Source organism: Thalia democratica, chromosome 9 (genome assembly GCF_965202585.1).
Source record: "Thalia democratica chromosome 9, ktThaDemo2.hap1.1, whole genome shotgun sequence".
Classification (NCBI taxonomy): Eukaryota; Metazoa; Chordata; class Thaliacea; order Salpida; family Salpidae; genus Thalia; species Thalia democratica.
Genome location: NC_139173.1, coordinates 9,784,254 through 9,856,342, shown reverse-complemented (window position 1 = coordinate 9,856,342; position 72,089 = coordinate 9,784,254). Strand labels below are relative to the sequence as shown.

The 72,089-nt window shown below is 26.1% G+C and overlaps 6 protein-coding genes across 6 annotated transcripts in view; 2 read left to right on the top strand and 4 right to left on the bottom strand.

Moving 5' to 3' along the window:
• Window positions 1-2,553, bottom strand: part of LOC145844539 (uncharacterized) — a 2,567-nt gene extending 14 nt beyond the window's left edge. The window contains exons 1-8 of the mRNA XM_082951935.1: window positions 2,469-2,553; window positions 2,071-2,253; window positions 1,655-1,916; window positions 1,238-1,498; window positions 882-1,001; window positions 437-496; window positions 211-284; window positions 1-93 (exon numbers count right to left, since the gene is read on the bottom strand). The exon at window positions 1-93 is cut by the window's left edge and continues 14 nt beyond it. Coding sequence (XP_082808061.1) covers window positions 481-496; window positions 882-1,001; window positions 1,238-1,498; window positions 1,655-1,916; window positions 2,071-2,253; window positions 2,469-2,514 — 888 coding nt within the window. The 5' untranslated portion in view covers window positions 2,515-2,553 and the 3' untranslated portion in view covers window positions 1-93; window positions 211-284; window positions 437-480. The remainder of the gene's footprint in view (window positions 94-210; window positions 285-436; window positions 497-881; window positions 1,002-1,237; window positions 1,499-1,654; window positions 1,917-2,070; window positions 2,254-2,468) is intronic.
• A 273-nt stretch (window positions 2,554-2,826) lies between these two features.
• LOC145844784 (uncharacterized) lies at window positions 2,827-3,507 on the bottom strand. The gene is made up of 2 exons (XM_082952207.1): window positions 3,378-3,507; window positions 2,827-3,068 (listed from the first exon to the last, which is right to left on the bottom strand). Exons 1-2 carry the CDS (start codon window positions 3,505-3,507, stop codon window positions 2,827-2,829), a joined length of 372 nt encoding a protein of 123 aa, XP_082808333.1.
• Window positions 3,508-5,364: 1,857 nt separating this feature from the next.
• On the bottom strand, window positions 5,365-12,612 carry LOC145844783 (uncharacterized). Its single transcript, XM_082952206.1, has 7 exons — window positions 12,553-12,612; window positions 10,289-10,405; window positions 9,761-9,875; window positions 9,333-9,428; window positions 6,561-6,938; window positions 5,617-5,782; window positions 5,365-5,434 (listed from the first exon to the last, which is right to left on the bottom strand). The coding sequence occupies exons 1-7, from the start codon at window positions 12,610-12,612 to the stop codon at window positions 5,365-5,367; spliced, it is 1,002 nt and encodes a 333-aa protein (XP_082808332.1).
• Window positions 12,613-43,317: 30,705 nt separating this feature from the next.
• Window positions 43,318-47,435, top strand: LOC145844697 (DNA-directed RNA polymerase II subunit RPB11-like). The gene is made up of 3 exons (XM_082952111.1): window positions 43,318-43,395; window positions 44,962-45,051; window positions 47,008-47,435. The coding sequence occupies exons 1-3, from the start codon at window positions 43,343-43,345 to the stop codon at window positions 47,216-47,218; spliced, it is 354 nt and encodes a 117-aa protein (XP_082808237.1). The 5' UTR covers window positions 43,318-43,342; the 3' UTR covers window positions 47,219-47,435.
• A 24-nt stretch (window positions 47,436-47,459) lies between these two features.
• Window positions 47,460-53,008, top strand: LOC145844696 (centromere protein V-like). Its single transcript, XM_082952110.1, has 3 exons — window positions 47,460-47,579; window positions 52,278-52,462; window positions 52,844-53,008. Exons 1-3 carry the CDS (start codon window positions 47,473-47,475, stop codon window positions 52,975-52,977), a joined length of 426 nt encoding a protein of 141 aa, XP_082808236.1. The 5' UTR covers window positions 47,460-47,472; the 3' UTR covers window positions 52,978-53,008.
• A 3,643-nt stretch (window positions 53,009-56,651) lies between these two features.
• On the bottom strand, window positions 56,652-65,266 carry LOC145844782 (rhodopsin, GQ-coupled-like). The gene is made up of 6 exons (XM_082952204.1): window positions 65,106-65,266; window positions 63,041-63,177; window positions 61,363-61,528; window positions 57,699-57,841; window positions 57,105-57,322; window positions 56,652-56,822 (listed from the first exon to the last, which is right to left on the bottom strand). Exons 1-6 carry the CDS (start codon window positions 65,264-65,266, stop codon window positions 56,652-56,654), a joined length of 996 nt encoding a protein of 331 aa, XP_082808330.1.
• Window positions 65,267-72,089: the final 6,823 nt, after the last annotated feature.

The window sequence follows — 72,089 nt, the reverse complement described above, 5'->3', positions numbered from 1 at the left end:
CGACAACAACAAGAGCTCTTTTTAATAGCCTCGAAATAATACGGTCTGTAGCCCAGACAAGTAACATTTCCTTTCACAAAAGCTGCAACTGACCTGTTAGAATATTATACTTTATAAACTGACTTATGAAAACCACTAGCATTAAAAACTAACAAATAGTTTTCATTGTAAATAACCTTCTAAGTTTTGTATAGTCATTATCAAACTAACCCAAAGCACTTTTCCAACACTGTTTCTGGCTGGAGCAGTATGGTTCCATTCATAGCAAATTCTTTTGTCATAGACTGTGAAATGTTTGTTTTTAGTTTTTTTGTATAATATATTTAATAAGTTTAAATTGATCATTAAATAAGTTTGTTAAAAGATACGTTGTAAAAAGCGTAATGTTAAAATACTCTATAAATAAGTGAAAGCGAAATATTTAAAATCAAATAACCTCCATCTTGCAATAAAGTTGCAGTTATGTTGAACCTCTCTTGTCTAAGTTCTACTTAATCTGTTTTCAATTTTATTTCTTCAGAAAAACATGGATACGCTTTTATTATTAGTAATGCCGCCTGAAGTTTCCATCAATAATTTAATTTTAAAATGCTAATTAAGCAAAACTCTTATAAAGTTAAGAAAATTGCAACGAATTAATATTAACATTGGTGTTTGGTTTTTAGTAATCATGCGAGCTAGTCACAGTAGTACTTTGAGGTTATTTTAATTTCGCTCTCGAAAAAAAGTGCAACGGGTATAAACATTTTAGTTGCAAAACTACATAATGGAGAAAATTAAAATATAAAATTATTGAACTATATTTAGAAAACCAGCTTCAGTAGTACTTATATTGTTTATTACACAAAAAAAAAAAGAAAACAAATTAAAATCAGGTAGACTTTTTTAATCGGGATATTCTTGTCGGTGGAGACAAATAGGATTGTTGCTTTTTTGTTTTGCTGTTGTCATTGTATGTAGAAGGAACTTTTTTGGTTTGTTCTCCTGGCGACACAGATGACCTGCGAAGTATGTTTATTTAAATTTTTCGTTTTGTATTCTGTAATATTAATTTTAAGTTTCTTTATAAACACTTCTTAAAACAAAACACCTCTCAACACAACCAAGATTCATTTAAACTACAAATTGTAATTTATTTTGTAGTATATAAAGAATTTTGACTTTTGAATGAAAAAATAAGAAATAACAGTCATACAATATTATTCATTCAGTTTTTTATGGTTTTTATATTAAAAACCTTCGATACTGGCTGCCGTGGAATTCATTGTAATCTTGGTTTGGCGTTCTAGGCGACGAGGAAAGTCGTGAGTTCGGTGACCTGAGCGGCTGGTTGCTGTTTAGGGGAATTGCAGAGGAGGACGGGAGCTTCTTGTAGGTGAAAAGAGGTTTTTTGCTGTTTCTATTGTTCTTGTCATCAGCAGCCACGTTGACCGGAGTGCTGTATTGCCTGATAAGCTGTTGCTTCGGTTTGATCGACTTAGACGGCGATTCAATTCTTCTAAATATATTTTTAGAGTTAGTTTGCTAAGCTTGGTAAAGAATATTTAAAGAATATTTGCATGAGTAATATGTAAATGATAGATAATTTTTTATAATTAGTATATTTTTAGTATTTGTTTTTATTTTTTTTGTTGACAGCATAACAAATTATTACTTTATCAGTCCCCTGGGCGAGTGAGGCTGGATTCCTTTTGTTTTCGACAAAACAGTCGTTTGTTTTTCCTTCTGCATTGAAATCAGCCGCGAAGCGTCAATCGAGTGTTGCCTTTCCACCAAAGGTACCTTTCTGTGATTCAAAACAGCTATGTTTTTGTTTCCTTGTTGTTTTTGCTGCAGTTTGGCAGGAGACGACAGTTTGGAACAAAGGGACTGCTTTTTTATAACCTTCACTTTGCTGACTTTTGTTGTCGGTTTACCTGTTAAAAATTTCATGTTGTAGTTTTTTTTGTAATTGAACTTAGTTAAGATAAACAGAATGAGCTTACAGCTATCTCCTTCATTTGTAAAACAGTTAATCACAATTGTTCAGTCAAAATAACTCTCAATGAAATACATTAATTTTCTACACACTGTTATCAGGAATTTCTTCATTTATCCGGGCAGAACTAGATAATCCGTCCACGTATTTATTTTCATCTTGCTTCTTCTTTAGCGAAACTGAGCTCTGTGTGAGTGTTCCCTCCTTCTCCATCCGCTCTATCGTGCTGCTCTCACCGAATCCTTCATCACTCAGCGCCTCCACGTCTGGTGTGCCTTTGGAATAATCTTAATTAGTTTTAAAACACTATTACAATTATTCAGCTGACATTTTTAAGGAGGTTACTAAAACCACTGTTTTTAAAACAAACTAGAACAATTGTAATTTAAAAGCATAACTTGTAATATTTAAATTTTTATTAATATACACATTTGAAAAAATGAAAGTGTGTATTAAAGCTTTGATTTAAATTTGAGATCAAACAACTTACCTTCTGCTACGCGATTTTCAACCAAACTTTTGTCCTCCTGGTACATTTTTTCCTGCTGTAAAGGCTTACAGCTTGTCAGCTTAACTTTAGAACCCATAGGTGGCTTTGATTTAACATAACCACTAGAAGCAGGAATCTTGTTTGATGTAAACTCCTTAGATGCGTCTTTAGTTTTTTCTTTAGATGATCTAAAATAGAATTTCGAATTAGTTTAATTTTTTTTAGTAAAGCATGTGTTTGCTTAAAATTTTCCAACATTAATTCCTTTAAGTATATATTTAGTTTACAATTTGATTTAAATGTTAAAACTAACTGCAATATTCATTATTTAAAAGGTGTAATAACTAAAACTATATACTTATATCTTTAACAACCTGCTGAACTTGGACTTCATCATACCCACGATGGACTTGGAGCTGGTGCTTCCGCGCAGCGGCGCCAGAGGTTTCGGTTTTCTTGAAGGGGAACCACCATTCAGGTTGGGGCACACCGCCTTGTTGATTGGAATTATGTTGAAGTCGAACGAGCCCGACCGGTGGTAGTCGAAGGGGATTTCCCTATTGTAGAAGTCACTTTGTGGTTTCAGTGGCGCCCTTTCGCCTGTTAGTAATGAGCGGTAAATAAAATTAATTGCCAAAGTGTCGGGTTTCAGAGCTTTTAAAAAACAGTTAGTTTGGTTTGGCGCTCGTTACACGGCACTTGAAACGCAAGGCGTGCTGATTTGAAGCCATAAAAGATTAAGGGTGTGAATTTAATGTTTGTAAAATTTAATAATGATTGTCTTAACGAGACAGCATTTGTAAAACAAACGAGCGATAAGTTGTAAACAAGTTTGCTTTGATGCCGATAATGAATTTAACGGTGCGACATTGTAAAATAATGTGCTCTCAAAATGTTGCAGGAGCTTACAGTTTTCAGTGAGTGTTCTCCTGTTTTGCAAATTGTCGTTGTAGTTGTCAAATTTGCTGAACTGCTGTTTGGCCCCTGTTTCAGGGTTGTAGCACGTAATTTTGGAAGTTTCTTGCGATGCTTTGTGCATCATAAACTCTGCAAATTAGTATTATTAGTCTGCACGTTTTTAAACTTTATGCATAACTAGTCTGCACGTTTTTATACTTTATGCATAATTGATAAGTTACTAGCTATATAGGGTTAAATATATCAGAGTACTAAAAAAAAACCGCAAACAGTCTCATGCGTATGTGATTAAAAAACACTTAAGTATGCAAGTTTGGTACCAAAACAGTTTCCTTTTGACTTCATAGAACTAATAAATCAAAACTTTTTGATATATTTTTTATTTGTTATTCTGATAACCTAGGAAATTTTTGTACCCATTTAACAGCACATTTTAAATGTTTTTGAATTAATTTAATCCCATCAATATCATTTTCCAAGTTGTTTATGTCAAATTTAAAGCACCCAAACATTTTTATAAAGTTTATGAAACCACTCAAATACCATTTTTAAAGTTCATGAATGAAAAGTATTGAAAAACGTGAAAAGAACTCTATATATAGCTGTGCAGCTTGTACTTTTCTTATTTTTAGTATTATCAGTGAAATTTTAAACCAATAAATTGTTTGTTGGTTTGTAACAAAACATGCAATTTTATGGCGTACAAAGCAAGTGTTTGATTAAGTGTTTCAAAACCAAATTTTAAAAAGTGATATAATTATATTTTAATAATAAAAACAAACTTTGCTGGGGACAGACGAAATTGTCTTCACTGCAGTTGTCGTCCTCGACTGCAAAACTATCGAATTCTCGCATCTGTGAACATTTCACAGTTAGTTTACGGGTTTTTTGAAGGAAAGTAAACTTAATTCAGTTTTTTTACTCAAAACACCTTTTCAATACATAGGTAAATATTTTTTGATTCTTCGAACTATGTAAGTAAGTTTATAACTTAGAAATACTTGTTACTTCATAATTTTAAACTACAAACCGGTTTAAACTCTAATTTGAAAAATATATATATATAAATAAATATTACCAGTTTATTATTTTTAACTAAAATGTGGAAGGTTTTATTTATTTTAAATTTGTGTTCATAGAAAATATCTTACCATGCTATCTTGTTGCAAAAACATCCCAACTGGCAAAGACTCTGTTTTTTGATTTTCTCTTTCCATCATGTTGTTTTGACACAAATTAATTTCTTCCAGTGTCGCGTAATTTTTGAATGCATCCATGTCACTTGAATCAGAATAACTTTGGTCTGAAATTTTAAACATTTATTATTTTAAATATTTTATTTACATGAATTCTTTAATTTATGATTTCAAAAACATATACTAATAGTAAATAAATGAGCATTTTTAGTTACTTTAGGGTTAAGCTATACCTGTATGGGTTTGTTTGAACAATTCATAACTTTTTCGATCATTTTTTTGAATACAATAAAAGTTTAATTTAATCACATAAATCATATCTGATCTGTTTGCTTTGTGTATCGTAAATCAATGTAAAATTTTGATGAATTTGAAAATATAAATCTCGCAAAGTCAGCTTCAATGATTCAAGTCTTTGAAAAGTACTTTGTGTGTAATAAATTTATTTGTGTCACATTTACAGATTATGTAAGGTGCTATTAGCTGCTTTGTATTTTAACATCAAAGGAACACTTGTTATCTGAGTGTCATTTTCTTTTCATAATTTAATATTATAAGTTTTGTTCAACTAATGGTTTGAACCATTAAATTAGTTTAACATATGATGTGTACATGACAACATTGTATTGTTTTTATTAAAGTTGTTTAACTTTGCATTCTAAAAATTGATTTCTGTTTACGTAAGTATAACTTTTAATCCTCTTCCTATAAAACCTCGTTTATTTTTATTCACCATTATAAACGGTGCTTAGTAATTTTAGCTTATCTATTATTGATAGAAACTAACCTAGCAATCTTATCGCTTCTTCTTGATCGTTACATGTCTCATCACAATTCTCCTCAGTATAGTATCTGTTTTTAAAGTATTTTTTATTTTATTTTAAATAAACTACATTTTTTTAATAAAATAATATTGACAAGTTTTTGTATTTTTACTTGAGTTTTTGTAGGATTATAAACTTTAGCTGTTTAAAAGCGGTTATAATCTACTATTTGAGTAAATAAACTTAAAAACAGAAGAAAACTTCACTCACAATTCATCATCTTTGTTTTGCTCGTTTTGTTGGTAACCTTCTCCAACAAAATAGTTATTCGCGTAGAAAGAATTTCTGTTTGAAACATCATCTCCTTCCACTACAACGTTCACACATCTCTTTTGTGTTTCCGCCTTGACAGGTATCTTACCTCCGTTTGTGTACCCTTTATATAAACATATATAAGCACATTAAACTTTTAAGTATCATCTTCCATTATAATACTTAAAATGACTTATTGGACTTTAGTTTTCGGCATTAACGGAAGATTATTCCCTACTAATATTCAAAAAGATTTGTAAAAAACAAAAAAAAATTAATAAGTAATTTACAAATTTAAACAAAAAAAATAGTTTCAGGCAGGAAAATGATACCACCAAACACGAATCGTGATTAAGGAATTAGGATCTGGTAAACAAAGATAAACAACTTTAATACTGACTAAATGACAGTTAGTTTATTTATAAAAACTGTCACACGCTTTTTTAAGTGTTTGCAAATAATCATTAGGCTTTAATGACGTTATCTGGTAAAAATTTTGACTAAAATCACATAATCTTAACTAATCGTTTACTTAAAAATAACAGCGACACGAAATCGTAGGAACATGAGTTTAACATAATTGTAAGTTATCTGAACTTAGCGGATACTTTTAAAACTAGATACATAGTAAATTCACAACTAAAAAAAATACTTTAAGTAACTTTTATCGGTACTTTTCAGAATATTAAACTTAGTTTTTTTTTTTTTTTTTTCAAAAACCTAATCTATATCTACGTTTTTAGAATTTAGAAACTGTTTGATTACACACTATTTGATAATTACTTAGTATAGCTATTATATAATATTTATTAAATTTTATTATTTATTATTTTATAGTAGTGTTGATAATATTTACTGTTTATCTAATAGTTTATTAATAGTATTAAATCATTTATAATTACTTGTCACATTGTCGATTTCCGTCGAAGACCAGCCTCGATTTTTAAAACTCGAATTTTGCTGGCTTTTGATTGGACGTTCTTCTGTTTCGTGAAAAACGTCTTCACTTTCCGATTCGCTCTCCACCTGCTTCTTGCTGTTTGTCTCCACATCTTCAGCCACCTTCACTGCCATCTTCGGTTTTATCTCGTCGGTTCTCTGCGGTTCGCAGTTAATTTTCCCGCTACAGTCGGAATGCTTCAGATCTTCTTCTGCGGTTTTGTCTTCCGAGGGTTTAACTTCGGTTTTTTGAATTTTTTCTGCCGGTTTAGTGGAAAGTAGGAGTGAGAGGAATGGAGCCAGTTTCGTGAAAAGCTGCTCGATAAGTTGGTCTGGCATACCTGCAATAAATTTTAAACAAATTAATATGTTTTGTTTTTTTTTTAATTTACTTTTTTTTGTAGTTGGGTCATATAAATGGTTAACTTTTTTTTTAAGCGAAATCATGTATATTATATTAAAACATTTTGTTTAATGTTTTAAAGGTAAAAGATATAAAAAAAAAAATCTAAATAATTTTTATCACAGATGTTCTTGTGCTAAAACTTTATTTCAACTAACGGCGTTTCACTGCTCTCAAATAAATTTAAGAACAGATCTACGGAGTCTATAAAATGTTAACACATATTAGAAAAAAAGCAGAAAAAAGCATGTATAATTATGTATAGTGTTTATCTAGGTAGTAACTATAAATGGACTTTATGGTTTAAAAACAAAGTTTGGGATAAAAGCATAAAATTATAAAATCGTCTACAAAAAAAACAAATTTAATAAAAGTAGGCACTAACCTCAAAAAGCTCTAAGAATAGACAGGTTTTAAAAATGAAAATTAAATTGAGTTGTGCAGAAATGTTACGTCATAATAATTTTAACAAATTGTTCAATAATTTATACAGCTTAAAAACATGAAGTATTAAACTTGCAAGTATATGTAAGTTTTGTGAAATAAATTAGTACATAAATAGACAGAGTTATTTAAAGTAGAATCGTCGGTTATGGGGACAGATATTCGATAAATCTTGCCGCTTATTCAGAAGTAGGTCTTTATCTTCTGCTGCAATTACTGCTCTTTCTGTATTGCAAGTTGGGCAAATTCTACTTACTCCGTTGGATGCATGTTTTATCTTTGAAACAATACTCCACTCCATGTTTGGCCTTTTACCGTACCTGTGAAAAAAGCTCCAGACATAATCCGATAAACGCGTGCTTTGTTTTTTATTTATATTTTTAAAAGTATGTTTATGATTAGCATATCTATCCTTGAAACTACCTGCTGTACTTCCGATATAAATTTTATCTGGGCCCTAATTTTAATAATTTATATCGGAAGTACAGCAGGCAGTTTCAAGGATAGATATGCTAATCATAAACATACTTTTAAAAATATAAATAAAAAACAAAGCACGCGTTTATCGGATTATGTCTGGAGCTTTTTTCACAGGTACGGTAAAAGGCCAAACATGGAGTGGAGTATTGTTTCAAAGATAAAACATGCATCCAACGGAGTAAGTAGAATTTGCCCAACTTGCAATACAGAAAGAGCAGTAATTGCAGCAGAAGATAAAGACCTACTTCTGAATAAGCGGCAAGATTTATCGAATATCTGTCCCCATAACCGACGATTCTACTTTAAATAACTCTGTCTATTTATGTACTAATTTATTTCACAAAACTTACATATACTTGCAAGTTTAATACTTCATGTTTTTAAGCTGTATAAATTATTGAACAATTTGTTAAAATTATTATGACGTAACATTTCTGCACAACTCAATTTAATTTTCATTTTTAAAACCTGTCTATTCTTAGAGCTTTTTGAGGTTAGTGCCTACTTTTATTAAATTTGTTTTTTTTTGTAGACAATTTTATAATTTTATGCTTTTATCCCAAACTTTGTTTTTAAACCATAAAGTCCATTTATAGTTACTACCTAGATAAACACTATACATAATTATACATGCTTTTTTCTGCTTTTTTTCTAATATGTGTTAACATTTTATAGACTCCGTAGATCTGTTCTTAAATTTATTTGAGAGCAGTGAAACGCCGTTAGTTGAAATAAAGTTTTAGCACAAGAACATCTGTGATATACATTCCGATAAGCTTAGCTTATCAGGATCTCCAGGATTTAACGCCTTATAACGTTACATCTTATAAATAATTTTTAAGTAGCTACAGCGTTTATATAATACTTTACTAGTTACAATTTATAAGTCATTTATGAAAAGTATCAAATTTTGACTACCGAAGTAATTTAACACTTTCAAATGTCAAAATAGTATAAAATATTTACTTCTACAGTTACCTTGCTCTGTTATTACAAACGTCTTTTAATTTTTTGCGCCTTAAGATAGAAACTAGGGCGAAGAAAATAACATAACGAGTGAGGAATTCAACAGGAGAAATTCAAAGTCTAAATTTTAAAATTACCTCAAGTGCAACGTAAAGTTGGATATTCGTTACGTGCGATTATTTAGTAGCTGCAACTGAAAAAGTAGAAGTGACATTTTTAGGGATCTACTTCATGCGTGTTTTTCTTGCGAGTTGGATCAAAAGCGATGCTGTTTGCTAGCAAAAATGTATTTAACTTTGTCGGCACGTCTTTTGATTCTTATACAGCAGCTTGCTTTGTTTAAACAAAACAGAAAAACTCCTGTGTGACGCTTGTATATACATATACATATTTTAAGCTTTTTGTTCTGTTTCGACATTCGGAATTTTTCAAATATAGTAACCTGTTTGTTCAGCCAGTTGTTTCCAGTTTGCCGAAGTTTCGCTTCTTTTAACTTCCTCGTTTTCTTGTATCAGCTCACTCGAAGATTCCATTCTTCCTTTTTTAGTAAAGAAATGATTTAATATATATATATATTGTATAAATGTAATATATATTGTATAAATGTTTAATGAGACAGTTTTTAGGTTATATTCAACTGTTAGTTTTATTTTTATTAGTACGTATAGTTATATTAATAACAATAATAAAGTTTTTTGATCCATATTTCTAAAAAAATATTAATTGATATTTTTTTTACCTGACTAACTTTAGCAACTAAATTGAATAAAATAAATTTTTGATATTAACACTCACATTATGTTATTTTACAACTTATTTAAATAGGTACAATAATTAATAAGTATAATATGATGTATGCAAATTTCTTACTTTTTGTGTTTAGTTTGTTTTTGTTGGTAAGTTCTTCCACTTGGTTTCTCAACATGTCACACTCATCAACTAGTTCATCCCTTTCTTTTTCAACAAGCAACTTTTCTGTTTCTACCTAGATTACATTGGAATTTATAATCGTAATACTTCTTTATTTACAATAAAAAAGTGTTTCAGTAAGTCAAAAAAGATATTTTTAAGTATATGCGTATACATGTTTATAGAATTCTTTTTAAAGCATTTCAACTATTCAAAAATAAAACATTGAAATTAGTTTAATCGCCCTATTGCCAAGTTAATATTAAAATTATGTTTCTATTTGAATAAATAACTTCATAATCTTAGTGTTACAACCCTTTTAACTGCAACTTATAAAATCATTTAAGTTGTTTTGATGACGTTTAAACCGCTTGGGACAGCTTTAAAATCTTTGAAAGTTTTAATTTTGTTTGTTGTTGTTTAAAAGTAGTTTTTCATAATTAAAAAAAAAATAATTGAAACTGTTTTAAATACATTATTATTACTTACTTTTTCGTTTTTACCCTTCAGGTTTTCAATGAGCTTGACCAGATTTTTGTTTTCATCTTCAACTCGCTGAATCTTTTCAAATAAACGAGCGTAACTGGAGTGTACCATGTCCGCATTCTGATAAAAAAACAATTCAGTAAAACTCCTTTTAATAAAGCATGGTTAAGTCTATCTAAGCAGACAAACGTTAAATTTTTACAACATTTAAAAAAAGTTATTAGTGTTCTACCTACTTTAGCTTTATAACAACTTCTTATAAGTGTAAGATTAGTTATTTGCTTTGAACTAATTAAATTTGATTAATTTATTTTTTGTGAAATTACCTAATTAAACTGTTTAAATATTTTTAAAACACATTGTTTCGGTTTTTATAAATTACAAAGAAATTTATATTATGAATAAACTTGTTGTCAGCAATAAAATTCAACAAATTAGAACTTGCTAGTAAGATGCTACAACTTTTGTCTACTTAAATGAATTTTTAATCAAAAATTTTACTAAAATAGAATTTCAAATGCATTTTAAATTGCTACAGAAGTTTTTATAGCCTGAGTTAATCACGACTTCAATAATATAAGGTTTTTTATTTAATGTTCACACGCTACATATAACTACCGTCACACAAGATTCAAAATAACAATTTAGAAGCATATAATAAGCGAGCAGATTACTATTCTTCTCAAAATTATAGTGCAACCTGATACTGGCAATTATACCTTAAAGATTCTCATTGCCACCCACAAAATGAACAAAATTAACAAAAACTCACGCTCCTTGAAGTTCTCGAGGAAGTAGATTCGCTATAACGTGAATTGATGCCATACCGACTCTGCGATGATTTCGAAGTCATAACAGACTGTTTGCTTGTTTGCTTTGTTTTGTTCTTTTATTGTTAATACCTGTGAAAAGAAGAAATGCTGTTGCTTAAATCACCGGATTAATTATTCAATATTTGCGTCAGTCTTGTAATGCTTGTGTGTGTATGGTTAAACTTTTTTATTTGTAAATAATGATTTTACCTGTCTTCTATAAAGACGCTGTTCCATGTAAAAACAAGCTTTTACACAACTTTGGTTTATTTTTTGTTTGTGTTAAGATAAACAACACGATGCATTTTTGATTTTTAATGATTTTTTTTGTTTTACTTATACAAAATCTAGTATAAAAACCATCTTTAAAGCAAATATTTCAGTTATTGCAGAAATATGTAAACTAAAAAAAATATTAAACTCTTATTGTCTAAAAAACCAATTAAAACTAAAAATTAACCTTTTTATATTACTATCATTACTATAAACTAATCATAGGGAGCTACTAAGTTTCTTTTAAAACTTGAAACCTTTTTTAGAGAGCTTACTTCAATTAAACTTAGAAAATTTTTGGTTTATTGTTTTAAATTTAACAATACATTTTTTAACAATTGTTTTCAATTACATAATTTAATAATTTGTATTTATTACCAGACAATATTACAATTCAATTTGATTTTTTCTTCTAGTTTAATTAACTGTTGAAACACTTTAAAACTTAATATTATATGAGATCTAATTTAAAGTTTTAGACTTAACTATATATTAGATTTAAAAATGGAATTTAATATTATTTATTCTGAACAGATAACAAACAACAATAAAAAGTATTTGCTTTCAAAAACAGGTTGCGAAATCTACTAAACCTTTATAAATTAATAAGTTATATACCTGATACAATCACTTTTTATAAAAATGTATTAAAACTACTTCAACTTAATTTTTTGAAGGATAAACTCATGCAGTCTAATATTAATATGGCTTAAAGACTATTATTGCTTAAAATAAATTTAAACACTTGTTATGTATTTTCAAACATTTTTTTTTTATCTTTCAAATACAAAACTAACACAATACTATGCTAAGATGTTTTTTAACAACTAATAATTATATTGGTTCTCATTTAAACAAAAGTTCAAATTTCAACTGTTTTGTATTAACCAAACTATTTTCAGCGCAAATCCCACAAAATATTTTAATTTTAATAACGTATATCTGTTACTAGTTTTTTCTTAACCTCAAATTAAAAAAACTTATACTGTATGTGTTAGACTTAAAAGTTCTAAAACACACATTCTTTAACTTACTTCAAAGTTGTCTGTATGGTAAACTTGAAACATTTTTAACTAAATGCAATAAAATATCTTAATCAAAACTTCAGTTTAATTCTTTCGATACTTGCTAAACAAAAATACTAGTAAGTTATACCAATTGTGAATATGAATTATTCAAAACCAAATTCAGCGGCCAAGCATCGGAAAGAGCCGCATCGTCCAGCTGCCGCTGTGACGTCATAATGCCTCCAGTTTTGTCGTCGGCGACAGGTGGGGGCCGGGAAATTCAACAATCGAGTAGCTTTTAAACTGTATTTGTAATAGTTAAACAACTCTGTAGTAGTTTGTAACAGTTGTCAAAAAATATGATTGATGTGTTTAAAAAACCGGTTCTGTACTTAAATTAGTTTTTCTTTGATCTTTTTTTCACGGAAATATTTGCTGAGCTTATAGTGAGTTTAACAAACTTTCTAAATTTTGCAAATAATACTAAAAGGAATAATAGTTATACTAAGTTCTATAACTTTAAAATGAAAAGTAAAAGTAAATATAGTAAAAATAATTAAATATAAACTATAAAAAAAGTTATGATTTTAATTAATTCATGTGCAGCTTTAAAAACTTATACACAATAGATTTTTTTTCTCAAAACAAATCTTGAAATTTTGTCATGATAAACCAAACCACTGCATTGCAGAAGTCATGATGTTAATTACGTGTTTCTCACAAAAAGTTTTTCATACATATTTCAGTTGTTTTACACTGAAAATACAACTGAATATTAATCTACTTATAAATATTCTAAAGTGAATTACTTGAGCTTAGACTATATATTTTTTTTTCGTGCGTAAAACGACCAAAATCTTTTGTGTACATTATTTTATAGCTATATTTTTTAACTCATGTGACTTTTGTATGGTATTTTTTTATAACTTGTTAACAATTGATTCAGCCATCGTTAAACACACCTAAGGCTGTAAAAATAGCATTTAATTATTTTTAACAATATACACAAAAATTAAAAAAATTGACAAAAAAATCAACATTTTTCTAAAATCATGCTATTTGTATATGTGTGTTGTTTCAATTCATTAATAAAATAATACCTGTTTAAAAATTATATTAAACTGTCTGTCTTTTTTTAAGTATTTAGTTTCAGATGTTGTCCAAAATATCATTGAAATTTTTACTTATGTCAATACAACAATAGATTTAATTAATAAGAAATATAGACTTTTTTTAAGTCTTTTTTTAATTATTTAAAAGTTATTAATTTTATATACAGACATTGTAAATTAGTAGAACTTGCAAATTAATAAAAACTTACTAATCTAAATTTGGTAAACTACGTAACTTATAAAAACGTATCTTTAAATTATTACTTTAAACATTTCGTCATAACAAGATAGCTTGCTTGAAAATTTTAATAAAGTACACTCACTGGTACTAGATCTGCACTTAATTTTTTTTTGCCTTTTTCACGTTTCTGGTTGGTTCTCGTAAAATATTAAAAACAGAAATACTTCCGAAACCGATGATATTACGACCTGCTTCATTTTCAATAATGAGCAGTTTTGAACTTCAACACTTCAAAAAGCATCTGGTGAAATTTCTGTGCAGTTTTTACTGCTCTTCGCTCGTTTAACTGCTCATTTTAACTGCTGACTAAACTTTTTCAAAACCGCCGTGCGAAAGTTCATGCTGCCGATTTAGTTTCACTGTGAGACTCGAGTCCGGCAATAGCAGTTAAGCAGGTAAACATGAAAGTAACTGCTCAGTGCCAGTTGAGTTGTTTCACCAACACACTGTTTGCTTATCTCACAAACAGATTTCGCTGCAGGCCGGTTATCAGCTGATTAATTTGCGAGAAAATAGCAATTCTCAATCAAGTTCGAGATTTCGGTTAAAGTTCGAGCGCTGAAAATCATAAAGCGTTTTTTGTGTTGAACAAGGAAAAAGCGTTGTACGTTTCAGATAGAAAAGTGTTACAACACTTCAAAGCTTATAACTATTTTTCCAAACAACATTTTGCTTTTTCAAGCTTCAGATTATTTCGAAGTTTGTTTTTATTCAATTAAATACAATAAATAATCGACTTATATCAAAAAAATATAAAATACATTTATCACTGTAATAACTTGAAAATTGTTTTTATAAATTATATCTTAATACTTATAATTTCTTTTTTAAACAATAAATAATTTTTCAAGCAACAAATTTTTCACTCCTAAATTTGATTTTATTTCAATTAATATAACAAAAATATATTCTTCTTTGTTTTAACTAATTTTTTTTTCTAAATAATATTTTAATACTTTTACTTATTTATTTATACCTTATTCTTATGAATGCAATAAAGTGTTTGCTAAATGTAAAGTAATTGAAAACTTTTATAATAAAAACATACTATACTTAAGTTTTTTCTTTAAGATAATGACAAAAAGCTCCATCTCAAATCTTATATTATGTTTTAGAGAATCTGTTAAGTAAAATACAAAGGTTTAGATACTTACTAATTAAAAAAACTAATTTATTGCATATTTAATAATTTTAAACAGCTTTATTTGATCTTTTTTTACTGTTTTTCAAGTAATCAGATTCAAAATAGTTTTACTTGAATTATAAATTTAAAAAAAATTGTACTTAAAATTAAAATTCTTAATTTTCAGAAATGCTGATCTATATAAAATAGCAAAAACTAAAATTAAAAACTTCTGAAACTTTAAGCTTTTTTTATCAAAAACAGCATGTTTTTTTATGGATTAAACAGTTAACAAATATTTGTTCTAGAGATAATTGCCGCAAATTTATCTTTTTACAAACAACACAGATTTTTTAAATAAACATTATGATAAACAATCAATTTTCGAAAAGCTTTGATGAGTAAAATGATTGGTATAATTTAATACAAAACCATTGAACTGTTTAAAAAACTCTCATTTAAATAGAAAAATTACTTGTACCATTAACATTCGTAAAAAATATGATTAATTTTTTTTATTGGTAGATTCTCCACCATTTTTTAAGTATCGCTAAAATATCTGCAACTATTACTTTTTTCTTGTTTTTATTTTCTATTCTTTTTCAATCTCAAGTACAAACAAAATACTTTTTCTGTATCAAGAGTGAAATCTTCAGCTTAATTTAAGAAACAAAACAGTTTTGAGAAGATTTAAAAAAGAGGCAAATACCGAATATTAGAAACAATAAAAAAGTTTGCTAAGTTCAAGTTAATTGTTTCACATTGGGATTTACACTTGACTGTCACCAGAGTAAATTGCCAATGAGCTAATCTCAATTCAGGCTTCTCACCGACTAAAGAGAAACGAAAAACGCGTTTCAGTCTTTTCCGCTCTACCGGTTTCGACGACGCAAAAAGAAAGAGTGATGCTGCTGCTGGTGCTATTATGACGTCATATCGCATTATCTTGCCGCCGCCAGAACAACGGTGGTTTTAAGTAAATAGATCAGGGGTCAGCAAACTGCGGCCCGCGGGCCAATTGCGGCCCGCGAAGGGTAAATCTGCGGCCCGCGAGCACATTATTTTTTTGAATGTAATGCGGCCCGCGAAAGAAAATTTTGTGGCCCGCGAGCATGTAAATGTGGCCCGCTGAGCAAAAATATATTTCAATATAAATTTTTTAGAGTAATTCGATTTAATTTGATTAGTTTGGTTTTAAATCTCTGTATAACATTTTAAAATAATTAGAAGAAATTACTGCTTAAGTTTAAAAATGTTAATAAGACAGATTATCATTCTGACAGGATATTTTTCTCAGTTTCATAATAACTTCTTTTTTACAACAGCAAGTAATTATCTAAAAAAAAGAGTGTAAAGAGTGCTTGGATTTAATAAGTTAGTTATAAGACACCTATTTATTAAATAAGTAAATGCAAATGTTTTCCATTTGTGCAAAAGTATTGCACAGTAAATAACTAAAGTTTCATTTCTTTATAGCTTAGATATTTTTTTCCAATAATTTTTATACCTAAGTTTCTTTTATAGATTTTTTATTTGTAAATGTTATATTTTGGTGTAAAATTATTTAAAATAACATAGTAATAAGAAATAAGGTTTTTGACACATTTTAAATTTTTAGAAGTTTTCTTTGCACTTTAAATTAATTTCTACGCATACCAACTTAAAAAGATGCTCATATTTTAAACCACTTTTTATTTAATACTTTAGTTAGTTTAAGTTTAGTTTATGCATAACTTTCTAACATTGTTGTTTCTACATGTAATACCTAAATTTGTACAGACACATTTAAAACAATATATATGACATAAAGCAATACAGTTTTTTTTAGGTATACATTTTTATTTTTCAAACATTGTTTTTGTCAAACTAAGTTAATTTTAATGCCTTGCATACCAATACACACAATTACTGTTTTTTGGAGTTACCTATTTAATATAAACTAGATTTAAGGATGGTAAATTTATTAAGTTTGCACATTGTTCAAAACAGTTCAAATTCAAGCAAATAAACGACTAAACATTACCACACACTCAGACTATCACTATTTGAAGACTTCAAATCTCAGGCCAACCAAGTCAATTTATAAGTTTTTGGCTAGAATTGTTTTTTGTATACAAAAATAAAAGGAATGTTTTTGTTGACTCAGATTGGCTTTTTCGCTTGAATGAGTGGCAAATTAAACTTATAATGTATGTTTTGCTCAATCCACAGTGTTAGTTTGAGTTATAATATATCTTAAGTCTTGCAGCTGATATAATTCAAAATAATATTTATAATATTGTGTACATTTAAGTGTGAACAATCAGTGAAGCCAAAAAACTTGAATCCCGTAAAAGCTTTGAATTTGAAAATTTATGCTTAAAAAATCTGGAAAAAAAACTTGTGTTTGAGAGTTTTTGATAATAACTCCTAACTAACGGCTTTTTATTCTTGTAGCTCGTCCTATATTTTACTAGCACTATTTTTAAATGCAATACTTTCATTGCAGGTAAAGAATTGCTAGAATGCTTAATAAAAAATAAGTTTTTCTACTTCACTAATGACCCAATAAAGTTTTATACTTTTGTTAAATTTCTTTAAGAAACTTAATTGTCCAATCCAGCTGACTTATATTTTTTTGGCATGTAATTTACTTACTGTTAATAACCTTCGTAATTTCTTTATGTTGTGAACTTTATTTTAACTGGGTTGCTACACAAACAGGCTATTTTAAAAGCTTGAAAACTCAGGTGTGTGTAAAACTTTTATTTCAAACACTTTAAAGAAATGTTCCAATTCTCAGAATAGTTTTTATGACTGTAGTGTAGTATACTAATTGTAGTTTTTTCTTGTTTTCTTACTATTTGTGTACTTTTTGATAATGATGATATTTTAATTAGGTATTTAAGCTTGATTAACAGCTATTTATTAGCTCTTATCAACTTTTAATAAACTTAGGCTGGTTTGATACAACTCAGACATTTTTGCTTTTTAAATGGCAACCATGTAAAAGACTAATTACTAATAAAATATTTTATTAAAGTATTCCAGAACTTGTTTTAGCTTTCTGGAATACAAAAAGGTATTCGTTTTATTAAGTTAACTAATTACTAAATTTTTTAATGAGTGTAAATTATTTACCACGCAAAAACTTTTTTTTAAGTAAATATTCTTAGAACTATGAAAAAAGGTAACTAATATAACAAATGTACAAAAGTAACCCATAAATTGTCTTTCAAGTTAGGTTTTTATAGAAAGTTAGGTTGTAGATAAAATTAAATAAATATTAAGTTTAACTTATTAAGTGCATATGAAAGTACATAGTTTATTAACACTTATGTATATTAGTCAACGTAAATTCTATTCTAAAAAATATTAATTTAAATAGGCATTCTATGTATAGCTAAAATTCTTTTAAAATAATAAGGTGAATAAAAGTAAAACTTTTCTCTAGTGTGACTAAAACTAAAACCAAAAGATTTTTCAAATGTCACTAAAACTAAAACTGCGGCCCGCGAAGACTTTGGAGACTTGAAATTTGGCCCGCGACCACCAACTGCCTGCCGACCCCTGAAATAGATGTTTCAGCCTACTTTTCTTTCAATACTCAGTGTGTGCTCGTGCTGCCTGTGTAGATAACGTATCATTATTTTAACGTTTTTTTGTTGACAAAACCCTTGAAACTACTAGTCTGATAAGCTTTTAACAAGATTGTGTATTTATAGCAAACATTTTCCAAATTCTTAATAAGCCTTAACCTGTTATTAATTTTACATTATAAAAAAGTATATTTTATTTAGGCACGCTTATAACCAATCACGTTTAAAAGCTCATGCTTAAAATACGAAACATGTTACATGATATTATGTAAATAAATAGACTAAAGTAGTTTAAAAGACATTGTGGTGCTTCCTATTTAAAAAAAACATTTCTGAAAATAAAAACTTACATAAGTTTCTTAATTTGTGTAACATACTGTTACTGTTTTTTATAGTTATAATGTTTTATGTAATATCACAATTAAATCACTTCAATTTCGGATTTAGCAAAAAAAAATACTAATAAATTCACTTTATTAGATGAAAAACAATCGTTTCAATGAAAAAAATTTCACAGAGTTAATCTGGTTTGCAAAAGTTTCTGCTTAAGAAGTTAATTTTATAATACTGTAATTAACTATTTAAAATAATTTGAGTTTTGAATAACAGCTGCACACGATGGATTTTTAAATTCAGTTTTGTTAAACAAAGTTTTGAAAAATTTCAGAATAAAAGTATATTTTGAGTTTGTCAGTATGATTAATAAAAAAGATATAAAAAAAAATTTATTAGGTACAAGCTATTTAACTTGGTTGTTTTAAATAACACTTTACAATTTTGATTTAAAGACATTTTATTAAAATTCAAGGGCAAACAAAACTACCAGACCAAAAAAAGTATATTTTTTTAACCATCATGACCTCTGTTAATCGTCGGCTTTTTTTGTTTGTTTTCATTAGCTCACAGTAACAAAAAAAACTATAAACAAAATGCAGACACAACAGACACCTCCAATTAACCTCCCAGCAAACTGTGTGTATTTTGTGCAGCTACCCTCTCAAAAGGTCACTTTGAAGGAGCGAGTAATTAAGATAAGCTGCGAACGGAGAGCGGGTTGCAATTTTCTTTGTATCGCCGGAACTTTTCGGTATTTTTAGCAGTATTAAGTGTCATTAATGCGTCAATTGAAGGCAAATAACCGGAACGATATGGGCTTCATCTACCGAGCAGCCGTCGTCTTACAATAACAAGCAACAAATACTGGAGGAAGAGCCAGAAAATCCCGTTAGGTTCGATAATTCGTGATTGTGTCGCTCCTTTTTGTTAATTAGCGCTTAAGTGGCAGCAATCAACGTCACTTATCTTAAAAGTCAATGTTAATTATCGGGAGTTTTAATTTGTAAGGTATTTGCTGTCTCGTTTCTCTTAATCCTGGGAGAGTAGGGTTTTAAACTACTATATAGATTTACACTTGTACGAAAATTAAAACCACTCAAAACAACTTTAAGACAAGATTAGAAACTAATTGAAAACTTTTTGTATGGATGGTTATGAAAAAGTGAAAATTGAAAGAAGATTTACAAAAATTTAGGGTAAACCACAGATAGTGGCGAACATTAATTACCAAAAGTAATATTTTTTTATACTTAGCTTTGAATTTTTTATGTTAATGTTCTAAAAGTTATTTAAAACACTTGTTTTATATAAAAGTAATAATAGTTGAGGTAATTTATACTACTCTCCTTTCTTTTTAAGTTATCGAAAAATACTTAAAATTTAAAATAAACTATACTTTTAGAGCAAATTTATATATCGTCAACTGATTTTATGATGTTTGTAAGTTCATATTAAACAATTGTTTTATTTTTTAGTTGTAGCTTTCAATTAAAAACTATTATCAAAAGAAAACATATACTAGTTGTTGCTTGTATAATTATTTTTCAGCTATAAAACGACTTATTGTAAGTTTATTTAATTATTTGTTTTTCTTACTTTACGTATTTTAAGTATTGTGCTGGTTTTTATATTTGACATACTTCGTAAGTTTTTTTTAAGTAAAATAGTTTTAGTTTACGCTTAGATTTTATTCTACTGCAAACATTGAAAAGTTTCTTTTGCAAATCAAGTACTTGTAATTACTCCTGGAAGAACAAAAATAAGTACAGTTTTTAAAGCTTTTTTAAAAGGTAGTTGTGATCAGGTTACAATTGTTTTTAATAAAAATAAGGTTAAGTTTAACTTAAAAAAAAAAGAAATTTTTGAGCTATCTATATGTTATCAACAAGTTAGAAGATGTTTTGAAATCTTAAATTTGTATTATGTGTATAAAAGATTACCACTACTTTTTAATATTAGTTGATGTTAATAACTTTTTTATAGTATGAGCTGATTGAAAAGCTTATTTATGTTATAGTAATTGTTACTTATTAGTATTACTTGCACAACAAACATGTTTTTTTCTGTAGCTCTAATTTAATTACTAAACAACATTTTTGTCTCATGTTCTATAACTAGCATGATTTAAGAAGAGTTAAAGTGCTTTAAGTAGTTTATGTTTTTTTAAAAACAATAAGTTTTTGTAGTAAACAATTTCAGCTGTAGTTATAAACAAATTCTTGGCAAGTCTCATAACTTTTTCAAGTATCAAAAATTTTGGGTAAAAAAGAAGTTCAAAATATAATATGTTAAAACAAAGACTAAATAGCTTTAACAATTAAAATATAGCAGCCTTAAATTAAAAAAAAACAATTATAGAGTTTCTTCAATATAAACTTTAAGTTTGTCTAATTTATTTTAAATAAACCATCATCGTTGTTTACTTAATAATTCTTTTTTAACGTTGAACAAAATGTTTTAATTGGTTGAACAAACAAGACTTATTTAAGACCCTCACTTAAAAAAACCATTAACGTTTTATAAATGGGAAGTAATAAAAAGTAAATCTTTTCTAGAAAGGTTCAAGTGTTTACCTATTAGGCTGTTTGGAAAAGACAAAAGATTTTTTTGTTTGTAGGAAAACAGAAAGTTGTCTTTTTTGGCGCCTGGGAATCGAGGGTTAATCTTGATTATTGGTGACGTCAGTCTTAGCCAAAAAAGAACGACAAAATTAAAAATAAGAGTTAAAATATCTAAGAAGGAGTCATGCTTGCTACAATTAGAAATTAATTATGACAAAAAGATGTATAACTTCAAGCTTAACTTTAACAATGAAAATACTATGTTCTTTCTCATTTATATTTGCTAAATTCATGTTAAAAAAGATTGTTAACTAATAATTCTGCAGAGTTTTAGATAAAGTTAAAATGAAATTATTTCTGATTTAACAAATAACTTGTATATCGATTAAAAAGTTTCAAAATTTATGAAATTACCTCTTTCCGTGATAAACTTTAAAATATAAGAACGACTTAAGCTAAAGTTAATTAGTAGTTTTTTGGCAAACGATCACAGTTATGAAGAATTTATAATTGAATAAATTTTGTTACTCAAGTTCAACTTTACACCTTCTATACTAAAAGTTCATTCTTGATATTAGCATAACAAAATCATACAAATCACCAACGTATATTTTAATAATTCGTATTTTTTAATTTTGTTAACAACAACTTTTTTTTTTCTAAATTATCAACAATTTTCTAGGGATGTTTTCGAAAAATAATGCATTAAACTTTCATAGAACAAACATAGTATAAATCATAGTAACAAGGAATATTTATAAATATTTGTTTCAAGACACAAACGAAATAAAGCATACAATTCAACTAACAGCAAATCATGCTTTTGCAAAATTCGTTATGCAAACGCAATAAGTATGTAAAACATACAGAGCGTATATTCAACTTGTTTCAAGTTCATTATTCAAATTCGTGCAGTGAACTCATGCTAACGAAGGGAAAGTTCACTGATTGGAATTTTTGTTGATACACAATTTTGTCACGACTTGAGTCGTTCAAATTGGCTACTTAGAAGCTGTCTGTGCACTTGCTACGTATTATGCTGGCTTTAAACTGTATTTTATAATTTTTTCTAAAGTTTTTTTAATTGGTACCTGATATAAATAAAGTACATTTTATATATAACTCTTAATTAAGCTGTGAAAACACAAACTTTGAAAATACGTTTCTAATTCAAAAGTAAAAAACTATTCTAGAGTTAACTGAGAAAATTTAATCATTTCAAACAAACTTAAAATTTCGGAAGAAAATGTTAAAATGAACTAGTAGTTGTATATATTTAAATGTTATCATGTGGCCTTACTGTTATTTTAACTACAATTTTGATAACAAAAGGACATTCACAATACAAAAAGAAATATTGGCAGGTGCATGGAAACGTTCATATTTCCAATATTCATTGCTCTAAGGCTAATGACAAAATTAAATGTACGCGTAAGAGACTTTTTATATATTTTATATTTTTTTACACATTTTATATAACTCTTAATTTAGTTATACAAACACAACCTTTGAAAATTCGTTTCTAATTTAAAAGTAAAAATCACACTCTAAAATTTACTTATATCATTTAATCATTTCTAAAGAATTTAAAATATCTTTAAAGAATTACTAAATTAAATTAGTAATTATACATACTATATGATATCACGTGCTCTTAATGTTATTTGAACTACAATTTTGATAACAAAAGGACATTCACTATACAAAAAGAAATATTGGTTTAGAAATGTTCATATTTCCAATACTCATTGTGTTAAGGCTAATGTCAAAATTAATAACATGCGTTTGAAAGGTTTTCAGATGTTCTATTATTACGTAATTGCCGAATTACGTAGAGCTTCTAGTTAGATAGTTTTTTTTGTTTAGTTTAGCTTTCACGAAGGCAATAGGATTGTTTTATTTGACAAATTGCAACCGGATTTGGTTGTGCTAACTTTAAAGTCGAATAGAAAGAAGTATTTTGATTTGTTGACTGCTTACTAGCTAGTCAACAAGTTGTATAGTTAAAAGTTTTACTAAGAACTTTTAATATAATAAACAACTATATGCTGTTATTACCACTTGTTTCCGACAACATATTCAGAACTATAGTTAGAAGTCAAATATTGCAGTATAAAAAAAGCAAGTTTATCACACGGCCCACTTCAACAATCTCAACTGTTCACATCTATCTTCTATATTATAGCGAAACGAATCTCAATTCAAAAACGTCAATCACTCCAGAGTCCGAGACGTTAATTACATGGTCATTTTCGTCTCTGTGGGAAATGTTACCCTGCCACTTTTTATTTGCTTATATTCGCTTAATTGCATTGACTTCTCTTCCTCCCGCTGCTCATACGCAGTTTTCTACTTCAATTAATTTTTATTAAAATATTTAGGTGAACATAAGAAAAGCTGGTTTGTAATTTGATTTCACATTTAAAAAGAAAACATCTAAACCGAATAGACTAACGAATCGTTTGGATTTGTTTACAAAATCAAACGCTAAACATCGCTTCTTGTTGACAATCCCCTTTTTTTTTCTCCCGTGCAGAGGCTTAGTGCGTTTTCTAAACACTAATAAGTTAGCGCACAAAAGCAAACTTATCACAAAAACTCTCGGGTTAGAATGTTTGCCCAACGACTAGCTGTCAGTCACGCCAGTTGGCAAATAAGCAGTCTGTGTTATTATTAGTCCACAAAATTCCACTTTTAATCCCAGCCAGGGGCGTAGCGTGGGGAGGGACGCTGGCGCATGCGTGCCACCCCCAAAAAAAAAAGAAGTAAAAAAAAATGCAATATCTTTATCCTTTATTGCTTATTTTTACTGCTTAATTTGCCTTTTTTCAACTATGTTTTTCTAGTATTCGAAAAGTAAAACGAAATTTCTAATACCAATTAGTGACAAGTTAGGGAAATTACCCAGTATACTGATTCGGTGCGTAATTTCAAATGCGCACCGATGTTGATGAAAAACTCCATAAGGAAAAATTTTATAACTTCATTAACTTCATAAGAATTTAGACTCAAACAGTACGCAACTAGTTAATGCACCGTAGTAGTATAACCTTATGATAGATTTTTTTAAAGGAAAAATGCTAACATTTTGTTAACAAACCATAAAGCTAAACCTGTTTTGTTGTGATAATGATTCAAGAATAAACAAATTGTTGTAAAAATAGCAATAATAAGTTGCTAATAAATAAAAATAAATTGATAATAAGAATAAAAACTATTAACAACAAAATTAAAAAAAAAAACAAACAACTAAAAAAAAAAAATAATAAAAAATAATAAATAACAAATAAACAGTTCATACTGTGATTACAGTTTTAATCTCACTATACAAAAAGTATTGTTTAAATACTCTAAACTTAAAATTGTTATTAAAAGTAGTTTCTTTTTTTAATAAGATAACAAACAAATCAAACTTTGTTGTTCTATCAGCCATAAAGTTTAAAAAATAATCAATTTTTGTAGCAATTTATTTTAAAATTTCCTTAGTCACATCATGAATAAATTTATAGCAACTTGTAAAACAGAATTTTTACAATCAATTTATAGTCTAAAAGACATAATTGATTAAATTTAAATTTATTTAATTTTAAATAAAATTTTAAATGGTATTTAAGATTTTTTTTTACCAACTGTTTGTAGTATTTAAAAAATGCTATTCCCTAAAGATCTTAGAAAAACTGATTTTAAGACAAGTGAAAAGTTATATTTCTTGTGAATTTTTTAAAGCATTGAAAAAGTTGACCTTAAAAAATTTATATTTCAAACACTTTGTTTTGTATCAGAAACATTTAGTAAAATCTTTCCACACACTCAGGATAACTCAGGATTTCATGAAGTTTTGGAAAACTTTAATATGACAAATCAGGATAACTCAGAATGTTTTAAATACTTTTAAGCGCAGGCTGACTAAGGATAGAACTGTTATTTTATTTACTCAGGGTAGATTTAGTGGTTTTAAAAGCTTTGTTATAAAGCCTAGTTTCTATTAGTTTAAAAACAATAAAAAAATTCTCAAAAATAATTTAAAATGCTTATGATGACACATGACATTTTTAAACTAACTCAGGACGGCTATTTTGACTCAAAGAGTGGCAAGGCAATCCTGATATCTTTAAAGTTAATTGTTTTTGTTTTTTTAAAAAACATGTTTTATAATACTAAAGAAAAAATAAACATTTGTTTTCATAAATTTTTAGATTATTATTTAAAAACATATGCAAAGTAATATTGTACGGATTGTTGCGAGTCTAAAAATATATCACACAGAAAAATTATTTGAAGTTCAAAAGCTTGAATTGAAAAATAGCAGACCAACACCAGATATTGCTATTAATCAAGACTGCAGATCAAGTGGTATGAATTTTTTATTTTTTATTTTGTTTATATTTCAGATTTTCTTCATTTGATAAGATTTATTTTTACAGTTTTATTTTGTAATATAGGTAAAAATGTAGAAGTTAAAAAAAAAACTAGCTCTTTAGATTTATTCTACAAAAAAATTAAATTTCTAACTTTAAATTTTAATACTGAAGATTTAACATTTTTATATAAAAGATAAAGATAGTATATTAAAAGCTGCAACAAACTAAAAGTATGAGTTATTTTAAGTTTAATACAATTCTTTTTTGTTGATATAAAATAGATATTGAACATTATTTAGAAATTGCACAGAGAAAAATGTTTTGAGGTATTAATTGTTATACTAAGTTGACTATTTATTTGTAGTTTAGGGCCATGGGGGGTAATCCATGTTTTTTTAGAAATTGATCTTATTTTAAAGATTTTTTTAAAGCTTTAAGATGCTTTTTATTGTTTAAAAAATTTCGAATTATTTTTTTTTTTGAATTCGAATTATTATCATATGACCAGTCAAAGTCGGGCCGCATAGTAGGTTACCTATGGGAAGGGAAAACTAAATCAGCGAAAAAAAGCTAGTTTGTTTAAAATCTATCTCCTCCTACATTTTTCAAGCAATCTTCTTCAAACTTTAAGAGTTTAATCTATATACAGTAAAAAAAATACATTACTTGTGAATTTAAAAATTTGTAATATTTTTTATTTAAATTTTTTTTATAAAAATTTTATTTATTTTAATTATCTAAATTCATAAGTAACGTTTTTTCTTGTAATGTAAGGAAAATTTTCTAAAATTTGAAGAAGATTGCCTGAAAAATGAAGTAAGAGATAGATTTTTAGTAATTTTTTAAATTTCCGTGAAAATTGACCCCGAAAAATTTGCGGCCTAAAAGTTTTAATTTAGGAGATTTTTTCAGAAAAAAATTTGCGCACCCCCTGATTAAAATACCACGCTACGCCACTGATCCCAGCACCAGAGAATTCAAGCGATTTGTGTAGTGCTTCCGCGACACCTATGCTTTTGTCAGTCGCCTTTTTGTTTGCCAGTTTACACAAGATTTGAATAAAGCGACGGGGACTTTGAATAAACAATGAATGACAAATGCGTTGTAAGGTTTTTTAAGACTCTTGTTGTTGTTCCCACGCGTGCAGTGAAGCTGCCGTGAAAAAAAACAATAAAGAAAAACATTCAAAAAATATTCCATAAAATATCATAACATTGTTTAAAACATGTTTGAAATGTTTGTGACGTATAATTTTTATGAGTTTAAGTTTTATAAGCCGCAGTAATTGTTTTTAGTGGTTGAAACTTTACAAATAAAAATATTCAGAAATACATACAGCCTTTGAGTATAATACTAACTTAATTACTTGCATTAAATTCAGTAGTACTTTCAAGAAATAATTGTTTTATAGTATTTTATTTTATGTGAAATTTATAGTCTAATTCACAAAGTAAAATAAAATGACCTGTGTAATATTTAGCTAAAAACTTTATATATACCTTATATTATATACAAACATTAAATAGTTTGCAACAAGCTAGTTTTATTAAAGTTATTTTTGTTTTGTATGGTTGCATGTATTATTTATATTTAAAATATGAGTAAACTGTTTGAAGGAGCATGATATTTTAGCATCGTTTTTTATAATTATTGTAACTTAAATAATTTTTTAATTATAAAATATTATGTTTAAGTAAATTGTTTCAACATTGTAATTTTCCACGTCCTACTTTTTCTTTTTAACAATAGTTTTATTCTTTAACAGTTGTTCCATGTAATTTAGAACAAATATAACTTTTAAATAGAAATGTTTTATTGTGTAGGACAAAAATTCTTTGTTGTAGAAATATTTTGAGATAAACAAGGCTTTTTTGTATAAATATATCCAGAGTTGATATTCTTGGATTTTCAAATTTTAACACCGAAGTCAAATTCTAAATTAGATATGTTATTGTTGCAGCCTTATATATTTACAATCTCAATCATACACTTTTCCAATATTTCTTTACGTTGTAATCGAGTATACGGTCTTAATAAAAATGTATAATACAATTCTATGCTAGTTAAAGTAGTAGAGCATAAAAAAGAATAGATCATATATTTCAAAATAAATTGCTGCAAGTTGCAATCGTAAAAAATGAAAAAAAAAAAGCTTCATGCCTTAATAAACTTACAGGTAAACACTTTTCAAAGTTATTACTTAATTATTCTTGTGATATTTTGTTTTTATATAGCATATTGTCAATAGCAAACTTTTATTATTTTAAACGCAACAACAAGTTTAAATTGTGGCTTCGCGACAGAATATTTCTTTGTCAAATAAGTAAAACTAAGACCAGTAATTCCTGACCTCAGTTGCCCTGTGATAAAAGTTATTGTGTTAAAGATAAACAACTATTCAAAATGCAAAAACCAAACATTATAATTTCACAATGAGCTTGTCACAAAAGGGCTCTAGGATTGACGGTTTTATTTAAAGTTTACTCGTACAGTCGTTTAAGTTTCATAAGAAAACTTCCTACTATTTTACTTATGTTGTTTGTATCTACTCTTTTCAAAACTTTTAAAAATTTTAGTTAAATAACCTAGAAACTAGTATGTATTACTGCTTTTAATTTTTAGTTAAACAAATGTTTTTTTTTTTATGGGTTTTATTACAATGCTCAAATTAAACACACAGCAAGTTTAAACTAGTTTCATGAGTTTCACAGTAAAATTAATAAGGTTCGACAACTAGTTTTTTTTTGTGTTTGTTTTATAATGATTTAAATTAATAGTTTCGTTTGTCTAATGTCTACAAAAAAGTATAAAAGTTAAAAAAGTTTTAATTGATTTATTCAGCTAAAAAACAAATAAGAATATGTTTTACAAAATTCATATGACTAAAAAAAATAAAAAATTAAATTTATGTTAGCAAACTTTTTATTCATTGTGAGAGGAATATATTATTTTTAAAATATTAAAGTTAGATTTAGACTTACATGTAGTACAAATTTTACTAATTATATTTAGTTTGTTGGCCTTTATACTTACTTTTTCTTTGTTTACATTTTACGATCAAGATCAATTACTTTTTTGATCAATAAACCTTTTAAACTTAACCAACATACTAATAAAATCAATTTAGTTGACATACAAGTTTTAACCTAATCAATATTAAAATAAGTACAGCTTAAGCGTAATTTATTTTTTACTTAACTTAAAAGAATATCAATTAATAACGTATCGTTTACAAAAAAATATTAATAGTATAATTTTTTTAAATCGGTAAATGTTTTCATAATTAACGAACAGAAGAATAATATCTACTATATGTTTTAGAATCTAAAAACCGAATACAAACTCAACTATTTTTTTACTACTTAGCTTTTTTTATGAATATATTATATTTGAGTGCTTGTGAAAAATTGTACTTACTTTTGTTTTCAGATTAATTTTATTAGTTGAAAGTTTCAAAATGTACAATGTTTAAAATAAAAATATTTTTTTTTTTTAATTCAATCTCATAGCCTTAGTGCCATTGTTATTTAGTTCTATCTTTTAACATTAAAAAGATTATAAATACCAAAACTTTATTTAAACATCTTTAAAATAATGAAGAACTATAATTTATAATGATTTTAAGTTTAAGCTAACGTAAGTTAAAACTTATAAATCAAATATACATATCTAGTTTACAGGATAAAACTGTAAAATTTGCTTACGTGTTTCTTGTAAATAAAAACTGTAAATATCCATTATAAAAAGTAAAACATTTTACATAATACTAAAAAACTATAAAGAAACAAATGGTAGAATTAATTTGATTATTTAATAAAATTTAATAGAAAAAAAATAGTTAATCAAGGTCAGCGATTAAAATTTTTAAAAGTAACAGCTGCAGAAAGATAAAAACTCGATAGGTAAGTCATAAAAAAGCCAAAAGTTAAAGCTAGTTATAAAAAAAGTTACACATGAAAAAAGTTATAAGCATTAAAATAGCAAACATCAAAACTAAATACGATAAAAAAGAAAAAGGTTGAACAGTTTAATAAATAATATTTATTATAAATGTCTAATTATTTTAATATCATTAAAGATTTATTAGTTTTTTATTAATTTTGAGAGCCGTTAAATTTATTATTTGTTTTGGATACTCTTTAAAAACAACTTTAAACTTAGTAAAAGTAAAGTAAGTCATACCATCTAGATCCTCAGCAACAAGTTCTTGATATACTTTTACCTAGGTTTTGTTTTTATTGAGTTTCACGTCTCTTAAATATGTTTTACAAATTTTGATTCCAAAGTAAATTGAAAAAGTAAATAAAAATAAAAATTATAATTTTAAGTACAAACAAAGGCAAAAATTTTCTTAAAGTAACTCATAAGCCTAATGGTTTTGAAGTTATTAAACCGTCAATGATTAAAAATCAGACTATTTTTTAAATTTAAAGAAATCAAAATTTGTAACTATTAACCAAATTATTAAAATCAATTTAAAGTTTGAATTTTATCTGCTCATTGTTTACAAACAGTTTATGTTATCGTGGACAAGACGTTAAACTGTATCCAATTGTGAACGGCTCGATAACCGAATAGTTTTTTAATCGGTTCCTAGGACTAAATGTTCGAAGCTATTTTTTGTCGTTTAATAAACATTATGAATAGAATAAACGTAAAAGTATCTACTAATTATCTGGTCAAACTTCATTAGAAACGTAGCTTAAACAATTCAACAATGCTATAGCTTTCTTTAAAAAGTACTTTTGGTATAAACTTTGTTTACAAAAATCTTGTGTTTATTTTGCGTTTTAAAACTGCTTTAAAATAAAAACATGAGTATAAAGTAATAGTTTTAGGATACTTCTAAAACCGCATTCCTAGATTTTTTAACTGTACTGTTAAAGTCAGTTAAAACATGTTGGTTTAATATAATTCTATGAACTACAACTCAATTAGTTGTTATATAAATATTAATTATAGTATTAATAAGTCAATGAAAAAGTCTTTGTTTTTTTCAGTTAAAGGTCTGCTGTATTTTTTTAATTAAATTGAAAGTAAATACGTTATATTAAGAGCAAACAGATTACTATTTTTTAATTCTAGAAAAAAATCGTAGGAAGATTCACTTAAAATGAAAACATTTAATTCATTAGTTTAAAAAAAATTATTGAAACTTTTTTTAAACATGAATTCAATGTCTAAACAATTTTTAGTTTTTAGAATTTGTAATGTCTTCTTACACTTTTTTTTTCAAAAGTATTTTAAATTTAAACTTAAAAATATGTTAAGTATGTAAATTGTAAAATGATCAGGCTTGCAGCAACTAATTACCACTTATAAGTTAATTTGCGTTTTAATACTTTTTAATATAAGTCATCATTATACAAAGCATAGATATAAGCTTTTAAAAATAATAAAAAAATGAAAAACTAGTTATTTAGATTAGATTGATTTTTTACTTTGTGTATCTATTTTGATAAATTAACATTGTTTTAAAAACTTTGAGTTTTTCTCAAAATTAGTTTTCTAAAGTAGAACCGTTATAAACTAAGCTTAATTTATTATAGCTACCTGCAAGTTACTACTTTTCTGACCCTAAACCAGGGTTTCCTAAACTATATTCCATTAGTCCCTTTTGACGAAATTTAAAAAGCAATGGCCCCCTCCAATAAGAATTCTCAAAAAAATAGCATAATAAGACGCTTTTTTTCACATCATCACCAACACTAGCATATCTAGTGTAATTTTTGGTAAACTTATGCCCCTCCCCTTACAGCAAATAGCCCCCTAACCTTCTAGAATGGCCCAATTTGGGAAACCCTGACGTAAACCTTCATAACTTTTATTTTAATATATATAAAAAGTTAGTTTTATTATAAAACTAAACAGACAAAAGTAGTTTGAATAAAATTATTAAACAAAATGTTCACTCCAAAAGAATAAAGAATAAGAGATGCAAAATTTTAGATAACAGAACTTATAGTTTTAGAAAAATATATAAATCAATTAATGTAAGGGCAAAAAAAAAGTTAATTTCGTTCCAAGTCTAGTTGTAAACACAAACTATTTATTAACTATATTCAAATTCATTTATAAAAATATTTTTGACGCACTATCTACGAAAAACAAATTGTTATATAGGTTGGCAAACTATGAACATATTTATTCAGTCATTTAATACCGTGATATATTCTTTATTTTATAACGTTAATTAACACAGTTCAGAATAACAAAAAGCTTAAAAAACAAATCTCTCTCTTTTAAACACTACCGGACCATCCTAGAACGTAAAGTAGTTTCACGACAAAAAAAATTAAAACTTGAAAATGTTATAAATGCCCTAAAAAAATAACATACGTCCACATATACTCAATTAAAAGTTTAAAATAACACCAAGTCCTTTTTTTTTAATTTTGTTATAGAAATACGTTAAAGGTAAGTTTATTGCAAAAAGAGCTTGACAAAGCAAATTCAAACAACAAGTAGGATATGCATATCACGTATATCCTCTCAAGATATATTCCTTATCCTTTGTAGTCTCTACCTTAACTAAATACATAAAGGACATCAAATCAATGAACTAAAAATTAGGTTCAATTTAAGCCAAAATTTAAAAAAAAATAATTACGTTTTGATTTTAGCTACATTTTTAGCTACAAACTAAATTTTTACAATCTATTAACAGCTATTTGTATTTTTGCAACTAAACAGAATATGTTTACACATATTGACAATTATATAACAAATTTAATAAAATGTTAGTTAGTAGCATTTGTTCACATTATTTTGATTGCCCAAAGCGCACTTTGTGATCGCCTGTGTAGAATAAGAAGATGTTTAGTCTTAAGGTTTTACATAAGTTTTGTATTAAAAAAATATTTTTATTTATTTCTTCCACAAACTACAACAATTAAAAAAAAACTTTTAATATCGGAACTCTAACATGAACATTTTTTACTTAAGCATTACAAATATTTTAAACTTTTGAAGCGATGGTCGCCATCTGAAAGCAGGGATAAATTGCGGACTTCGCCGTTGGGGAAGCGGAGTAAGTATTAATGAATATTAAATCTTACAACAGTTAATGCTAGAATAAAAAAAAATTTTATAACAGCTAAAGAAAATTTTTATTTAAGCTGTACCGGATGATAGGAAATCTGCTGCCAATAAAGCTTTAGATGATAAGTTTGATTTAGTTGGTAGATTTGCGACTTACAAAATGGTCAATGACATGAAAAAAATATTAGGTGAGCAAGAAGGTAAATAAATAATATTCTAGAAATAAAAGTATTAATTCAAAAAAACAGGGTGGTATTTACATAACTATAAAACGATTTAAAGTTAGATAAATGGTATTAGATTTCAGTTAAGTTATTATTAGTTGCATAAACAACAAAATCATTTCAATTATTTTTGTTCTTTAACTATATAGTTTAATAAACATACACAGAGTATAAAAAAGTGTTTAAAGAGAGAAAATAACTTTACTTGTAGTAAATAAAGAATTTATTTTTTATCTACTTAAATATACTATAAGTAATAATAAAACTTCATAATCATTTAAAAGTAAAATAATGGATTAAACAAAGTTTAAAGTCTAAACTGTAAAAATTAGGCGTTTGCCTAGAATTTCCAAATTGATGAACACATATTGTGGTATGATGGCGTAGAGTAGAGTTCTAATGACGGGTTTAAAATCTTCTGAGTTAAAAGTTGCAAGATGTAAACCCATTGGTCGACACAAAAAAAACTCAATAGAAGTTTGTCTATTTTAATTCAAAATATCATGAACAAATAAGTAAAAAAGTTACGGAAAAAAGTTTTAAAAACTGAAATAATGTTTGTTTGTTGTAACTTAAATTAAAACTTTATTTTTGAGTAATTTTGTGGCCATTTTTTTATTGAAGTTAATCTTAGAGACTTTTTACAAAAAGAAATCTATACACCAGAGTGACAAGGTCCTTTGACCGAAATATTAGAGCGTTGATTTTTTATCGTGTTCAATAAACTAAACTATGCTATTTAGTAGATAAAATAAATTACGTAAAGAAAGCTTTTTTTATCGCTTTGAGTATAAAGCGAAAATAGAATTTTATTGAAAATTAACCAGAAACTTTTTTTTTTGATTTTCAAAACTTTTGTAATTTGTATGCAATATGCATTTTTTTATTTTTTTTATATAAAACTTAAAAACTTAGTCTAAACTAAATAAATAAGTTAAAAATAGAAAAACAAATTTAAATAAACCGAAATTTAATTCAAAGAATTAAAATAACATATAAATTAAAAATAAAAGTGTAAAACTATTTCATCGCCGTTTTGTTTATAGTTTTATGAAAACACTGCACTGACTCTTTAATTTCCTAGTCAAAATTTTATTCCCTTTCAACGGTCGTTTGTATTACTTTACTGAATACCAAACAATTAAAAAAAAATGCTTACTACTGCAAAAATTACTGATGCATTAGTAGATATAAGAAAATATTTTACCCATTTTACTATTAGGTTGAACATCAACTTCTAACCTCATTAACTGTCTAAATTTAATGATTTCTATCAAAATTATATCAATAGAATACTGAAAATGTCTTGGTTAAATATGTAGTAAATATAAATTAAATATCGTATAATTTATTTAAGGTAGAAAAACATCAGAACTCACTCTCCCCTCTGCAAAAATAAACGTTTTCTGAAGGTCAAGCAAGTGAGTTTGAGCACATCATGTGTTATTCCACCTGCCCTATCTTTAAATTTATCAAAAAAAATATTTTTATTTAAAAAATAAAACTAAATCTGTCTATAAACAAAAATAGAAGCAAAACTTTCAATTTTAATTAACAAAAAAATTGTTAAAACAGTTTTCATTATAGAATACAGCTTTTTTTATTTCACAACAGGGTTGCCACACACTCAGGGAACTCAGGGAATCTCAGGGAATTTTAAAACTGTAGAAAATCTCAGGGAAACTCAGGGAATTTTGGCATTTTACTTTTAACTCAGGGAAACTCAGGGAAGTTTTGATTTTTTCTCTAAATTTCAGGGAAGTTTTTGAAAATCTCAGGGAAATTTTTTTCTAGATCTAGAATGAGGTTTAGTTAATCCAGTTTCAATATTTTGTTCAAAAGTAGTAATTTTTATTATTTAAGTGGTTATTTAGAATTTTTTATCCTTGTGGCTAGTTCTTCAATATTCTTAGTATTAACATTGTAGTTTTTTAAAGTTTTAAATTTATATTTACTTAAGTAAAATCAAACAGTTTAGAGAAATGAAAGTTGTTGTTAACTATTCATTGAAAAGTTCTAATAAACTTTTTATTTTTAGTTACTTATGTAGTTTAAAAACACTATGTTGTACAAGATATGCCCAATATTTGGCATATCTTGAGCAACAGCGCTTTGCTAAAAATGTTCCAAATAAAGGTGATGCTTTGAGCAAGTTAGGAGAACAAAAAAGTAAACTTACAAAGCAACTCAAATGTTTGAATGAAGACTATGACTGCAGATGCCAACAAACAGTCTGATTTAGAAGCAATGAAAGAATTATTAGCAAGAGGAATAGCTGCTAAGGACAACGCAAATAAACTTGAAAATAAAGTTAAAACTATTGATTTAGAAATTGCATACTTAAAAAAACAGTATCAAGATTTTTTTATTAGGTAATGTGAAATTGTTTTAAAATCAAAATTATGTTTTCAGTTATTTAAAATAGATTGTGTATGAACATCTAAAAGACATAAAAAAAAATTTAATTTTAGATTATTTTGTATCAGTTGTTAGGTATTAAGTTGTACTTTGATATGAGATATTTCTTTAGCTATTTCTTTAAACTTTCTTTTTGCAGGTTTTTTTACAATAATGTTAAGCTTTTAAGTTTTATTTACTGCATTCAGAACAGTTGCTAGGAAAGACATACAAGTCATAATGAAATTATTATATAAGCATTTAAGTGAGTTCTTCATGTGAAATTATTATTATAGTATAATTAAATTTTGTCAATTAAAATGTCAAACAAATTAAACTTTATTCTTTTATGTAGAAAGTTAACTAACAAGTTTACACAAAGTTGTGCAAAAATGCAGTTTTTAATTTTTAATTGGTTTAAACCTTTTAAGATTGAGTTTTTGAAAACAGTTTTTTTCATAAATTTAATGCAGAAGCATACACATACAACCTTCCTTTTATTATTAAAGAAGAAAAATGAGAATGAGGTATTAATAATTTGTGTTAGAAGAGAAAAAATTTTTTTAAGATTTTAAAAATACTCAGGGAAACTCAGGGAAATTTAAGGTTACTCAGGGAAATTTTTGGTCACTCAGGGAAGATTTTTTGGCTCAAAGAGTGGCAACCTTGTCACAATTTTTCAAAAAAAGGTAAACCATTTTCACTCATTTTAATACAACTCTTGTTACATGCAGTAGGGAGTAGAGCACATTTTTTTGGTCATATTGTAAAATTTGTACAAGTTCATATGATTTGGATGTGTTTTTGCTTTATTAGGAAGAATCTAAAATAAACAAATAAATTTGAAAAAAAAAGTATTCCGCCCAAAAAAACTAATTATAACCCCAAAAATCAAATATTTTTTACTTAAACAGTTATAAAATTACTTATTCATGTCCTAAACTTATAGCTTATATTTTAAATGAAAGCTTATACTTATTGACACAGATTTAAAGACATATTAACTGCTGTTGATGTATTATGACGTCATAATCACCCTAAATATGCAAATTTTGTCTGTAAATGTTGCTTTTTTGAAAATTAAAAAAGTATAGCTTGTTATTTTGATAAAAATTTATTAGTAAAACAAAACTTACTAGATATACTTACTTACCTTTAAAAATTAGGTGATGTGGTATGTATATTAGCTGGATAATTGATGTCATAGTTAATTTAGCTATAAATGTTTAAAAAACCCTTAAATGATCATTTAATTAGCACTACAACAAATTAACGAAATATTAAAAAGTTATGATGTATTATAGGCAAGATAATGTTGTATAGCATTGAACATTGAGTTAATGATTGCAAAATAAAGACTTACAAAGAAATAAAGAACATTGCAAAAAACAAAAAAACATTGTACTGTATCATTAAGTATTAAACACTTAAGATTATTGCAAAATGACTGAGACTTTTAAAAGTTTTAGTATAAAACCTACAAATAGTAGTAATTTATATTTAGTGTAAAAGTCATATGATTGATAAACTTTCATAGACTATCTTTTCAAAATAATTAAGTAAACATAATACTCTTAAACATTTAAAAAACTACTATTTTACTTTCTCTAAAAGACAATCTGTTCTACTAAAAAATCTATTTGGAAATGGTTTCTAAGTGAAAAATTAATAGATCTTTGATTACAAACATTCCATTCCCCTTCAATTTTACAACCAAGAATAGAATCTATATGCAAGTTCAGCAAGACACGTTTAGATGAGTGTTTTCACTTCAAATTATTTCCATCTTGAGCTCTCATGAGGTGGTCCATATTGTAAGTCCCATTATCATTTTTACCTTCACAAGTTGCAATATACCATGTGTCTGATGATCCTTCTTTAATTAATGTGGCATAATAATGCCCTACCAAAATATTTTCAATTTTTGTTCTGTATATTGGGGGAAGAAGCCCCTACAATTAATGCTGCATCAGCGTTTGTTGGTAATGAATGCAGAGACTGAGAGCACTCATCTTCACATCTTCTGCAACAAGAACTCATTAATTTAGGAGTCTTTCCTCGTGGGTATTACCATTTACTTTGAAAAGTTCTGGATTGTAAAAAATTTCAGATTTGTGTGACTCTCTAAAGTAAGTTAACTCAGTACGAAAAATAACTTCCATTTGATCAGGATGGGATTTTAAAATAGTATGCAGATCTTCCATGCTCCCTTCAGGCCCACTCCAGCTTTTACACAGTTTGAGATGCTTCTGCACGTATTGATCCCTTTTATCATCCTTTTCAATTTTTCTTTTATCTGTTTAAGCTTTAAAACTTTTTGTTTTGGTACTCACCTTTGCTCCATCTCATTCAGAAATTTTACAACTTTATGTTTATAAAAATTTTGTTCATGTTTAGACTAGATGAACCATGTCATGAAAGTTCAAGATGGAAATAATTTTAAGTGGAAACACCCACCTAAACCTGACTTGCTGAACTTGCATATAGATTCTATTCTTGATTGTAAAATTGAAGGGGAATGGAATGTTTCTAATCAAAGATCTATTAATTTTTCACTTAGAAACCATATCCAAATAGATTTTTTAGTAGAACAGATGTCTTATACAGAAAGTAAAATAGTAGTTTTTTTTAATGTTTATAAGTATTATGTTTACTTAATTATTTTGAAAAGATAGTCCATGAAAATTTATCAATCACGTGATAGCCGTTTTATATTAAAAAATTTAAAAGTATCAGTCATTTTGCAATAATCTTAAGTGTTTAATACTTAATGATACAGTACAATGTTTTTTTTTTATTTTGCAATTTTCTTTATTTCTTTGTAAAAGTCTTTATTTTGCAATCATTAACTTAATGTTCAATGCTATACAACATTATCTTGCCTATAATAAATCATAACTTTTTAATATTTTGTTAACTTGTTGTAATGCTAATTGAATGATTATTTAAGGGTTTTTTAAACATTTAAAACTAAATGAACTATGACATCAATTATCCAGCTAATATACATACCACATCACCTAATTTTTAAAGGTAAGTAAGTATATCTAGAAAGTTTTCCACATTTCCCACATTAACCAACTCATACTCACTTACACAATCTTTACAATAAAAAGGATCTTTATTAGATCTATAAAAATATAGTCATAATTACTTAAATCAGAACATTTTACATTTAACCATCTCTCATAATTGTCACAACAAATACAATCCACATTTGGGGGTTCAAAGTCATTTTGACACAACCTGCAAACACATTCAAAATCAGCATAACTACATAATTTAAATTTAAATAACTCAATTAATCAAATGATATTTTTTTAATGCATTCAAAATATAAACAGACAGATTATTGTTGGTTCTGCAGTTTTTCGGTATCTTCTACTGAGAAAATAACATTTACTTTTGACTTCTTATCCTTTCTCAAAAAAATTGTGCCACTTGAGGACCATGCATATTTCCAACCTTTTTCTTTTTGATTCCTTCTAGCAAGATAAAGAAGATTTCTACTAGTTTTTGATAAATTATTATTTAGATAAACCTTTACTGCCTTCATGTCATTCAAATCAATATTAAATAACTTCTTTTTTCAATCATTACTTTAATTTTTTGGTCTTGAGATTTGAACATAACTAATAAAGTTGGAAAAAGTTCCTGCAAATAATATTGTAAACGGTGTGCCCAGATTTTTGTGTATAACTTAAGTTTTTCTCATTATTTTTATTTATACTTAGGATTACTTTTTTGCCTACAAGAGTGGCTACCCTATAATTATATGAAATTGAAAAAAACCACTAACCCAGACCAATCTAGTTCTGCTCAATCAATGTGGTTTTATTTAATAGCAAAAAATTATTATTAGATTAAAAAATAATTCAATGAAAAAATTAAAACATGTTTATTAATCAATCTACTCAGAATTATCAACATTTATTTTCCTCATAATTGTTTTGTGTCCAATAAATTAGTTTTTATGCATACTACTATGCACATGTCCAAACTTTAAGAAATATTTGTTCAAAATATTTAAAATAGGTTGTGAAATTATTTTAATTAAATAAAACAGCTATACTATGTTTGGTATATCATGTATAGAAATTTGATTATTATTCAGATTAAATTTAATTTAAAATAAATACTTTAAACATTTTTCTTAAGTTTTACTTTCATGATAAAATTTTAGAACTAAAGTTAGTAAATAAAATTAAAATTTTGAAACATGATAGATTAAAATGTATTAGAATATAAATATTTTACTAAATAAACTACCATAAATATAAAAATTTGTATAAAAATATCTCAATTTGTGCTTGCACCACTAGGTTGCCACTCTTTTAGTCGAAAAAAAATCCCGAATTACCAAAAACTGTTCTAATTCATCCTGAGTTTTTGTAAGGACTTTAAAAGTTTTCTCAGTCAATAAAAACAAGTTCTTTAATAAAGTTGGTTATAATATAACAAAATATTGAAACCAAGTCAAATTTATATAAATAAGGACCTAGAAAAAAAACTCGCTTGAGATTTTCAGAAATTTTGAAATTGTCCTGAGTTTTTAATAAATTTCAAAATATCCTAAATGTGTTGTAACTAGTGATGTACCGGACCCACAATTTCGGGTCCGGCCGGATTCGGATCCGGACTTTTTTTTCAAATTAGAATCCGGCCGGAACCGGATCCGGACTTTTTTTTCAAATTAGAGTCCGGCCGGATCCGGACTTTTTTTCAAATTAGAATCCGGCCGGATCCGGATATTAGACAAAAATGACAATATTCGGCCGGACCCGGATAGTGAGTCCGGTATATCACTAGTATAAACTAGCCTGAGTCAGAATGAGGTTTTTAAAAACCCAAAAAAATCAACTTTAATCTAATAATAAGTAGAACAGCTAACCACAAGGTTTACAAATTAAGGTGTTATTTACAATTAAAAATCTGAAATCAAGTTCTTGAACAAAATACACTATAAAATTACAAAATATTGAAAACTGGATCAGCTCAAATCCATTCAAAATCTAAAAAAAAACTAGCCTGAGTTTTTATAAAAAACTAAACTAGACTGAGGCAGTCTAAGATTTTCTAAAATTCCCAAAAATTTTCAAACTAGCAGGGTTGCCACTGTTTACGTCATTAAAACTATCTAGAGTGAGTATAAACAAGCCTGAGTCAGAATGAGGTTTTTAAAAACTGAAAAAAATACTTAATCTAATAATCAGTAGAACAGCTAGCAAAGGTTGTCAATTTGGTAGTAAAGTTGTGGACTCATTGTGGTACACTTAACTTATTAGTACTACCCATCATATTTAAATCCTACCTTATTTAATTAGTATCTAACAAATACTAAATTCTAACTGAGACTACTTTCTATAATCAGACACGAGAGTTTTGAGTGATGAATCTTTTATATAAAACACAACAAGAAATACTGGCATATACAAAATTGTTTATTTATTTAGTAACACTTTAAAAACTGGAAACTCTTTAAACTTTTATCAAAAGACTTAAAACAATAAACTAAAAATTAAATAAAACTTTTAGTAAACAGGAAACTGTAAAATTTTTAAAAAACTATTAAACTATAAACCTGACTTAAATATTTAAACAATTAAACACCAGTTTAAACATTCACTTTTAAAACAAAACACTACTTACAATAACCATTCACAAAAAAATTCAAGATATTTTGTTGCATCAAGCTGCACACCAATCTAACTAACAGCTTACATATAAACTGCCTGTCATGTTCTGATGTTTTGTTGCACCAGTATTTAGTTTAAAACATTTCGTCATATGATTCTCATTGGCTCGTACATTCAAGCGTATTAACTCTAAATATTCTCTGAGCTCAACTTTAAACAATAAATAATGCAAGTATTCATTCCAAAGTTTTCAATTTTACAACATATGTAAAAAGTTGCATTTCTAAAGTGTTTATTTATAAGTTTAAATGTAAACAAATGTAAATTAGTCACGTGTACAAAATGAGCCAATCACGGTAGGTGTTAAATTTTAACTGACGAAAATGACTCTTATTAATTTACACAGGGTTTGATTTTGAAAAAATACTTTTCAGTATGCTCTTTTTATTAAGTAGATCCGGGTCCGGACATTTTTTTAAAATTAGAATCCGGCCGGAACCGGATCCGGACTTTTTTTTTAAATTAGAATCCGGCCGGAACCGGATCCAGACTTTTTTTTCAAATTAGAATCCGGCCAGATCCGGATATCAGACAAAAATGGCAATATCCGGCCGGACCCGGATAGTGAGTCCGGTACATCACTAGTTGTAACCTTTTTGTACTTTATAGACAGGATTTAGCCAGAAGAAAGCAGATTCCCGCACACTTCAAAGTATTGTTTTTTTTTATAATGATATTTTTATTGATACTTTCTATTTTTTATATGTTCAAGTACCAATCATGATAATTCAACTAATAATTAATAATGTGATTAACATCTTCATTACTGTAATGATATTAAAGTTTTTTTTTTCGTCATTATAACTACAAACTATCAATATTTTGTAGATAAAAAAATATTTTAGTTAGTCCTAAAATATTTAACCAAGTTTAATTTTAAACTAGTTTTTTACTAGGCTGTAAAACAATTTATTTTAAAAACCATTAGCAGTTTGTTTTAAAAACTAAATTAAAAGAGTAGTAATTTTGTAGAAAAATTGCTTTTAGTATTTTAGAACTTGAAGTTTTCAGTGATTTACTAAAGCTTGGAGTGTATGACATGTGTTTTTTGAAATGTTGAAATAAATTATAAGTATAAACACTTGAGTTTTATATTCAAATAAAAATAAATTAATTCAGGATTGCATACATTTAAGATAACTCAGGCTTTTTTGATTTTTTTTTACAAAAATCAGGCTAGTTTGTATATTTTTATTTTGACTTAACAATTTTTTTTTCTTAAAAATGTTTTTTTATCAAGTGTTTTTGTTATTATTTTAGTATTTTAGGATATTTATGCTTGATTATATTTTATATTTTACTTTTTGGCTAAATTTTTTTATGTAAGCTCAGGTTAGTTTTTTGTCTCAAAGAGCGGCAATCCTGTCAATTATATGAAAGGATTCTTTGTGTTGAAAACTTTAAATAAGCTAAAACTGAAAATAATCTTAGTTTAAAAATTACCTAACCTTTCTTTTATTGACAAATTGATTTTTAATACTAATTCAAGTTTAGACCATTTTAATTGTGTAATGTACTTTTAAAAATAACTTTGTTTTATCTATTTTGTTTATTACTGATTTGTTACAGAATATTACATACTTAATTAAATTCAGTTGTATTTTCATAATAGTTACATTTTCTTATTGGTTTAATTATTCCGTTTAGTTAAAACAAATTCTATTGAAAAAAAATCTTACTTTAACAAAAGTAAAAATAGTTTTTGTTTATTACAACTAGATTTATATTTTCTTTGTATAAGCTTCTAATATTATTTTTAAAAGTTTTATTGCTGCCTCTAAGCCAGTGGTCTTCAAAGTGTGCACAAAATTTATTTTGGGATGCATAAATTGTAACTTGAAAAATTATTTTTAATTTTGAACCTTATACTAGATATCATGGAAAAAACTTTGAAATCTAGGAGGCCACAAGCTGTAAAAGGGGGAGCCACAAGGCTATAATTTGAAACTTACACTAGGTATTATGGAGTTGATGATGAAAAAAAGGTCTTATGTGGTTTTTTATTGTAGTTTTTTGAGAAACCTTGTTGGAGGGGCCATAGCATAACGGGGCAAAAAAGTTTGGGAAACCCTGCACTAGATATTAGTGGAAGTTTTAAATTTATACGAGACATTTGCACACTGGGGTTCACAGAATTTTAATTTTGAAGTTTAAGATGCACAGATTTTGATTAGCTTAAAGACCATTGCTCTAAGCAATACATCACACCAAAACCTGTAATAGTATAGTTTTTGTTATAAAATAATTTGAAAAATTAATTTAAAATTTATAGAAACATAGATATAGAGTATAAAAATGAATGCTCCACCAGCCTTTGAAACTTTCTTGTTGTATGATGGAGAAAAAAAGTAAGATGTTTTGTTAATAGTTTGTCTACATGTTTTTAAGTGTAATGTATTTTTTATAATTAAAATATTTTTTGCTAACTCATATTGAAAAATTTTATAATAATTTTAGTATTTAGTCTGTTTTATTTTAACAAGTTTGATTTTTACTTTTTAATTTATATTATTATATATTATATTATTAATTTAATTTATATTACATTTTACTTTTAAATGTAGGCTTCATATTTTGTCTGTGTGTTACAGTAAGGTATTTTTGATTTGTCTGCCTAGCACTTGGATTCAATTATGTAATCTATTATAGCAAAAACAAATTTAATTGTATAAGTGTTTACTTTACAGTAGTTATTATAAACTTAAACATTTTTCTTTAAGGTTTTGATTTTATTTGTATTCTTTTGGAATTATTACTTTTTTAATCTTATTTTTGTTTAATTAAAATACATTTAATTAATTTAAATCTAATTTATTGAATTTTTAAACTATTTTAGTATCTTGAATTCATGAAAAATAAATTAGTTCTTATTGTTTTAAAAGTTAATGTACTTGTCTGATTTTTTGTTCTTCCTTTTTAAAATTCTTAATTAAAAGTTATAATATTACTTAAATAGTCATACTATAATGAATTTTTTTTTTGATTCTGAGTTTTAAATTGTTGCTGGTAATAATGATTAAAACTTTTTAAATTAGATTCATGATTGTTATTTCAAACGAAAAGGGTTTTTAGTTACCATACTTAACAAAATGTTTGCTTTACTCCCTTGAATTATAACATAACATACTTACCTTTATATATAAACAGTAAGTAAACGTAAAATTTGTTTTACCTTCCCTGAAATCATTAATTTTTTATATCTTTTTGCATTTTTTTTATTGAAATAATTATTAAAAGCAAAAGCAACAACTAATATTACAAAAGTTTAAATTTTATGTAAAGAATAATTTATTGTTACATAAAAGACTTAGCCTTAAACAGGTTTTATCTAAAAATTAAATTGGAATAAATTAAAAAATATGTACAAACACAAAAACCTAAATTGTAAAGAGGTTCATTAAATGTTTACATGAGAAACAAAACTCCATCCAATTTTATAATAATTGAAGCCATATCAGTATAAAAAAACTTGCAAAACTTTCACTAATTTAAAAAAAAAATGTTTTATAATTGATATTTTTTGTTTATTAATAGCAATATAGTATAATCTAATTGGATATGGTTCATAATTCTAAAATTTGAACTTAAATAATGATGTTATGTAGTTTACAATTAAATATTCTTCAAAGTTTTTTAAAACCAATTTTTCTCATCAGCAATATTATTTTAATATTATAATTTTATATTCGCTTGCAAATTTTTATTGTTTTTATAAAGTTTATAATAACAATAAATATAATAAACTATTATATTTTCTTAAAGTAAATGAGACTTCAAATAAATATATAGTTTACATTTTAAAAGTCTTCTTTTTTTTCAAATTCAATCTCAGCATTCTCTTTATATTTAAGTATTATTTAGTATTTGTTTGTAAATATGTGTTATTGTTGTAATTTTTTTATATTAATACACAGACTGAAGGTTGAGGTTGACACAAAAGTACCAAATGCTGCTTCATTCACATTTGCCAAAGAAGATCACACCATTGGAAATATTTTGAGATCGTGAGTTTTTCCAAATTTATTTTTATCAAACTTTTATTCTACTGTAAAGTTTTAGCAAAAATTACTAAAATTTCATCAAAAGCTGTTTGAATATTTTTTTGTCACAACTTGTATTTTTCTATTTATTTATGGTTTTGGTATCAATTCTAACTAATTTTGTATAAAACTGTAATTAAAAATGTTATTTACCCCCTTGACTTGTAAAAAAGGTAATACATTTTTAAAACACTGACAAATTCAGATTTTTACAGTAACAAACAATTTCAGGTGTTTTTTGAATAGTAAATTTTACAATTAAACAACTGTATTTCATAGTTTTTCTATAAGTGTCTTTTTAGTAATCGTGTATAAGTTTCAGTTTAATAATTACTAGTTGAAAAAATAAGTTTACTAATATAATTTTTAAGTTTCTATGAATCTAGACCAGGGTTTTCCAAACTTTTTTTTTCAAATTGCTCTCTTTGAAGAAATTAAAAAGCCTATTGCCCCCTCCAAAAAGACTACCATTTAAAACACCTAAGACTTTTTTTGCTCTTCATCTGTAACTCAAGAATATCTAGTTTAAGTTTCGAAATTACTAGTAAATACACCTAAAACTTTTTTTTGTTGTTTTTCATCTGCAACTCAAAAATATCTAGTATAAGTTTCGAAATCGCACCTTTCCTTTCGCCCCTTTACAAATTATTGCCTACCAACTTACTAAAATTGCCCAGGGGGGGGGGCGGAAATCCTGATATAGACAAATACAGTATAGTTTTAAAAACATATGCTAAATATTTTATAAAAGACTCATCTGTTTTCTATTCAGAATCTTAAATTTTTTTTATATTCTGTTACTTTGATGTAACTACTAATACGCATTTTAGAATTATAGTAAATTTTAAATCTAATTTAATTTTTAGCTTATAAAGTTTTGAAATACTTGTCCATTATTTTTGTTTAAAAGTTTCACATTGTATTTATTTTACTCAAAAAAAAAAACTGTCACTCGTTACAATTGCAATGTTTAATAGCATATTTTTGTGAAATTATTTTAAAAGAAATAACTACTACAATTAAATTGTTAACCAAATTCGATAAGTTGGTACCAAATTTTGAACTCGAGAATTTTAATTTTTATACAAAAAGGATAATGTAACGTTACCTTTTTTAACGGTGAAAAAAACATAATTAAATATTTTTAAATAATGAAATAAAAATGAGCTTGATTTTTAAACGATACCTTAACAAAAGTGAAAACTAAAAAAAAAACAGGAATTTTAATTATCTATTTTAATCTCAAAATATTTGACTTTAATTTTTGTTTGTGTATTGTTTTCCTTATGATATTTAAATTTTTACACTTAAAGTTACTTATATCATTTTATAAATTTTTTTTATACTGAATAGTTTTTCCTGCTGTAGAGACAACTAGTTGAAAATTGAACTAGTTGAAAATTGTAAAAAAAATGACGAATTGATTTTAATATATTAGATGCACTTGGCTATTTTTGAAGCGATACCTCAAAACACTGCCATACTTTCAGGGTTGCCAAAAAATCTAAAGTTATCTGAAAATTGTAAATTAAAGCACGAAATATCTGGCAAAAATTAAAATTTTCAACAGTTTTCACATGTAAAATGATTAAATTTTGATTAGATTTAAAAATTTAAAATATCTAGAATTGTTTTTTTGTATCATTTGGAATTTTATTTATTGGAAAACATATAAAGTAGTATCTCAAACAGTATCCAAAATTTTATTACTTTTTAAGATGGTTTTTGCCTTAAACTTGAAGTTATATAAAAAACAGGTAAAACTAATTGAACTACCAAAAACCTGAAATAAATTCTGATACCTTATGAAAATTCAAATGACCTTTGGTAACCCTGTCATATTGATTTTAAAGTAAAACAGAGATTATTTTTATTTCATTCACTCACTTGTTTTTAAAAACTGTTCTAATAAAATCGCAGGCAGCTGCTGAGGGACCCGAAGGTTTTGTTCGCCGGCTACAAGATCGCCCACCCGCTAGAGTACGAGTTCGTGCTGAGGATCCAGACCACCGACGACTACTCGCCCGCCCAGGCCCTCCAGAACTGCCTCACCGATCTCATTTCGGAGGTTTCGCTCCTCCACGAAAGGTTCACCTCCGCCATCAAGGAAAAGAAGGCGGGCATCGAGTAAAAGTTTGATGAAGAAAAAACATTTTGTGAACTTCCCTTTTTTTTACAGTGATTTTTGTGATTGGTATAAAGCGTTTTGAAGTGAACTTTTCGCTTTAAGTAGGAAAAATTGTGTTTTTTTTTAAAATGTTTTATTGAAAAGTTTTAGGAAGCTCTTTTACATTCTTTTAAAAGTTTTTAAGTTTCGTATTTCGAAATAAAGTATAAATATTTTGTCATCATAGTGATTTTCTACTAGTTGAAGTAACAAATAAAATGAGTTCAAATGGAGACGTCGTAGTGAAACATTTCGGAAGTTGCCACTGCGGGAAAGTGCAGTTCGAAGTTTTGGCGCCAAAAAACCTCGTTGTGTATGACTGCAAGTTTGTTTTTAGCAATAACTAAACGTTGGGTTTGATTATACTCGTCATATTAGTTGCAACGTTAAACTATGTTTGGATATTTGAAGTTAATTTTGTAATTTAATTATAAACATCTAATAATTAACTTTTTTATTTAAGTGTGCTATAAAACAGGGTTGCCACTTTACCTAAAAAAACCTGGAATTCGACAATTTAGGCAAAAATAACCTGGAAAAACCTGGAATTTTTAATAATTTTAACATTTTCAGTAGTAAAATTTCGATTTGACAAAAAATATATCATATTAATAAGATTTTTTTTGTCATCATTAAATTTTTTTTTTTAATAAAAAACACATTTAAAGTAACTTCACAGTATCTTTTTAATGTTTTTATACTATTTAACACAGTCTCTTATAAAGGAATTAACTTAAAACTAAAAATAGACCCAACAATGTGTAATTTAAAAAACCTAGAAGAAATTTGGAAAACCTCGAAAAATTTTGAAAAAACGAGTAGCAACCCTGTATAAAAACTGATTGTAAAGTTTCTTGAGTCTCTAAATAATACTTTATTAATTCGTATTTAATTTCTATACTTTATTTTGGTATAGTATAACTTTATTGTGTGTTTTATTATTTTTAATCGTAATTTTTTATTTAGCAAACATTTTAAAACTTTAGATAAAAAAACCATAGTTTTTTCTAAGCTGTATTTTAGTAGAACTGTATAATATATAATGATATGTATATCTATACTAACTTAAAGATTTTATGCAATTTAATTAAGACTATAGTAAAAGTCTAAGTTTTTCGGTTTTTTTAAATTACAAAATTATTTTGCTAACTAATGATTTTTTCAGATACAAGTGTGGAAGTTTAATATTTTCCTCAAAAAAGTTAAAACTAAAAAATCATTACCTTTTAAAATTTCAACGTGTTTAGCTATTTATTGAGTTTTAAAAATTGTACTTAACTAGATTTATGACCGTTTTTCATAAGACATGAAATTTAAAAACTTATGTTTCTCCTATTTTATTACTATATAATAACCAGCACTCAATTGTTAAGTTCTTAAGAAAGTGATAGTATATGTTTTTAAATTTCTACTAAAACTATCAATACGATAAATTAAAACCTACTAAGTATTCTTAATCTCAAATTTTATAATTTAAATACAAGTAACTATATTATTTCAATAGGTCAATAATACTTGTCTGCATATGTTTATGTAATATTTATCACATAATAATCTTATGAATCATTGATAATTTGAACGGTATATCTCTATGCAAGGTATAAAACCTGGAATTTGAAGTTTTCAAAAAACCTAGAGTTTTAAACGGAAATCATTAAAAAAAAAGAAAATTTAAGCAAATTCACATGTAATTTATATCAGCTACATTGAATCTATCATATACATTTTTTGTGTTATACAAAGTTCATTTATTTTAAAATACATTTCAAGTAGTGTTACAGTATTTTTTTTTCATATTTACAAACTTATCTAGTTTTTTACCTTGAATAATTTTTTTTACCAAATACGGACAAAAATGTTGTACTTTCAAAAACCTGGAAAATTTTTCAAAAAACATATGGCAACCCTTTTTTGTAAGAACAATGGAAAAGTGTAATAAAAAGTTCAATTGTTTTGAAATACAATATTTTTTTTTAATAAAAGTAGTCTAAGTTTTCTCACTAATATACAAAGCTCATCACAAAATAAACTAGAAGACTAGACAAAATTGAAAGTAAAAAGTCAATCAAAAATTTTGTATGAAAGACTTGTTGAGTATTTTGCTTTTTGAAGCATTCATATTTTATCTAGGTTTAAAAAAATATTATTAATAATATATAATATTATAACTGTAATGAAAAATAATGCCGAGTAGATTTTAATTATTATTTTTTCTTAAAGTTTACAGTTAGCTTAAAAAAGCAAGTATTAAAAACTACAGTCAGGGTTGCCACTTTACCTGGAATTTGAGAAATTTTGAAAAAACTTAGAATTTTGAACAAAAATCATTAAAAAAACCTGGAATTTTTAACAATTTTTTTAATGTTTAGTAGTAAAGTTTTGATTTGATTAAAAGAAACTATCATATAAAAAAAAAAATTGTCATCATTAAATTTTTATTTATTAAAAAACATATTCAAAGTAGCTTTGCAGTATCTTTTCAATGTTTTTATACTATTTAACACAGTTTCTTACCTTAAACTTTACTTTAAACTAGAAATAGACCCAAAATGTGTATTTTTAATAACCTGGAAGAAATTTGGAAAACCTGGAAAGAAATTTGAAAAAACAAGTAGCAACCCTGTACAGTGTAAATATATTACAGTTCTAACTAGAAGCTACTGTCAAAGAAATATATAAGTTTTTACGAATATAAGCCACTTCAATACAAAAATAATAGCCACTTCAATAAAATTTCCGCTCCACACCAAGATATTAAAAAGTGTTATTTTCGTTAAGTTGTCATGGTGGCCACTAGGTTTCAAGAATTTTTTCTAGGATTTCAAACTACAAGTTTTATTGCTCCTTTTTAGTATAAAAATAAGCTTATAATGCTTTAAATACTGAAACGATAATGTGATGCTACTTTAAATTTGTTTTTTAACATAAAAGTTTAATAGTTCTGTTTTACCCTAATTAATTTTTGTACAAAAATTTGTTTCAATATCAATGTTTTTGATTATTCGTGTTCAAAATTTCAGGTTTTTTTTTAAAGCAACAAACTAAAAGTTTTTTGTCTAAATTCGTAATTATGTAGTAAATAACCACTACTGTAGTTGATTCTGTTCGAATTTAATTAGGTTGATAATCAAAACAAACTTCTTAATAACAAAAGTTTTTAGTAAAAAATATTATCAAAGTAGTAGTAAAAAACCAACAACTAATCGTTACTAAAATTTATATTAGACAACTCAAAATACTTATAAAATGATCAAGTGTATATTAAATTTGGTAAAACATCAAGTTTTTTAATAAATATTCTATATAGTTACTTTTCTTAACTAAAAAAGATTCCTCAATTTACTAAAATGTAAAGCTTATTTAAATAAAGATATGCAAATTGAATATTTTATTCACAACCAAGTTTCAGTGACAAAAAATTGCGACCTCTTCGAACACTTTGGAAAAAATAGTTAGTTAAAAAAATAGTTAAACAAAAACAATTAAAAACTAAGCCACAGCTGCATGACAAACATTGAAACAATGATAAAAAACTGCAACAAAAACTAATTAACAATAAAACAACCAAAGATGAATCATATAACAACAGTATTATTATCTGGATTTGCTAATGACATTCAAAAACATTATTATCCAAAAAAAGTGTTTATAAATTTAGTTTTACTGGAAAGTTAAAAACTTTGAAAATTATATTGATTTTTGAACGACAAAAAAAGAACTCGAAACAGTTGATCCTAAGTCCTTGTGTACAAAAAATTCCTACATATTTTGGGTACAGTTTAACAACTTGTCCAGAACGTCCAATAGACTGTTTTAAAAATGTATGTTATAGTAGTTTGTGGTTTAAATATAAAAGTTTTCTTTTTGATGAATATAGATAAAATGTATTTTAAAAATGCAAATATGTTATTTTAAATGAGGATTAGTAGAAACACTACCTAACAAGTAAAAAAAAAATGACTTTTTATAACGTTTTTAAAACAAATATATGTGTACCAGAAACAAAATACTACAGAGATTCTTATTTAATGCATAAATGGGTTTTACTAAAATTGAACTGCCAATTAACTTTACAATTGAGTAAATACTATTGATTTTTTTTTAATCAACTAGCTGTTTAAGGTTCAAAAAAGTCGAAAAGTAAGTATGCAATAACCTTTAAAAATCTACACTACTACTGATGTTCAAATGCAAAAATTAAACACTTCAATTTAAAATACACAAAAAAGGATAGTATGACTGTTTCACAATATCAAAACAACAATCGTTGTAGACGCAATTAGTCATAAATCATCATTTATTTCGTAAAACAAGCAAAAAAACTTTGTTAATTACTAGCCTAAATATTTAGTTCACTCGCTCGAAAAAATAAAACTAGACAATGCTGGATATTTAAAAAATAAATGTCTTGGATGCTGTTGTTGATGGTTTTGTAATGAAATTCATGTTTTATTATCAAAAAATAAATAAAAACAGTTACAAAAAAGCTAAAATCTAGTACAACCTGCTTTTAATATATTTTTTATTTTAAATAAAAAAAGAATTTAAGGAAGCAAATTGAGTAGTGATTTATGTTAATAGATTATTTTTTAGTTTATACAAGTGGTACCATTTTTTGTTTTAGTTATCTTACCAAATTTAAAATAAAATTCTAACATATTCAGTCTAACGGAAAAAAACGGCTTTAAAAGAACCTAAAAAATTGAAACAAAACTATTTTAATTGCTATCTACCTAAGTCTAGTTATAATTTTGAATTACTAATTTAAACAAAAAACCCGCATTAAAAATTTTAGTTTTACAATGTTAATTTTTAACAAGCTTTTTTATTTTGAGTTTGTTTCATAAACATTTTAAAAAACTCTATGTTTAATCGTCTAGCCTAAGTTACTTTAAACTTACCAATATAATTTTCTAAACAGCAGTAGATCTATACATAAAGCACTTTTAAATTACATTTAAACTAGATACTCTTTTCTGTCTTATGTAATTAAAACTAACTTGAACAATATAAACTTAAACAGCTGCAGTATTTGCGCGATAAAGCACAACATTCACTTTGTGGTGGCGGAACGGAGCTTCAAGCTGTTGAAGGGAGCAGATTACCTAGCGTGTTACCAATTCAACACTAAACAAGCTCGGCACCTCTTTTGCAAAATTTGCGGTGTTCAGAGCTTCTACAAGCCTCGATCGAATCCCGACGGCTACGGTCAGTTATGTTGGCATAATATTTAGCTGCACTAAGGCTGTAAAGTTTAAAGTAAGTTTTATATTATAAGTAAGTATATACTTTAAATTACAGTTGAAACTTTTAGTGTAGAACTACTGTTGTTATTTTCAGCAAAAGTATTGCATTTACCTAAATGCTTTGTTTCTTGAACAAAACCCAAAAATTTTAAAAAGAAGTAAAAATTTTATTTTCTATAATTCATTTTTGGTTCATTCTACAATTGTTTCTATAATTCTTCCTGATTCTTTTTAGTAGCTTTTTTACAAAGTAAAATTGGTGCTTAAATTTAGTGGGAAACACTATAAATAAAGTAAATTTGCTAATGGAAAATATCTATTTTACAAATATATATAAATCTAGGTATCAACCCAAACAGTCTTGACCAATCAACAGTTGAATCAATAAAAATAATAAAGTATGATGGAAGAAACTGGGAAAAATCTTTTGAAAAGGAGAAGGATAAACCAGACGGAATTCAAACAAAATCGAAATAACGCTAAATTATAAATAAATAAATAAAAAATCATTTACAACAAAAAATTTATGTGCATTTAGCTTTGTATTTTTAGGCATTAAAAATATATAAAACAACTAACTAGTGAACACTTACTAACTAATAAATTTCAACTTATTTTAAGTTTCATAAAGTCTTTGGATAGAAATTTAACTTGCGTAGGTAACTAAACTTTAAATTTATAGTGTGGTCCTAATATTTTAAAAGCTAAACTTAATTATGCTATGTTTCAGCTGTTTTGATTTTTTCTAAGGACTCATTTATACTAGTAAAAACTCCTTTAAAAACTACTTTTAGGTTCTATTAAAATCTAGTTTTACTATCTATAACATATATTTACACACTTTCTTTATTGAAATTATAATTGTTGAAGCACTTTAAAGTTTTAAAAAGAATTTGTTCAATAAATACGCCATTAAAAAAGTTTGTAGTTATTAATTGAACACAGTAAAACGACGCTATACTACAATTTATTACTTGCTTAAATTTATTAAAAGTTCCGATAATTTTCTTTCTGAATAATAATGGTTGTTCAATAAATTTCGACAGCAAATGTAAAAAATGGCCACTAAAAAAGTGATTATTTAAAAAAAAAAAGTAAAATTGATAAAAAAAATGTTTTAACCACCAAAGTGTTATAAAAGTATTAGTAAAATGAAACTACTGTTAATTTACCTCATCAGTTGTTATACAAATTATACATAAAACTAAAATATAAAGTTCAAACAAGTGTAAGATACTGTAACAAATATATTTTAGAAAGAAAACTAATTACTCACAAAACTTTCTATGTTTAATTAGGAAGCACTGGATTAGAGTTTATGATTCAATAATTTTTTTTTATTTGAATAAAGATTTTAATTTAACCAATTTTAAATGAAAAAAAAACGTGTAAAAAGTCTATGAAAATTGCTAAGCCAAAATATTTTCTCAGATATTACTTTTACGAAATGTGTTAATACCGGAATAAACGATAGAAGGTCCTGGTTTGAATTTGATAGAGTAATTTTCCTGGACAATTAGTATCCGTGGTGTGTGACTCGATAATTGAAAGGTTCTTTGTGTACCAGGTCTTAAGACCAAATATTTTGAGCGCTTTTTTCGTTTAATAAACTATCAAAGGTTAAGTTTTGTTTTGATTGCTTAAGTTTGATATTTTAAAATAAATTTTTAGTAATAAAAAACGTTTGAAATAAAGATTAAAGGTTTTTGTTTTGTTAGAGTATCTCTTACTAAGGGTAAGATTTTTAGTATATTATTAATAGAGATAGCTCTCTTTATAATTTCAGTTTTATCAAAAGAGCTACATTTGTATAAAAGCAATAGTTTAGATTTCTATCAAAAAAATAAAGTAAGGACCATAGACTTATCTATTTAACAAATCTAAAATTTTACTATTTTTTAAAATCAAATATTTACTTTAACAGAGCACGTAAGTTAAAAAGACAAACGTTAAAATATAATTCGATTTTTTTCTAGTATAAATGTTTTACTCTAAAACTGATCAACAACTCTAAAAAACAAATAGTTTTTTTTTATTGAAATCTAGAATTTTTATGCATCTTTTAAAACTGTTAATTTTAAGCTGTCTACCGTTTATAGTTAGTTTAGTTTATCTCACAAATTAATAACTAAACAATAATCGATTGTCTGCGTTCGTTCCAGCAATTTATCAACTAAGATTCAAATTTGTATTAGTTAATATAGAGGTTGAGACTAAAAAGGAAACAAAAAGCAGTAAAACAAATTTATTTTGCTTTCAAAACTAAGGGAGCTACAGCTTTATAAATATATATATATGTATTTAAATTATTATAAATGCATTTTTTTTTTCTGTTTGTAATCGAAATAGCAAAAACTTCAGATATTCTTTTTTAGTTTTAACTAATTTTTTAATTAGTTAAATTTTGAATGTGTAAGTCTAACACTGTAGTTTTAAAAAGACTAAGTGCTTAAAGATCAAAGCTATACTCTTTTACCTGTTTTAAAACACTAAAATCATTTCATTAAAAAAAATTATTGTGTTTAGAAATAAAAAAAAATCTTTTTTTATAATTAGATGGTTTCCGTGAACGTTCGTAGTTTTTTTTTTCAATTTTAATTGTGTGTTCACGTAGTATAAACATTAACATTTAGTTTACTTGGTCTAAAAGTTTTTTAAACAAGAAGTTTTAAAGATAAAAAAAGTTTGAGTTTTATTTTTACTTTAATATAACTTAAGTAAAGTTAATGTTTTCTGTTTTTTCAAAAAAAAAAAGTTTTACAAGTACATAAAGTATACTTAAAAAAATTTTAAGTTTGATTAATGCTTACATACTAATTGTTTGTTTTAAAGCAAACATTAATGAAAAACGGTATAAATATTTTTGTCTTAAAATTATAAATCAACAAAAAAATATATTTGTTAATATTTTTAAAACAAGAACAACATATGGCAAGTTTAAATCTTAATTACTATAAAATAATCAACTTCTAAGTGCTTTCACATATGTTAACATATAAAAGTAAATTTATTGGTTTGTACAATTTCTGGTAAAATTTTTGTTAAAAAAGATAGATATGAACCATTCTTCAAGTCGAACAGATCTAGTATGGTATGCTAAAAATACAACGCACTATTTAACGATTATTTCTGTAAAATTGATCTGCAATTAGTTTTTGTTTTATTGAACAAAGTTTTCAGATAGCAATATGTAAATAAGTTTTAATTTAACTTAAAAATCGAGTGAATACTGCAAAATTATTAGATTTTAAATACTGTTTTCATTTCTGAAACCTAAAAATAGAAGTTTTTCTATCTTTTAAACCTTCATTCAACAAATAGAGAAAATTTAAAATAAGTTAACTGATTGTTCAAAAATAAATACCTTTAAATATTTACTTGACTAAGTTATCCAATAAAAACAATGCAAAGTAACTTTTCTGATAGTTTTCAACTCTACATTATATTATATTTAGTAAAGAAATTTGTTGTAACTAAACATTTATTATTTTCTAAAATAATCAGAGCAATCAATTTATAACTCAACGTTTTAATTTAATATTAGGATCCTAACCCTGAATAAATAGAGATTTTAGTAAAGGTACTTTATTTTATAAATAACTTTTGGTTTTAAAGAGTATACCAATAAAAAAGTTTAAACACAAACCTAAAATCGTTCAAACAACAATTTTACAAATAAAGTAAAAATAGTTATGAGAAACTGGTATAAATAAAAAAGACACAAACAAAAAACACCATAACAACTTTAAAATAACATAAAGTAATTTGGCAGCATAAATGAGGTACATAAAGTTTTTTTTTAATTTATTACGCCAAAAAAACCATAAAGTATTTGTTTTACTTAATTTAAATTGTTTGGCAACACTTTCTTAACAACCTTATGACATTCATAAGTTGAAATTGGAATGTATACATGACAATGCTGAAAGTCAAAGCGCTACAATTTAAATTGATAGTTTTATACAGATGTAGACAAAAATTTGTAAAACAGCATTAAAGTATTGATAAGTTTCTCTAAAAGTTTTACAATTTAATATTTTCTTGTCAACAAAATATTAACCAGGTTCGCTGTAGAAACAAAAGTTCAACAAAGTCTCTGTCTCTTGTTCAACGTAAACCGTCTTCAAGTAAACTTGCGAAAAGTGGTGAGATCACAAGTTTTCATCTTGCACATCGGTCTCTTCCTCCATGCTGCGTCTGCAGAAGATGGATCTGACGTGCTCGTTGAAATCCGGGTGTCCTATCGCGTACACGACGGCGTTCGTGGTCGAAGAGGCCTTCGCTACCAGGCTCGCTCCGAGCTGCATGGAAGCAGAAACCGGCTGTTGGTGTTATTTTGCATTAGTTAGCTTTATTAGGTATTCAAATTCGCTACACATAAATCTCCCTGCTGAGCATGAGCAGTGTTTTAGGTACGTTCTCATTTTGTTATTTACCACTATTTTACTATTATAAAGTTTTTTAAATACATAGAAAGTATGCTCTACCTAAGTTAATTTCTAACCAAAGAAAAGTTCAAGAGTTAAGCATAACATCCGCTAAAACAATTATTTTTGCAACTGCTTAAAAAGCACATAAGAAATTTCATATTTTTTCGTTCTCACCTTTCCCAGCGAGGCGAAGAGCGCAATGGTTGCGTACGGAGTCCAGCCCGCCACGAAGCACAGGACGGCCTTGACCGTCGTCCACAGCAGCTTGTTGTGCCTCGCCCTGTCCCTCAGCGCCCTCGCGCTCGAAACCGCCGTCTCGCTCGCGTGTGACGTCACAGTGCGGAATATGCGCATGATGGTGACGTAACAGAAGAGGATGATGAGGAGGGGCGCTGAAATGGTCGGTCAGGTTTAATTTAGTTTTTTTTTTTGTGAAAATGTCTTTTTATTGGTTTTCAAAACAAAATTTATTGTAAAAAATATTTGTAGAACAAGTTCAGAAACTAACTGAGGTATTTTTTTAAAATTCATGCTTTTCGAGTATCTCACGTAGAGTAAAATGTTGTATTGGAACTTGTATTTTCATAAAAATACACTTAGTTTTTTTGTAAAGTACTAAAACAAAAACATAACAAAAAGTTTGCATTGTGTTAGTCACCAAAGAACAATCTTTTTTTGATTTAATTAACTAAAATAAGTTATCGATTGATAACTAGTATAATCTCAGTACACTGCAAAAGATCAAGACTCAGCACGAAGACAGCCAACCTATGAAGCCGCACCACGTGATGACGGCGAGAAAAGTGAGCGTTATGACGTCATTGTGGTAGTAGTTGATTGTGCAGTGGATGTGCAGCTGGTCGTACGCGAACTCGCCGAAACCCAAGTACGGAAGTCCGGAGAGTATTGCGCTGAATATTTTTTTTTTAATTTTTTTTCAAATGCTTAAAAATTAACGTTAACTTGGTTTTGTTTCACGTCTAGATAAATATTAGAAGTCTTTAATAAAAAGTTTAAAACTAATATATTTACTTTGTGATGTTGTTTACGGAGTTTAAAAACTTTACTTTACCACACTGGAAGGTATTTCAACTGACCTTCCGATAAAATGTTCTAAAAACTGTTGTTTTTATTTAAGTTTATTGAAAAATTGTACTGATTCTGCTTGATACTAAAAGATTCTGAAAATGAGGTCAGTTATTATCAGTAAAATTTCGGTAAACTTTTAATCATGACTGCGGTCTGTTTAGATTTAGTCAAAGTTTAAAAAATTATTGTAAAAAACTTCTAATAAAAAACATAATAAAATACTGTGATAGTTTGGTATTGGTTCAGTTAACTTAGAATTTATTTAACAACTACTATCGCAAAAGAGTTTTTTTTTTTTTTTTTCTTTATTATTGTATTAAAACAGAAAAACTTTAATTTTAGTTTTTGTATAGTAATAAAATTAGATAGCTTTTGTTATTAATTTTATTTTAAATTGCATTTTTAAAGCTATTAAGTGAGTCTATATTTGTTAAAAAGTTATAATTAGGTACCAATATGCTTATAAAAAAAATAAAAAATTGTAAAATTAGTTTACTAATGTATTATTTGTCGACTAGATAAAATGTTTTTTGCAGATACCACAAATGTTTTGTCATAGTTTATAATAAAACTAAACATACTGTCGAGTCTTTTAAAAAAAGACAAATTATATTGTTAATTAAAAACAGGTTTTTGTTTTAATAAAAAACTTTGTTGTTAAACTAACATTTTAACTTTATTTTTTAAGTCTTATAGCGTTACAATAAAAATAGGAGAAACATTTTAGAGGTTTTGTTGAAGTTTTTTACGCAGTGTTTTTTTAGGTAAAAACGCTTTGATAAATTTATAAAAACATGTAGCAGCTTTTATTGGATATTCAATTTCAACCATACTAAATTCAAATTAGCCAGAGTAATTAAGCTTATGTGAGAAAAGTTCGGTGTATTGTTTTCCAAGTTGACTTTAATCTTTTAATATCTACTTATCTAAAAAAGCATTACCACTTTGAAATCTATCAGTTTGGGTTGAAAAATACAAATTAAAAAACTTATTTGGTGCTACCTTTTAAAAAGTGATTAAAAATTTGCTAAAAGACTAAACATATTTCTATTTTCTAACATATAATAGTTTTTTATTGAATAAAATATTAAGATACAAGTCCAACTAATAAAACAAATATTATTTATCTTCTCTAAAAATGTATTTGTTTTTATGCTAAATGCGATAAAAGTTCATACTAGTATTTACAAGTTATGCAAAATGTAGTTAATAAAGAAATAAAAAGATTCTTTTACAAAGAAAGCATAGGCATAAAAACTATCACCATAAGTTAATACTAACAATTTTGAACATTTTAGAATTATTTTTACTACGGCGTGGAAAAATTTTACAAACCGTTTACTTATAACCTTGAAAAGTTTTTATTAAAAAAAAAATATATATATAAGCCTTATAGTTTTTAATTACAAATTTTTTTCAAGGTATTATTCAATTAAAATGTAGGAAAAGATACTTGTTAAGGTAAGATGAACTTGTCTGTTTTAATAGAACCCTTTAAATTAAAACTTAACCTTGAAGAAAATTAATTAAGAGAAATCGTTAATTGCATGACCTTTAATCAGAAAGTTAGTTTTTTGTTATTTTTCACAGCATTTAAAACGTATTGGCTGCGTTCAACGACTTAATTTTCGACTATAATATTTAATGAAGTGTTAATATAATGAAAAATTTAATTAAACAAATATTAAGTAAAATAAACTATTATAACTAAATATATTTCTATAGTTTTGCTTTTAAAGTTTTTATTCAAAACAAATGTTCATTAAACTTTAGTATTTGTTTTTTTTTTAACTTTTGCCAGCATGAACTAAAGTTTTACGTTTGTGTCTCTTAATTCTTTGTTTTAACACTGTTTATACAAGCAAAATTATAAAATATTTCATATTTTTTAGAAGTAACAGATTTAAGGATTGGGTTTATCTCAGTAAAAATATAATAAAATTTTATAATTGGAATTAAAACTGTGTTCTTGCTAAATGAACGTTTGTTAAAATTCAAAAAATAACTAATAAATTTAGTTAAAAATTTAGATTTTAGAATTTTTTTTTGAAACATATTAAACTATATAAAATACTTAATATCACTACAAATATCTTTATAATATCTAAAATAGTACACTTTATGATCTTTGAACATTTTTTTGCTATATACATATTTTTTAAAGCTCCTTAAAATAGGTACTTCAAACTTAATAAAAATAATAAATAATTTGATAACTTTATAACGCTGCTCCTATGTTGTTGATTTATATTTCTAAAGATTCCAAGGTATAAAACTTCTATAAATACACATAGCATTCATAGTTTATGAAAAAAAATTATTAACATTAAAATTCCGGATTTTTTATCCATAAACAAGTAAACTTAATTGATAATTTATGATGCTGAAATAAATCATACAGTACGAAAAGTTAAGAGTTTCAATAGTTGTTTTATATGTTTTAAGGACACAGATAGTCTTAAGTAAATTGTAAGGAATGTAAAAATTTTATTTTACTCGCTTTAAGTACGACGTCACACTTTAGTAATTTGTTTTTGAAATGTTTATGACTGTCTGATTCATTTACTTTTTTTTTTAATGTTATAAAACTAGTTATAACGAATTAATAAAACCGCTGTCTCGCTAATTTATAAATCTAGACTATCTCACGGTTATTTTTTTAAACCTTTCATAAAGTAACACAACCTTTTTTAGTAGTTTTATTAGTTTTTGATAATGTTTGACTTTGTAATAGGAATATATTAACTATATATAAAGCATATTTATCAACTATTTAATTTGTATCTTTGTTTAAATTCTTACATCTTTTTTTATTAATAATTTTCATAACAATTTTTTTTAACCCATATCTAACAGAAGTTACAATGGAAATTTTGAAAACCTGAGAAAGTTTTTTTTTGTAAAAAGTTTTAGAAAAAAACTAATAATTACTGTCGATTTAAGAAGTTTTGTTTAAAAAAGTTTATATGTTAAAGCTTAAATTATTTTATTTCAATAATTTTTTTATTCATTTCTATATACTTTTGGTGAAAATGTGAAAAATTTTGCGGTTTTAGTTATGTTAAATAATTCCTTTCAATAAATGCATAAGATTTCAATTCCAAAACTAAAAACTATTTGGTGCAAATTGAAATCGCAAAAACAATCGAACCACTATCAAAGCATAGTTACGTAGAGCTTGTAACCAATACTTCGTTTTCCAATGAGCGGTGTTCAAAAACTAATTTAACACATCTGCTTACAATGTAACAGCGCAAAAAGTGTACCGGTTTTTTATATCATACAAAAAATTTGGTAATAAACGCTGCAACAACAGCTGTAACAATATCAAAACGCAACTCACGCTGCCACCCACACGGCCGTCAGTTTCAAAGCCGAGTCCGTCAGGCTCGGCTCATACACCCTCATGTGGGACCTGGCAATCCTGAGCCGCTCCATGGCGGTGAACGTGAGCGTGTAGATTTGCGCGTAGGCCATCAGACCGTCGACAAACGCTTGCTGAAAGCATGCTGTGAAAATTTATTTTCTAAAAAATTTTTTTTTAAGTTTTTGAACTTTTCACGGTCTCACTGCAAGTTTTTATGAAAGCAAGTTTTATTTGTTGACATTTTTTTTTATCGTTAAAACCAACCAACATGTAAGTAGTAGATTTGGTTTTATATTTCTTTATTTATTATGTTAAACAAAAAAATTAAATTTTGAGCTTGAAAGTTTTTTTGAACAATTTAAATTATATAAAACTTAAAAACGTGCAAGAAAATTACATTGATTGTTTCTTTGTATGTCTTTAACCTTAAAGCTTGTTATTTACCAGAAAATTATTTTCTTTTAATCCTCCATAAATCTATAAACTTTATTTACGAATAAAAGTCAATTGAGCAAAAAATGTGTTCAGTTTTTTTAAACAATAAAAAATAATAAAACTTCGAGAAATAAATTAGGATTTATTGTTATTTTGTCTATAGTATTGCGTAATCAATTTATTCTACTTAATATAAGTTAAAATTAAAGTTTATAATTTAATTCTAAGCTTTATTGTATTTTAGTTAATACGATTATCGAAATATTTACCACAGTTAATATTTATTTTCTAAAGCTTTTCAATAAATTTCAATTAAATTATAGTTTAAATTTGTTTTTAAGTTATGTTTGTAAATCTACGCAATAACCGGTTTTTAATAGTTTTGAGCTAGCTCAAACATAAATTTTGCAAGTTTAAATAATGACGGGAAATTTAAAACGTTAAATTAAGATAAATTTTTTTATTACTGTGTTTTTTATAATTTACTACTTTTGATAAACTTTTAAACTTGACAAGTACACCAAAACTTTTAGAATTCTATCTAATACGAATTTATATTCAGTGTTTTAAGTTTAATCAACAATACAAAATTTCACTCGCTTGAAACTTGTCAATCGAGATCATCAGTAAATAAAATTGATAATAACATCTAAAGTTTTGAATTTATCATTCTCCTTATATTTAAGTTGAGAACTTTTATTGTCATCTTTAAAATAAAAAGTACGTAGTACGAATTTAAAAAATAACTAGTTAGAAGTCTCAGTTCTAAAAAACATAAATTTAAGCATCATATATCACAGTGTTTCATTTGAAAATTAAACTTTATCAGAGCTGAAAAGTTTTAGCTAATCAGTTTTAATATTAAATCTTAAAGTACATAAAGCTTCAAGTATTCTATCTATTAAACTTAAGCTTAAATTAAAATTTTTTGTGAAAGAAAAAAATATTTTATACTTCTTAATTTTTCTTTTGTTATTCAATTTTTTTTCTAAACCGAAAACTTAATCTTTTAATAAACAAGCAGCTTGATAACGACTTGCAAAGAATCAATATTATGAACCTGAAAGATTTATTTTTTTTATTTAAACCTTGTACAAGTATATAAAAGAAAACTATCCGCATATAACAAACAAACAACAACAAAAATGAAGATTTTCATAAAACTACAGCAATCTTTGCATTTTGTACTGTTTCAAACTTGTATTCAAAACACAAAAACCTCGTTCCGTGAATGCGGTGCGACGATTTATGCACGACTTGATGACGAACGGAAGCTGTGAGTTGATTCCGATGTTTGCGAGTACCAATGAGACAAGGTTGATGTTGATCAGCTGCTTCCTCTGACCACTGAACACCCTGAATATTGAGTCAAACTATTAAATTAAGATCATTAATTAAACAGTCATTTGTTGGTTGTACCGACTGTTTTAGACTATACCATGTCATGATACTTTTAATTGTTTTGATTAAGAAAAGTTTTGTATTGTCGAAATAGATAAAGATTTTGTTAAAAAATCAAAGTCAAAACAACTTTACAAAACTATATTCGTTTTTATAGTTCTTTTGTATTAGCTTGGATTTTAGTAATTTAAGTTTTATTCAACGTAATATTCAAACAAAAGAACTATGTAAAACTAAGCAATTTTTTTTTGCTTTTATTTGAACAAATTTTATAAAAAAACATTTTTCATTAGAAGCGACATCTTTAAGTTAGGCTGAAATTATTTAGTTAGTTCGTTACAATTATAAGTTATAATCACTAAACTAATTGTCTTTTCCAATAAAAGTCTAGACCCGTTTTTTGTTAACTTTCTAAAGTTGTGCTTAGTTTAATAAAACATATTTTCTGTTTTATTTACACTCTGTTTATAATACTTAATTACAGTTTATTGTTTATAGAAACAATTCAAACTTACTTTATTTTTTTTTATTAAAAAATACTAGTAAGTGACATTAACAGAATTGAAAGAAATATATAACACTATAAATACCATGGTTTAATTTTTTTTTTGACGTTGTCAGTTCTAAGTTATTACTACTGCTTGTAAATACAATTTTTTAACGATGTTTTAAACGACTGATAGGTCAAACTTGTTTGCTTGTTTTTTACAAAATATAAAAGGATAAAAATGTTAGCATACATCTAGATTATCTAGTTTTTTTTTTCTATTTGCGTATAATCTTTATAAAATAAACTATAAAATAAATGTCTAAACTATTAAAATAGTATATTATCAGTTATATATTTACTTATTTACTGAGAACCATTGACGCATTGGAAAAGGGAATACTTACTTGGCATTATGTGTTTTAAAAATTTAATACAATAAAAATGTTTTCAATCACTTTTTTTAATATATTTAGCTGTGACTTTTGGTTTTTTAAACTTAATTTGTCACGAGCAGTCTTTAGAAATACAATACAAAATCAATATATATAAACTCATGACCCAAGTGAAAAAAGTCCAGTTACTAAATAAAAAATTGTTCACTATGATTTCTAAAAGCAAATTTGAAACCTGCAAAAACTTTGTGAGTTTAGTCTAACTGAAAACTTATAGCTTTAATGTTTTAGTTTTAAAAAGTACTATATTTAAACATAGCTTTAAGACATTTTAGATAATAACTTAACATTAAAAATTTACACTAAATACTTTGAAAATTTTATTTTTATGGTTTGTAATACTAAAGAAGTATTAAAAAAGTCTAAAACAAGTAAATTATTGTAGTTTTAATTTGACGAAAGCCTGTAAGTAAGGTTTTTAGTTTGAACAAACGATTATTATCCATAACGTGTATTCTAAAGTATACACTAATACGATTAGAATTACGTTTGAAGCACAAAAAATGATAATTTAATAATTAAAACATTGTTAAAAAAAATAAAATTTGTTTTGTCTGCATTAAAAAATAGTACTTTTAAAGTAAAACAGTAAAACTTTTTGATAGATATAATTTTTAAATAAAATCATACTTGATTAGAATTAAAGTAGATATTGTTTAATTATACGTATATATGATGATATAAAATGCAAATACTTTTATTTTTCGTTTTCGAGTGTCCACAGTTTTCAAATTTAATATTCACTACTTTTAAAAATTCTTCGTGTATAAATTAAACTTACAACAACTTTTTTATGAAAATATAGCTATTTTAAGTGACATCAGTTTGATGTTTGTAAATTGCTGTTACTGCATTCAATTAAAAACGACAAAAATCCTCCAAAACTCTGGTAACCGTTTTAACATTGACGCTTGCAACAAGTTTTAATTTAAGAAAATTACTTTGGAAAGAGCGCCAGAATCATCAGGTTGATCGCGCACCCGACCACGGCCACTACGGTCACGAAAACCGCGAAAAGGTCCAGCAGCAGCGAGCTCGATTGGTCAGCGTCGTCGTCACGTGACGCGCTGCAGTTGATGCAAGACTCCAATGTGATGTTCATCGTTTCAAAATTGTTAATTGATTCAGCCCGCTTCTACAAAGCAACTTATTTTCGCTGCTTTCAGCGATCGCACCGCTTTAAGTTGCGCGTTTCAATTTTTTTTCTTCAATCTTTCTCTACTCTTTCGTCTCGCCGCGCGCTCTTCTCAACCCTTCCCCGAAAAGCTCCTTTTTGATTAATTGCGGAAAGCTGCAAAGTCCTGCTGGTTTTTCCGGGAACGTTTCATGTCGGTTAACACCGAAGTCTGTCATTAGGCTCAACAAAGGCCATTCGAGAAATTAATTGCAGGTAGCAGAGGCTGCTTACGTAAACAATGAATTGAAGAACACAACGAGAATTTTTTTTTTTTTTTTCAGCAACAGCTTGCTATACAGAATAAACATAAGATGTTACAATTAATAAAGATAGTTATTTGTATCATTTTCAAATAAGTTGTTAGTCAATTTTTACCTAAGTTCTTGCTTTGTTCTTATTAAATTAATACTATTTTAAGTTCAGACCAATTGTTTTTTGGTACAACTAGTCAATGTTTTTAAATGAGATTGAAATTTATAAAAAATTTTAGAAAAAGTTTTTATAGTTTTGCAACGTTATCATAAGCGTATAAATTTTCCAGTAGTTTTAAAGTTTTTTAAGAATTTTTGTCTTCAATATTTTATTGCAATGATTTATTACATACATCTATTCTATGCTAATTTACTGTTATATATGCAACTAAAAATTGAATTAGTTAAAACTGAAATCTATAAAACACTTGCTCAAAGCACTTAAATTAAAACTAGTAGTACATTTGCATTTAATTGATCGCAAAAACATACCGTTAATCGAATTTTGTCTCTACATTAAATTATAATTTATTGCACTCTACAAGTAGTTAGTTTTCAAAATTAAAAATATTTTATAACTTTATTTTTTGTATATATATTTAAAAAATAAATGTAAGTGTGCTCTAAAAGCATAGAAAAGCTTATCAATTAAGGAATCAAACCATGTATTAGTTATCACAACTCGAGCTAAATTTTTAAATACTCGTTTAAAGTCAAGTTTTAATGAACTTAAACTAACAATTTATTACTGTTGATTTTTGTTTAACTTTTTTTAGATTTTATTGATTTTCTTTTAAATTAAAACCACAAAAAGTCTAGTTTACTGGTAAAATTTTCAAAATGTAGCAAAAGTACATTACTCAGTCACTAGCTTAAGCTAAAAAAAAACTAGCATAATTTATGAATATGCTTACAAACTACTTTTTTTTTTTAAACGTTTATTGTACTTCATAGTTTAGCATCGTTATAGTTATTTATATATTTAAACTTACAGCGTTAAGACCTTTCTATACAATTTTTCTAAAAAAATTTACAGTATATATATTTTTTTTTTGTAGTAATAATAATGCTAAGTTAAAACAAAATTATTAAATTCAACAAGTTATGTCATTTATATAAAATTATGCTGATTTAGTGTTACTTTTACTTTTTTAAAGATAAAAACTATACTAAGTAAATATGACTTTTATTTACTTATTTACTTTAAATTAACAGTACAAATACAATAGTTTTTAACCATCCAAAGAAGAAAACACTTTAAAGATTAGTGTTTTTTTTAGTAAAGTATATTAACATTCAAATACAAAATTACAAAAAGTATTAAAAAGTTTTAATAATCGTAGACAGTTATAATTAAAACTTAAATATTATATTTTTAGATATACAAGTTTTAACAAAAATTAACTTATAAGAACTTTTTTTATAACTTTTTGACTATTTTTCCAAACAATCCCCTTAAACTTTTCAGTTTAAAGTTTAAAAACACAAGGATAACAACAAAAACCAAATAACCATTTTTCAAAATAATGAATCAAGTAGTTTTAAGCTTTTTGAACAAGTATTAGTTATAAGAAAATTGAAAAATTACTTGTTCATACAAAACTGGTAAGTACAAATAAGCAATTAATAAATAATCTTAGAATATATTTTGAATACTGTTACAATTGCTTTGAACAAGAGTTTAATTTTCATTAAAGTAATTAGATAAAGTAAATCATAATATATTTAGCAGAATGGAACAAAGTTTTTTTTACTTTAACTATTAAAATTGCCTAAACAGTTAAAATCAAGTCTTTGAATATATTTTAATTAATATAATTGTAGATTTATAGCATTTTTTACAATTTCCCCAAATTTTAAGTTAATATATCACGTTTACAATTTTTACACAATATATACAAAAATAATCTAAAACTGTTTGATATGCTTTGTAGTTTTCAGAAATTATTTTCAAATTGAACATAAAAACAAAAATATAATTAAAAAACATCTTAAACGGTGAGTAAACAGGAAAAATTATTAATTTTAAACAACTTTTTTTGGTTAAATTACTATTGGAATTCCGAAAGTTTAAATTTTAAATGCGTTTAAGGGACCATATTTCAGAAATTAGTTTTTATTCAAAAGTTGATAATAAAAGCAATTGTCAGTCTAGTTAATAAAATCATAACAGTAAAACAAAATTCTATAAAAAAAATATTGTTAGGAGATAACTTTAAAAATAACTAAATGTTTCTAAACTTTGAAATTATTTTAGCCATCTTTAAAAAAATATTTAAAATATTGCTTAAAAAGGCTCGTAGATATTATTTAGAACAACATACGTATTTTTATTTTATAGTCAAGTATATATTATATTTTAAGATGCAGCCTCTTAAACATTTTTTGAAGATTTGATATATAAAAATTTTAATTGTTCGAGTTTGATTAGTCGTGCACCCCTTTTTATTTTATGCAGATAACTAAAGTGTTTCTGAACTTCTTACCAAAAACATAGTTGATACAATAACAGGTAAATTACCGGAAAAATGGTTAAAACTAATTGACTGTTTATTTAAAAATTTTATGTACACTTAACTATAAGAATGTATTGAAAGGTTTTAAGTTTTTTTCACTTAAAACATAACAAATTTATATTAAATTTTTGCGTTTAATATTGCTTTTGGCTAAAAACTGAAGTTTTTTAAATCCATTTGCTTATCAGTAAATAGTAACAGACTTAATTACAATTTAATAGTCTTTCAACTTAAATGGTTTCAGGCGTTTTTTTTTTTTAGTTTTTAGTGTAGGAAAAATGTTTTACTTTATTGTACACAAAACTAATTACAACTTCTTGCTTTAATCTTAATCTAAAAGCTCTTAATTTTCAATTAGATTTTATCAAAGGTGTAATAAAAGTAAAATCATTAAAACTTGAAAGCTTTTTTTTTAAGTTTTATTTATACATTAGCTTTTACTAAGAAATTTAAAAGTAAAGGTCAGTCGTTTTATAAAAAAAAAAGTGGTAATTCTATGAATAAAACTTATGACTAACAATCATAAGCTAAGGTATATTATAAATAAACTTGTTAAAAGATTAACTCTAAACAAAGTCTGCATTTGATTAGAAGATTTTTCAACAAAATTGCTTGAAAAATTTTAACTAAAATTTTCTTTTGTATTTTTATAAAAAAGGTACAGACTTTGTAAGAAACAGATACAGTTGTAACAAAAAAATTTAAAACTAAATAAATGTTCACTATTTTTTGTGCGCACTTTAAGAAACAATTTCTAAGCATAAATAAATTTACTTTTTTTTTAGATGAGTTTTTTTTCTTTACAAGCTGTTTTACATGTATAGCACGATAATCACCGAAATTCAAATAAAAGACAATAAAAACCTTTTATAAACAAGAGCTAAAATTGTTACCATTTTAGATTTATTTAATAATTGAAGTTTTGTTTAGTAGTTTTTAATCAATTTTTAATCTTCAGTATTCATGGTTATTAAGTTTATCAAGCAAAACAAAGTTGTAACAGTAAAATTACTTTTATGTGAGTTTAATGATAAATTAAACAATAAAACTAAAACAGATACATCTAAACACAAAAGATTTTCAGCGAATGTATATAATCGATATTTATAAGTAATAACTATTATTGGTAAATTCAAATAAAGGTAGAAAAACTCAATGTTTCAAGTAGAATTTCGCAAAAAGGTCCTAGAAATAAATATTTTGAGCGCTTTTTTTGTCGTTTAATAAATTTTACTACCCACAACACAGCACCCAAGTTCGCTCTAAATAGCTCTAAATCTAAAATACAATAAAATCATGTAAAATAGCTTACAGCTGTTTAGTCTTTTTTAAAGATGTGCACACTAATTTACTAGAAAATGAGTTCTTTGCACACTATACTTTAGACAAAATAATTTGTTATAAAAATCAGTATTTGTTAGTGTTTTGAGTGTGTAATAATTACAACTTGCGTAGTATTTGCTTTGACGCATGCTTTTTCTGACGCACGTTTCTCTGTGTTAAACAATTAACACAGTGCTTAAAAAGAGCAGAAGATAAAAATAGTTTCCGAGACATATTTACCGGCCAGTTTCTCTTAAGGATCAGGCAGACCTAGTTGCAATAAACTTCTGTTTAGTAATCTTACTTTTTTCAAATGATACCGTATAAAACTAATTAGTAGTCTTTGTAATAACTTAAAACTGTTAAAAAAAATTAATAAAGTTAAATCATAATGACTAAAAAATCCATCATAAAAACTAAGAAGTAGATTTTAAAACCTTTAATAAAGTAAAACACTTTAATTCATAAGTTTACAGTATACAGCAATTAGTTAAGAATAAAATTATTTTATTGCAGTTAGCATATATGTGTATTGTATAACTATTTTAGTTAATTTATATACTTTGTATTCTTTAATGAAACATTTGAATGAAATACTCTTAAAAAAAAAATGTTACTTACTGTTTTAAATGTTTCGTTAGTAAGAAAAATATTAATTTATGTTTACTACTTTGAAAATTTGTGCTTTTTTTTTGCTTTTTTTCTTGTTTTTGTTGTAGTACTTAAAAGAAAGTAGTCTAAGTTTATTCAAATAAATGTATTTGCTTATTGAAAATAACAAAACTATACTAAATAGGTTAACTATTTAAAACAAAACTTTTATATATTTTCTTAAGATATTTGTTAAAAAGTTTAAGTTTATTTTGGTTTTAGATTTTTAAAAAACAACCTAAGTACTATGATAAAAAAATCATGTAGTAAGATACTTTTAAATCTTATGAGCTTAGTATGCTTTATAAAAGCAAAATAATTTTTAAATTGGTTTTAAAAGTTTTTAAAGTACAATTCAGTAAGACATGTTCAATTGCATGACATTAAAAGTATTGTTCAATGTAGTCTTTAAAAGTCAGTTAACGATTACATATCAAGAGTTTCGATAACTACAGTTTGAAAATTAACAGAGTATAACATTTAGTAATATATCTAACTTAAAGGCTTAGTTTAAAAAATAACAACATTTTTAAAGTTTAGAAATAACAGCTTTAGTTGATAGATAACAAATATCAAGGAACAGTTCTAGTAACCAATACCACTATTTACAATTGGTAGTAGTTGTAAACGGGCAGAGGTCATGCTATTACTTTTACAGTGAATCAACTTTAAACGAAGTTGTGGCAGTGTCCGATAAAACTGAAGGGTTTGTTAAAAAAAAACAATCGGATATTTTGAACAATTGCGTTTAAGAGACCAGAGAGATAAAAGTGGTATTAGTTTACCGGCTGATACGGTAACGCTTGAACCCCATTTATCATGCAAGATGAACGATGATGATAGTTCTGCTACCCTAGCTTCAACGGAATACAAATCAAGCTAGAAACTTTGACAAAGACAGTGAAGTTATAGAGTTCTTTGAAGTGAACGAACGCTTTGTATGTCTCGGTAGTTACAAAGAGACCATCGAAGATCATTGTGTCCTGGGAATGACGTTAAACTGTTCTGGTGTATGACTCAATAACCGAAAGGTTTTTTGTACACCAGGTCCTCAGACCAAACCTTTTGAGCGTTTTTTTTTTGTCGTTCAACAAAAAATAATGTTATGACAGTCTTCAATTTGTTTATTAACAATGTGAGCATCCGCTGTGTTGTCAACGTGCTGACAACACTTTTGTTAATTAAAATAAAGAGTATCTACAATGTTTAAGGAGCATAACTTCTGATTGGAATTAAATAACGATCTGAAAGTGAAATCAAATGATCAAAAACTGTTTTTGTAACATTTTGAGTTGCTGCTATCTAAAAATATTTTCTTTTTAAATTCTGTTCTGCTATTTTAAACTACGCTTAAATTATTGTTCTTAAATTAAACTTTTTTATAACTGAAGTACATTTCATCGCTGCTTTAAAACTCATCTTAGTTTGAACTTATTTGATTTTAACATATTAAACCAAATTTTGTTGAAAACAGATTTGCATATAAACTAGTGTAGAGGTCTGTTAAAATGTTATATTTAGAACAGTGCTTAGTTATTGAACTAAAAATATTAAACACTTTAAAAAAGCCTAAAATATTTTTATAACCTAGTCCTAGTGCATACTATTTTCAATTAGGGCTATTCGTAGTAGACAATACAACATCTCGGGAGCAATTAGTAAACAGGTGATAAACTAGTTAAGGGGCGATGTATAGTAGTGGGCGGATTTTTTTTTTAATTTCTGGCAAAAGGGATTTACGAAAATGATTCAAACCGTAAGTGTGCGAATTTAACACCGACAAAATTTAGTTGTTACTAATAGTTCTTGTTAAAAAATTTACATAAATAGTTATTTAGTTTTGTTTCAAGATAGCAATTTATTTTGTTTTTTCTAATATTTTTTTCATATTTAATTACTCATAACAGCTTACTTTCTGTTGTTTTTACTTTATAGTTTCAGAATTGTTCAATGCACTGAAGACCTCTTACAAAACTTGGTTTGCAGAAGAAAGTTCGGAAAACATAT

Bases quoted from the DNA above. Each gene is read 5' to 3' on its own strand.
- LOC145844784 (XM_082952207.1), bottom strand. From the start codon at position 3,507: ATGCACAAAGCATCGCAAGAAACTTCCAAAATTACGTGCTACAACCCT. The intron at 3,069-3,377 runs GTAAGCTCCTGC...CATTACTAACAG, and splicing joins GAGAACACTCACTGAAAACT to GCGAAAGGGCGCCACTGAAA.
- LOC145844783 (XM_082952206.1), bottom strand. From the start codon at position 12,612: ATGACGTCACAGCGGCAGCTGGACGATGCGGCTCTTTCCGATGCTTGG. The intron at 9,876-10,288 runs GTAAGTAATAAT...AATGTAATCTAG, and splicing joins TGAAGGGTAAAAACGAAAAA to GTAGAAACAGAAAAGTTGCT. The intron at 6,939-9,332 runs GTTACTATATTT...AATTTATTGCAG, and splicing joins ACAACTGGCTGAACAAACAG to GTATGCCAGACCAACTTATC.
- LOC145844697 (XM_082952111.1), top strand. From the start codon at position 43,343: ATGAATGCTCCACCAGCCTTTGAAACTTTCTTGTTGTATGATGGAGAA. The intron at 43,396-44,961 runs GTAAGATGTTTT...ATTAATACACAG, and splicing joins TTGTATGATGGAGAAAAAAA to ACTGAAGGTTGAGGTTGACA. The intron at 45,052-47,007 runs GTGAGTTTTTCC...ATAAAATCGCAG, and splicing joins ATTGGAAATATTTTGAGATC to GCAGCTGCTGAGGGACCCGA.
- LOC145844696 (XM_082952110.1), top strand. From the start codon at position 47,473: ATGAGTTCAAATGGAGACGTCGTAGTGAAACATTTCGGAAGTTGCCAC. The intron at 47,580-52,277 runs GTTTGTTTTTAG...AAACTTAAACAG, and splicing joins CTCGTTGTGTATGACTGCAA to CTGCAGTATTTGCGCGATAA. The intron at 52,463-52,843 runs GTCAGTTATGTT...ATATAAATCTAG, and splicing joins ATCGAATCCCGACGGCTACG to GTATCAACCCAAACAGTCTT.
- LOC145844782 (XM_082952204.1), bottom strand. From the start codon at position 65,266: ATGAACATCACATTGGAGTCTTGCATCAACTGCAGCGCGTCACGTGAC. The intron at 63,178-65,105 runs GTAATTTTCTTA...CTCAATATTCAG, and splicing joins ATTCTGGCGCTCTTTCCAAA to GGTGTTCAGTGGTCAGAGGA. The intron at 57,323-57,698 runs GTTGGCTGTCTT...CGACCATTTCAG, and splicing joins CACGTGGTGCGGCTTCATAG to CGCCCCTCCTCATCATCCTC.